The sequence below is a fragment of the Gymnogyps californianus genome, unplaced genomic scaffold (genome assembly GCF_018139145.2).
Source record: "Gymnogyps californianus isolate 813 unplaced genomic scaffold, ASM1813914v2 HiC_scaffold_80, whole genome shotgun sequence".
In the NCBI taxonomy this organism is placed as follows: Eukaryota; Metazoa; Chordata; class Aves; order Accipitriformes; family Cathartidae; genus Gymnogyps; species Gymnogyps californianus.
In genome coordinates, this window is record NW_026114473.1 from 129,476 (window position 1) to 201,564 (window position 72,089).

The following is a 72,089-nucleotide window of genomic DNA, read 5'->3' on the forward strand; positions in this document are numbered from 1 at the left end:
AAATTAGATTATGAACATATTTGTCACATACAAAGCTACCAAGGTCTTAACTAATTGCTTGCTAGAAATTTGCAGTTGCAAGTACTAAAGCAAAAAGGGCATAATACTCTCCAGAAAAGAAAACTCAAGAATTTAAGTTTTGCAGTCCACATATAAGCCTTAAGAAAACATTTACCCTTTACACAATTTTTATTAGTCAAATGATTTTGAAGCCCTTGATTCTTCATTACATATGATATCAAGTGGCCAGACCTTAGAAGCCACCCTGGATTCCAGATCTGTGTTACAAATAATCACTATTAATGTTTTTGGTGCAAATCAGCACAAAGAATGTAGTTATGTATTACTGAAAGCACTATTGGAAGCAGAGAACCAAGACAAAGTAATAGAAACTCACAGAGTAAGAATTTGAACAGGCATCCTCATTTATATATTTAGATGGTTTAGTTTTCATTCACTTACACTGATCAGAGAAAATTAATGTTTTCATAATAATAAAAAAATGAAGAAAATTGAAACATTAAGGAGGAAGAGTTAAGTATCTACTTACAGATTTGTATTAAGTGAAAGCTCTGAGCTGTGACATTTCTCTAATTTGTTTTAGAGCAGCAAGCTCTTCAGGCCTTGGTAGCTCATATTTCTTTATTAGATTTTTCATGCCCACAGTAGCAACACAACAGCTTTAAGCAAATTAAATAATTTCTGCTCCACCCTGTGGATTACACAAGGTGCTATCAATCAGTATTATGTCTACTGTTGTTGCTTATCCCTTATACTTAAGCTTGGACCAGGAGTTTACCTTCCCTCCCTGTAGCAATGAGCACAGTACATATTTTTGAGCAGCTTCTACTAGAAATATTTCACCAAAAAAATCAGGACAGTATACAGAGAAAAAACAGAATTTAAGGAGTCTTAAATGAATTCCACACCTCTGTTAGATTTTGAATGCATTACATCTAATTTTTAAACAGACTTCAAGAAGCTACAAGGCAACATGCTACAAAACAGTTTTAATTAGAAAGCTTACCAAATAAAATCCTTGTATTTGTCAAAGCAAGAATTAGATGTCCAAAGTACTGACTTCTTCACTGCCTCCAAACTGCTTCATAAACAGAATCTCAGCTTAGAATACTTCCCATCCCGCATAACACTCAAACTTTAGAGAATCCGAGATTACATATGTAGAACAACTGTCATCTTACATCAGAGGATTAATTTTAAATAACATCAAGATACAGCAGAAGCTCAGTGCAAAGAACTGTACTGAAACAAGTTGTTAGCATCCAGATTCTAGATTTCCTCAAGGGAAATGATAACAATGCAGAGTTCACATTACCATGCTAACAAACACTAGAATACATGGATATTTTTTGCATTCAGCATTGTACCTCAGTCTTAAGGGGGGAAAGAAAAAGAGAGAGAGAACTATTAAAATCAACTTAGTCAAAAGACTGGATTTTTAATGCTATCGCTCTCCCATTTTAAATGTATGCATTCACTTAGAACGTTAGAAAACTGATTACTTACTGAAAATTTCATACCCCAGACTTTTTATTTAATTAAAAAACTTAATAATCAGAGTGCACTACATTCCCCATTGTTTTAGAAAAACCGTGCTAGCATTCTTGATATTGCAAAACTTAAAATTTTTTGAACCATCTTTATAGCTGCAAAAGAGAAGTGAGATATAAATCCTGGCAGGTCACTTAACATTAATCATTTCGCTTAGAAAAGTTACCCTCTGGTGGTAGAAATAGTTATGTGCAGGCTTTTGCCAGAAGCTGCACTTGGAAGTCACAGTGACTGAAAGGAAGTATTTCATCTTAAGACTTACACAATAGAAGCATCTAGTGCCCAAAATAGACTTCTCACTTTTGAACAGTTGTTAGCACTTAATTGACTACAACACATTCTGATAAGCATCAGGTCTTTTTCCTTTTATTTGTTTATATCAAAGCTAAATTTCGGTGTTTTCTCCCCCTGCTTCCACCTGCTAGGTGCTCCATTTTATTGCCCATGTTTTACTTACCTTATACTAGCCTTGAAGCGAAGAAAACTATTTGAAGCACATTTCTGCTCAAAGCTTCTGTTGTTTGGAAAAAAAGTTTTTTCCCTTTAGAGATGTTTTATCATTTCAAAATCCAATGTTTACTTACATTTCATGCCATCTAGTAGCTTGGCTATGTTCTGTTTTCTTCCAGCATAAGACTTTCTGATAAATAACTGTAAAGAGACATGAAAGAATAAATCTTAAGTTCTTAAAATAAAGTGTGATATAGTTATTTGTGGAAGCTACCACTAGTTAATAAAAAATGCATTATTTATCATTTACACCTGCTAAAGCTTTATGATTAGACTTAATAAAAACACTTGTTACATAAATGCTATAAACTGATTCAAAAAAATAATAAGCAAATCTCCTGTCACTTTCAGCATTCTTCTGTAACAATTTAACAAAAGCATTTCTTAACCATGTAAAGAACCAAAGTTCCTATGTTGCAAAATTAAATATTTTTAAATAAGCTTTGCTGAGTTAAGTGAACTTAGTTTTAAGATTGTATAAAATGTCACACTAAGATCACACTATTGCACAGTATAACTGCTGGAAAAGCAAATCCTACAAAAGAATAGTTTTCAGACAGATCAACAGACAGGAAAGCTTGTGAGATGGGACTACTTCTTTTGGTAGCTGCATGGTTTTGACTCTGCCGAAATCAAATCTTAAAAGCTTAAAAAGAAAGTTAACACAGCACACCAGGGGAACACCATTATGTGTGTTTTATTTAAACACATTATAGTGTTAAAGAAAAGGAACTTCACTTAAGCTGTAAGCCAGACAAATGAACCTATGGTACATGACCTCATCAGAGTAAAAACATCACAAATATGATGAGACAGATTTTACTTATTTCACTTTGAGCTTTAGCATCAAGTTTCTCATTTACACTTCTAAATCTTAAAACAAACAAAACAAAAAACAAGCAGAAAAAACACACACAACACCAGGGTAAAATGTGAGCAGCAATCTTCACAGAGTTCCACAATAAGCAACTAGTTTTACCCTTTCTTGGCAAAGCGTGTACTTATGGATAAATTACAAAAAATCAAGACTCCAAAGTATATCATTCTGTGTTAGCTTAAAATAGCCAATATATAGATGTACACAGCTATATCAGTTGCAGCTCCCAGTCTGAAGCATTGGCCACCACAAAGATAATTACTGTGAGCTGATAGCTGCTTTGTTAGTATCACTGCTCTTGTAGAGCTCAAATTTAAGCAAAAGTATTATTTAACCTATTGCTGGTAGCATAACTGAAGACTGATTTGGAGCCACCTATTCTCTAGAGCACAATGGCACTTGTTTTTTCTGAAGCTGTAACTTTTTCAAGACTGTCCTACACATTATTGACCTTGCAGGAGTAACAGATTTTCAAACCTTCCACATTCCATCCCACCCCTGTTCCATATCCACAGGTGCACACACCCACAGGCCCTTAAGATCTGAGCTGCAGCATTAGCTTCTCTCGCATCCAGCATCTCACAAACTCATTTGAAACAATGAGTGACTAGGTTATCGCAATTGTGTGGTATAGACAGGTGACAACAATTTAGTTTTTCATGAATATGAGAAGATGAAGTTTACATACCTTGATTCACACACTGTTTACAACTTATTCTAGCTCTTTTCATATGCCACAGTTCAGAAAAGCTTGCTTAAGTAGTATAGACTATAAATTCAGGAATGAGAGCAACAAGTTATAAGTACCCGAATGTTTTCATGCTATTCTGAGAGGACAGTGAACACAGAACAGGACATTCCCACACTGACTCAGTCTTTTAAGAAAAATGCTTTTTACTCCTTCCTAACAAGTAGCTACATCAGTTGCATTTCTGGAGGGGGAAAAAAAACCCCAAATAAAAAAACCAAAAAAACAACAACCCCCCACACACACACTTCAGCAATAATATCAAAAAGGCCTTTGCAAATACCAGTTGATAGACCACAGAAAGGCAAGAAGACTGATTTAAACCAGCACTTTCTCATTATCCCATGGAAATCAAAACAGCTATACCAGCCAAATACAGCAGTTACAGTTTCTGCATGTCTAGTTGCTGTCAGTTAAGAGCAATTCCATTTGACTCTGAAATTTTAAATATATTATTGTTAAAAAAGGATCTAAGTGACTCTTGTCACTTAGGTGTTTTGTACCCTCAGTTCCTACTGTTTTTCCAGTTTCTTCACTCTGATCTTCGAGAGAAGTCTAAAAAAATCTTATTCTGTTCTAATTAAGGTAAAGAAGTCAGTTTGGAAGAAGCAAAAAAATTTCAAAGAAATATGGAAACCAGACATCAACTAATCACATACCTCCTGCTTTCCAAAAAGGGAAAAAATACAACAACGCTTTGGTTTTGAAAAATACTGAAGAATGCACCAGACTGTGTTAACTATTGGTAAATACATACTTCCATCTAATACTTAAGAATGTCAAATAAATGTCAAATAAAGCAAATAAAGTGCTTAAAGCATACCTATAAAGAAAAAGAAAAGACCACCTTTCCAAATTAATTTCCCCTCCTGAAGCACTAGATAATAAGGCAGTGAGATCTATCAGAGCTATCTGTGAGGGAGTAAAGAGCAGATATGCATCTGCCAGAGCTACTCAACTGAGAAAGTAATCAGCTGCTTTCCTCACAACTTCATGATTCTCCAGCATTGGATAACAAGTCTATAAAATAAGTATTTATTGTGATAAATGACCGAGTCCCGAAATAATACGTTAACAGGAACTTGGTTTATTAGCGAATAAAGGCAAGCAAACAGCGCTGGGTGCGCGGGGAGCCTGGGCTCTACCAACACGCACACCTACAGACAGCAGCATATAGCGTTTATAGCCTATACTCTTACATATTTAACAGGGTGATGCGATATGCAAATTGTCCTTCGCTTCGTATTAAAATGAGTTTTGCAAGTCCCTTTCGCATGCGCACTGCCTCTTGGTGGTCTTGGGCGGGGGTCTTGGGATGAAGTAAGAGTCTTCCTCAGCGACCTTTATACAGATTTTTAAGGTTGAACTCTTCGCCTTCTTATCTCGTGCAGCGCGTGTCTTCTGTCATTCCTTCTGGTAATCAATCATCCCCCAACCGGTTTTAAGCTTGTACCACTTAGAAACTTACAACCCCATAGATAAAGGAACTTCTGCAGTTTGCGATTACACAATCTTCCCCCTCAGGGTCCGCAGTTGCATTAAAACAATGGTGCTTTCACTCAACTATGTCTTCATATCTACATGAACCAATCCTCCCTCTTCTATTCTGTTTTTACTCACACGAATCACATTCACATTTCTCACAATCCCCCATTTTCTTTTCGATTGCATTGATTTGTGTTTTGGTTTCTAATCTTGTTAATACCTGTTTTATTAGAATTAACTCTGGATCTTCCTTTGTTTTGACTATCATTAGGGAATGTGTTTTCCCTTTTCCTTCCTTGGGATCAATAGGCACAGCCAATATTTGTATTCTTTGTATAATTGAGTGTATTAATCTAATAAAACACGGTATTAAACACGGGATAATCAATAATCCGCCAAATATGCCCAAAACTATTATTCCAATCTTGGTGAGCCAATCATTGTTGAAGAGGTTTCCCCACATTCCTTCTAAATTTATCCTGTTCCATGTTTGAACTGGGACATGTGCAATTTTTTCATTTCCCTTATAAGTTCGTTTACAGCTTTCCTTTTATCATCAATTTCTAAACAGTAATTACTGAGGTTAAATTTTCCACACACACCTCTTTCCTGTGCTAACAAATAATCTAAAGCTAAGCGGTTTTGATATAAAGCGGTTCTCATTTTTGTATTTTGTTTTGCAATTAGTCCTAATGCATCTCCAGTCTTGTTTACAACTATTTTTACTACAGTTTGTAATTTTATAATTCTATTAAGCATATATATATTGGAGTTCTATAACCCCAAGACCCGTCTTCCGCCCATGTAGCAGGACCATAGTAGGCAATTATTCTTTCGGGTGGCCATTCATTGTCCGCCCAATTCCCTATTTGTAGATTTCTTTTTTTGCCGCCTTCTCCTTAACTCATCCGTTTCAGCGTACACTCGGACTCCCAATCGTTCTCTTCGGCTTATGGGTAACAGGAAAAAACTAGGTCTTATAGTTCCTAATACATATGATCCTGTCCAATTCTTTGGCAAATATGCATAAGCTAGTTTGCCACAAATCCAATAATGTCCTTCAGGGGTTGGCCAACCATTCGATATGTCTCGCCCACTAGTCCAATTCGTAAATTGATCATTTATTTTCAGTGGGCTTCCCCACTTATCTCAGTTATTCGTTGTTTCATTCCATAGGTAACCTCCTTCACATTCCAAGTGACCTACTTGTTTTCCTTTTTTTTTTTTTTTTAGGTTTTGCCAACAACTCCTTCCGATTATACTCGTTTGGAGTACCCATCGTTGTTTCCTGTTACCTGTTCCCGTTGTGTTCTATACTTGGGAATCATTTATGTTGCTCTCCATAGCTTCCCATGGCCATCGTTCACCTTGATTTGTTTCACCACAAACATAACAGTTAGTTACACTTAATGACTTCGCAATGTTTTCAGCAAGATTTACAAATAGATTTTTAGCTACTGTGGGGATTTCATATTTCATTCCTGTCTCCATTTCATGGTAGAATGAGTTAAATAATAATCTGTGTTGTACTGATTCTTTTGTCTTTTCTTTAATTTTAATTTTAATGACTACACCTGGATCTTCTCCAGGTCCATATATCTTAAGTCCAATTTTGGTTACCTGTTTCTGCTTCCAATCTTTCAAATTTATAAGGGTTAAATTTACCGGATTACAGGTACGAGTTGTGCAATTACTTCCTGTTTCTATCCTCGTTATTAAAGCTTTTAGATCCTTACGGTGATAATCATATCCCCAACCTGTAGTATCCCAACATACGCAAGACCAGTCCCTCCTTCCACATAGATGTGACGATTGGTACCTGGCTGTTTGACTTGGTATATAATCAGGATTTATTTGACATTGATGTGCACCTGGGCAAATATATTTTGGTTGATTACTGTAATATCGTCTCCATTCTAAACTTCCACAATTAGTATCTAGATCATCATCTATAACGTCACATGCATCAAAAACTATTGAAACCGGAGTACTTAAATCGGTTATAACTTCACTTGTTCCAATTAATCTACTTTCCTCTGAATTTGTTTTTATTTCTACCCAATATTGATAAGGGAGTTCTGTGGGATCATAGCATACAGTTCTATTTCCTTCGTTACATAGGGCATACTGGGTCGAATTATGAATACAGTTCCCATTTTTTTTTGCCTTTGCAGTCATAGATAGTGTGATAAACCAAGGTTTGGGAGCTTATTTTTCCCCTCCTAGTGGTCGTCACACATAGACTGCAGTTATCTGTCGTAGCCAAAGTTAAGGAGTTTACCCCAAGTATAATCAAAAGAGGTCCGGACAGGGCCATAGTATTCGGCAGTCACAGCCCAAAGGGGTTGCAGCCCTTGGCAGACTTCTACAGCCGCAATACTGGTTCCCACTCTGGTCTTGCCCTCTTTCCTTTTAGTATCGGGTGACTCCTTTAGATTACTTTGAGACCAAAGTTGGGGCTTCTCAAACCCTTTAGTCACTTGTATGCTATGTTCCAATAGTTAGTTTAATTTTTGATTTATAATTTAGAGATTGACCCTGCTCTTATTCTGTTATTTAATATTTTCGCTAGGCCCTCTTCCATGCAAATTCTTTAGCACACTTGGCCAAAACCCGATACCAATCGTTCTCAAATACTTCCCATGTTTCAGGTAAAAGCAATTCCCAGCCGCAAAACAGTTTAAGAATTTCGACTTGTCTTATTTGTTCCCTTGTAGGGAGTGAATTAGGGTTTCTGCACTTTTTGCAGTATGGTTGTTTGTTAAACGATACACAAGACCATTTTCGGTTACAATTCCAGCATCTACAGACTATCCAACATAGGTGACCCAAATCAAGGTGTTCAATGCATGGGATTTCAGGTGGGATTATTGATCTAGGAAATCCCAGGATTTCTTTTCTAAATCACAGGCCAAGGGAAAAATTTTTGGGACTCCCGTGATTTTATAACAGCCTGCTCCCCCTGTTAGTTGAGGTATTCTTTCTTCCCTCCAAGGAATAAAGTATACCTGTTTCACCTTACATCCCCGTGGTATTTGGAACCATGTATAAAGACTTTAACTTCAATTGACATAAATTAATCCAGACAGAGTTTGCCTGGTTTAAAGGAAGCTGTCCATAGGTCCAGTCTTCTTTTCGTTGTCCGGATCTTCAGGTTCGTCTTATGATTAGCTTAGTCTCTCCTGGCTCTGATGTTACCTTCCACTCCTTTATTGGACCCTTGACTCGCGATACGTGGGTCCACCCTTTTTCCGCAGTTCGGACAGCGGTATTTGTGGTTAACAAAACAAGATAAGGTCCCTCCCAAAGAGGGGATAAAGTTTCTTCTTTCCATGTTTTTATCAACACCCTGTCCCTAGGCTTCAACTGATGGATTGCAAATCCCAGGGGTGGTGTTTGAGCTAACATTCCTATTTTTCTTAATTTTTTCAACCTTTTTTCCCAAAATAATTATATATTTCTGAACATCATGATCTTCTACTATATTATTTCCAAGTGGCATCCCCTGAGAGTAGGGCATGCCATATAGCATTTCATAGGGTGATCCAGTCTCACTATGGGGTTTTGTTCTTATATTTAGAAGTGCCAATGATAGACATTTTGTCCAAGGCATCTGTGTTTCAATCATTAACTTGGCCAGTTGTTGTTTTATTGTTTGATTCATTCTCTCTACTTTTCCCGAGCTTTGTGGATGCCATGGGGTGTGGTATTCCCACCTGATACCTAAGGATTGACATAACAGCTTTATTATTTTAGAAGTAAAATGAGTGCCTTGGTCAGAATCAATGTACTGGATTATCTCATATCTAGGTATTAAGTGTTCTAATAAAATTTTCACTACCATTTGTGCTGTAGCTCGTGTCACAGGGTAGGCTTCTACCCATTGTGTTAAATGGTTTACTATTACCAATAGATATTTCAACCTTCTGACTTTAGGGAGTTTAGTAAAATCAACTTGTATTCTCTCAAAAGGTCTATAAGCTGTTCTTCTTCCCCCTGCTGCCACTTGTCGGAACACTTTCTTGTTTACTTTCTGACAAGTCAAGCAACCTTGTGTAATCTGTTTAGCTATTTCAAAGATTCCAATACAGCCAAATTGTTTAAGAAAATGATCACTTAATGCTCTTGTACCCCAATGTGTTTGTACATGTAAACGCTCCAAAATCTGTCTAGCATAAGCCTTTGGCAACATTTCTCTGCCATCGGGCAGTGTCTATTTTCCTTGTTCGAATTTTGCCCCTATTTTCTCAAGTCTGGTTATTTCCTCAGGGGTATACTTTTTTTCCCTTTCTCGTTCCTCCTTACTTGTATCTTTTTTTTGTTTTGTTTGTATTATATTAACCCGAACAATCGGAGCCCTTAAAGCTGCCTCCTGGGCTTCTTTATCTGCGAGATTGTTTCCCCTAGTCTGATAATCTAACCCTTTTTGATGTCCTCTTATATGTACTACTGCTATCTCTTTTGGTTCCCTTAACATTTTTAAAATTTTTATTATTAATTCTTGATGTATTAGATTCTTCCCTTGAGTATTAATTAGGCCTCTTTCTTCCCATATTTTTCCAAAAGTGTGGACCACTCCAAATGCATATTTAGAGTCCGTGAATATTGTTCCGCTTTTTCCCTTTAATAATTCTAAAGCTCTGTATAGAGCATATAACTCACAAGCTTGAGCTGACCATGCTGGACTTAAAGGTCCTGATTCCACAATCTCTAAATCTTTATTTATTATTGCATACCCTGATTTTCTTTTCCCTTCAACTATTCGGGAAGATCCATCTACAAACAATTTTTCTCCTTTTCTTAGTTCAGTTTCCTTTAAATCCGGTCTCACTTTAGTTTGAACTTCGATTACTTCTAAGCAATCATGTTGTAACTTTTCTGACGGTTCTCCGAACAAAAATTGTGCTGGACTTTGAGCAGAAGTAACTTTTAGCTCTAAATCTGGAGAGTTAATCAATATGGTCTCATACTTTAAAATTCTGCTATCTGTTAGCCATTTTTCAGCTTTTTGTTGGAGAACTCCCCTAACATTGTGTGAGGTAAATACCTTCAAAGGGGCGCTAAAAGTAATTTTCCTAGCTTCTTCTATTAATAGTGCTGTAGCAACCAAGGCCTGGAGACAAGCAGGCCATCCTCTACTTACTGGATCAAGTAATTTAGACAAGTATCCTACAGGCTTTTTAATCCCTGCCCAGTCTTGAGTGAGAACTCCATATGCTGTTTGATTGGATGTATTTACAAATAGATAAAAAGGTTTTTCCAACTCTGGAAGGCTCAACACAGGTGCTTCCACAAGTGTCCTTTTAATTTCTTCAAACTTTTTCTCATCTTCCACATACCACTTAAACTGGTTATTAGTCAATTTCTCATATAGAAATTTTACCTTTTCACTATAGCCTTCAAGCCATGGTCTGCAATACCCTAATAATCCCAATACTTGTCTTATTTCCTTTTTAGTTTTTGGGGGTCTCAGGGCTAAAATCCCAGATATTCTGTCAGGGTCTCATTTCTTTTTTTCCTTTACTTAACCAATGCCCTAAATATCTCACTTCTTGTTCTGTAAATTGCAATTTTGACCGGGACACCTTTAAACCCTTTTCTCCCAGGAAATTTAATAGTTCAATAGTAGCCTTTTGGGTTTCTTCCTCAGTTTCCCCTGCTATCAATAGGTCATCTACATATTGTAATAACTTTACCTCCCTGGGTATAGTGAAATCTTGTAAAATTGTTTCTAATGTTTGTCCAAACAGATTAGGTGATTCTGTAAACCCCTGTGGTAGCACGGTCCACCTCAATTGTTGTTTTCTCCCCTGGGGTTGTTGATGATCCCAGTGAGGATCCACGTTTGGCCATTTCTGGTCCGCCGGGGGTCCTGCCTGATTCTGTCTTTCCCAAATTCTCATTCCAGCCTGTCTGATCATTCCTTTTTCCTCAGTAGTAAATAAAATCCCTAAAATGGACTGCATTTCTTCCCAGGTATAGGTATTAGGACTTAGGAATTGATCTAGTTTTTCGGCCACTCCTAGAGGATCATCTAATAAAGTCCCCATTTCCTTTTTGAAGTTTCTCATATCTGTAGTACTTAGTGGTACAGCTACAAATCCAATGCCTCCCTGATTTCCTCCAAGGGGTACTTCCCTTAGGGGGTATAAAACAGTTCCTTCAGGAGCAGCAGTTCTACTTCGTATACATGCAGCTGGTGGCAGATCCGATCTGGGAGCTGTCGGCGCCAGAGGAGGGGGCGGCACCATCACTGGGTGCGGAGCTGCCGGGGGTGGATTATACGGTGGTGGTATGTTATCTAGCGGCTCCCATTCATCATTATTTTTTCCTTTTTCTTTCTCTTTTTCTTCCTCCTCAGGCTTTTCATCTGCCTTTAATGCAAGTATCGAGGCGGGAAAAGGACGTGAAGTCCTAATCCATAATCCTGCATAATCACTTTCCTCTTGACTAAAAGGTTCCTTTATATTAACATATATATTTAAGGCTTGGCAGACCCAGTCCTCAAAAGATCCAAAAACAGGCCAAAAAACATGTGGTTTTAAAGGCTCCTTCAGCCACTCTACCATACAATATTGAACCATTTTTAATTTACTTTTTCCTTTTCTGGGGCCCCTATTATTCCAATTTCTAATCATTATCCCGAATGGACTTTCTAGTGGTATGTCTGGTAATTTGCTCCCTTTCTTCTGGTCCTGAGTCTTAGATTTTATTTGGCCCATCTAGGAATTTTACCGTGGCAATTCCTACAGCCCTTGGTTACCTTAACAAGAGTGTCTTGCAGGGGGCTTAGGACCTATCACCCACCCACGAATCCTATAGGAATCGCTTCGGTCCTTCACCGGCCAAGTCCCTCGCGGGAGATTGGAACCACGGTTAGAAGACCTCTGCACTCGCTTCGGAACTACGTTCCATCTCAATCACACTCTTCACACACAGGCAACCGAATCCCACCCAACTGAACGGTATACGCCTTTAATACTCACGACTCCGTTGTCTTCGTTCGGGTCTTCGCGCGCAGAATTACGGGCAAAATCAACTGCCGCAACCGGCAAGGGAGCTCCAAAAATCGAATTCTTTGCTTGCCTCTATTCAGGTTCAGGATGGCGTTGGTCCCGACCCGACCCGAACAGGAGCCACCAAACGGTGGGGCGCCCCTCCTAGATCAAGTCAGAATTCAGGAACCAAGACCATCCCGGACGAGCCCCCAAATTGTGATAAATGACCGAGTCCCGAAATAATACGTTAACAGGAACTTGGTTTATTAGCGAATAAAGGCAAGCAAACAGCGCTGGGTGCACGGGGAGCCTGGGCTCTACCAACACGCACACCTACAGACAGCAGCATATAGCGTTTATAGCCTATACTCTTACATATTTAACAGGGTGATGCGATATGCAAATTGTCCTTCGCTTCGTATTAAAATGAGTTTTGCAAGTCCCTTTCGCATGCGCACTGCCTCTTGGTGGTCTTGGGCGGGGGTCTTGGGATGAAGTAAGAGTCTTCCTCAGCGACCTTTATACAGATTTTTAAGGTTGAACTCTTCGCCTTCTTATCTCGTGCAGCGCGTGTCTTCTGTCATTCCTTCTGGTAATCAATCATCCCCCAACCGGTTTTAAGCTTGTACCACTTAGAAACTTACAACCCCATAGATAAAGGAACTTCTGCAGTTTGCGATTACACAATCTTCCCCCTCAGGGTCCGCAGTTGCATTAAAACAATGGTGCTTTCACTCAACTATGTCTTCATATCTACATGAACCAATCCTCCCTCTTCTATTCTGTTTTTACTCACACGAATCACATTCACATTTCTCACATTATGAATGGAAGTAGCTGTTCCTGGATCCTCTGCTTCACGAGTTCAGAACACACAATTCAGAAGTGTTTTGTGAAGCAAAAGTAGCAGGCCTTCTTAGTCCAAAAATAACCTAAAATGCTTAAAGACCACAACAAAACAGATTTCCTTTCAGATATTTGCCTATTTATCACTTCAGAATCTAGATCTTTTCATAGCACAGACACAAAAGGAAATCAAGTTTTCTAATACAACCCATGAGGTTTGTATTACATTAGCGTATAAAGTATGTAGCATATAAAACAATATTACCTTCAGATCAATTAGAAACCCCTCAAATGGCCCGTATGAATTGTGCACAATAAGATGCAAGTTCAGTTGCCGAATAAGTAGTAGTTCGTATACCAATATCTGTTCAAGAAATTTTTTCCTGCCCGAGAGGGCTTTCTTGAGAGTTACCAGCAAACTGCATATTAAATTCATCTACTTTACATGCCAAAAAGCACACATTAGCCTTGAGGAGGGCAGGAAAAAAAACAAAATAAAAAAAACAACAAAGAATTGATAACTGCAGCATCCATCTTGTTATCAAAAATTCTGTTCAGAAAATGTATGACTTCAAAACACCATGTTTAGAACACAATAAACTCTTCCAAATGGAAATGGAAAGTGACCATACTTGTCTTTACTTGTATTTAAACTCTCAGATTTCCTTTCTCATTTCTTCAAGCTTTTATAAGTATAAAGAATTTACCTCTAATGTTCTGCTCCATACAATAACTCAAGATGTGTTGATAACTCACATTATTATCCAAGGATGATACTCCATCATTGACTTACTAAGATAAAAGCATTTGAAATACATACAACCTGTTCCCTAAATAAAATATATTAAAAAAAAAAGGGGAGGAGGGAAAAGTAAGTACAGAAGTAAAAAAGGATTAAGAAAATCATAAAACAGAACAAGCAAGTTCAAATATACACTAACGACATACAAGATACACTAAGGCTACAAACACAAGCACACACTGCCATGTCATTAAGTACTTCAAAGTCTTAATACATTTATTCCTGTAAGAACCTCACAAAAACGGCACTTCGTTTATCTTGTCCTCCTCCATGTTTAGACATATATTTAGGAAGACGACGTACAAAAAGATTAAGATTATGTCCATGAGAAAAATCTGACGTTTAAATGAAATTTAAGAACCAAAGACTGAAAAAAATATCTTGAAAGTTTTGACTAGTCCTATCCAAAGACTTTTTAATCAGCATATTTCCCAGCGTGTTTAACATTCGCACTTCTCTCTGTATCTGAAAATATTTCAGTCTGCCAATGCCAAATTTCCAAGCTGATCTGAACCCCATCAACATGAAACCAGCTATACTCCAAAAACATTACTTGAGGAGTCTGATCCAGTATGCATACTCTAAGGTGGCTACTTCTCAAATATAATGTCAGTCTCTATACAGCATGTAATGGAAGCCTACTGCTATGTTTCAAAAAGATGTTCAGAAGACATGCTGTGGTGGGTTGACCCCGGCCGGATGCCAGGTGCCCACCAAAGCCGCTCTGTCACTCCCCCTCCTCAACTGGACAGGGGAGAGAAAATAAAACGAAAGGCTCATAGGTCGAGATAAGGACAGGGAGATCACTCACCAATTACCGTCACGGGCAAAACAGACTCGACTTGGGGAAAAATTAGTTTAATTTATTGCTAGTCAAATCAGAGCAGGATAATGAGAAATAAAACCAAAGCTTAAAACACCTTCCTCCCACCCCTCCCTTCTTCCCAGGCTTAACTTTACTCCTTATTTTCTCTACCTCCTCCCCCCCCCGAGCAGCGCAGGGGGACAGGGAATGGGGGTTTGGGTCAGTTCATCACACGTTGTCTCTGCCGCTCCTTCCTCCTCACGGGGAGGAGGACTCACACTCTTCCCCTGCTCCAGCGTGGGGTCCCTCCCATGGGAGACAGTCCTTCACGAACTTCTCCAACATGAGTCCTTCCCATGGGCTGCAGTTCTTCACAAACTGCTCCAGCATGGGTCCCATCCACAGGGTGCAGTCCTTCAGGAACAGACTGCTCCAGCATGGGTCCCCCGCGGGGTCACAAGTCCTGCCAGCAAACCTGCTCCAGCCTGGGCTCCTCTCTCCATGGGGCCACGGGTCCGCAGGTCCTGCCAGGAGCCTGCTCCAGCGCGGGCTTCCCACAGGGTCACAGCGTCCTTCGGGCATCCCCCTGCTCCGGCGTGGGGTCCTCCATGGGCTGCAGGTGGATATCTGCTCCACCGTGGACCTCCATGGGCTGCAGGGGGACAGCCTGCCTCACCATGGTCTTCACCACAGGCTGCAGGGGAATCTCTGCTCTGGCGCCTGGAGCACCTCCTCCCCCTCCTTCTTCACTGACCTTGGTGTCTTGCGGAGTTGTTCCTCTCACATCTTCTCGCTCCGCTCTCTCTGGCTGCAACTGCCACTCCCCTGTAACTTCTTTTGCCTTTCTTAAATATGTTATCACAGAGGCACTACCACTGTCGCTGATTGGCTCGGCCTTGGCTAGCGGCGGGTCCGTCTTGGAACCCGCTGGCATTAACTTTATCGGACATAGGGGCAGCTTCTGGCAGCTTCTCACAGAAGCCACCCCTGTAGCCCCCCCGCCACCAAAACCTTGCCACGCAAACCCAATACACTGCTCCAGCATGGGTCCTTCCCACGGGCTACAGTTCTTCACGAACTGCTCCAGCATGGGTCCCTTCCGTGGGGTGCAGTCCTTCAGGAACAGACTGCTCCAGTGTGGGTCCCCCATGGGGCCACAAGTCCTGCCAGCAAACCGGCTCCAGCGTGGGCTCCTTTCTCTCCACGGGTCCACAGGTCCTGCCAGGAGCCTGCTCCAGTGCGGGCTCTGATCACTCCAGTGCTGAGTGATCTCCCTGTCCTTATGTCAACCCACAAGCCTTTCATTAGATTTTCTCTCCCCTGTCCAGCTTAGGAGGGGAGTGATAGAGTGGCTTTGGTGGGCACCTGGCATCCAGCCAGGGGTCAACCCACCACACACAGTTCTTAATGACTAGTTGACAAGCGAAACAATTTGATTCCCTGCTTCAGTCGTAAGTATCTACTCTCTCTCTTGAAATGCACTATTCTGCCTTCAAAAAGAGTCAGTTAAGAGTTCTTCTTTTTCTTGTAGGTTAGTTTACTGCCAGTATAGGTGCTTGAACCAGCTTACTTTGAGGTCAGACAAGCACCAGTGCTGATGCAAGAGAAGCTACTGGAAAAGGCAGCCCAAATATGGAACTGACTCCTTCAGCAACAATGAGATTGTTTATTATAACATCAATCCATACATCTTTAGGTTCATTTCTACTCTTTGCTTAGGGAAGAGAGAAGAAAGAGGTTAAAACTCATCCCTGCAAGCCTAACAGCCACAAGTAACAGATGAAGTTGAGAAATCATTCTCTGCTTTTAAAACTGTTGCACTGCCCAGAAGACAGGAGAGAAAAAGCAGTCTAAAACACAATCTGCAACACTGGAGGATGAAAAACTTAAAGAATGTCTGTGCTTTCAGAAATAAGACAAACAAGTAGCAAGCAAAGGAACAAGAGATACAGAGGGGACAAAGCTTGTAGTTTTGTTAGTCATCATGATGCAGAAGCTTCTCATTGTAAGCACATCAAAATCATACTTGAAGAAGCAGCAATATCTCAAACGACCACCTCTTGACAGAAGTGTCTGAAGCATCGTTAAGGGAAGCATGTTTCTCTCAGAAGGCAGAGTCAGGAGAAGGAAGAGGGGAAAATCTTGAGAAAAAAATCTTGTTGTTTACTACAACAGATCTAGGCATTGCAAGCTTCAAGACAGCACAGAAGTCCAGTAACCTTTTTTCATAGTATTTGCATACTGTCAGCTCCTCATGCAGGTTAAGAAGGAAATGGTCCACCTGGTGAATCTTTGGGAAACAAAGTTGATTTTGACTCAAGAGTTGCACACAGGCACTACCTGTCCACCTTGGGGTCATCTTTCTTCCTCACCTTTGGCTCGTGCTCAGAGGTGCAAGGAGATGCACCCCTGCTGGGCAGCACAGAGAGGCTATCACCCTGACTCCAGTGAGGCCAGCAGGAGTGGTAGACTCTCAGCTCAGCGCCCCCTCCCCTCCCCCACCTTTCCGTCCATCACCGCTTTGCCATGGAACTTGCGATTGACGTCAGCCCAGCAGAACGCCAGCTCCTCCTTGCTGTGGAGGACCCAGTACCGGTGCTGCTGTGATACATAGCAATCCCCAACATTGCCAACAGCCTGTGCCCCCATCCCTTACATGCTTTATGACCTCCTCATGCCCAAGCAGACACACCGCGTGTGCCATGCCGCCATGCCACTCCACACCCACTACAGCTCCCAGCATGCACCGCACTTCCCGCTCTCCTCTGTGAGCCCAGTGGATGCCCCAGCATGCACTGTGCCGCACCTGCCAACCTAGCCCCCGTGGCGCTGCCACGTGATCATGCTGACCTGCCTTTCCCACCAGGCCATGCTTCCTCATGGGAGGAGTGGGGTATGTCAGAAGTTGTAGTTACTAGCGAAGGCGCGTGAGGCAGTGATGGCTATATGGCGCTCCTGCTTTTGCTGGGTGGGTGGTTGGTGTGGTGGTTAGGTGGGCAGGTGTAGGCCGTTGTTGGAATCTGACAGTGTGTCTGTGAATTGGGGGTGGGGGTGTGTGACTCGATGAAAACCATTAGCTGGGTCTGTGTGGTTTTTGTGGAGGCAATTAGAAGATGATTAATTAGACAGAGTTTGACTTGGATTTATTGCTCTGAGCAGAATTTTGGCCATAGGAGTCAAAACAGCCGTTTGCTGCAGATATCATTGAAGGGCAGACATGCCCCAGCTTTCTTGGTTGTTGCAGCTAAGGAGGAAGGGTTGCAGGCTCTTGGTGCTGTCTCACTGGAGAATGCAGTGGCGAAGGGAAGTCTGGAGGGGTGGATGGTGTGAACACTGGGTTGCTAGGAGCCCTGTGTAATATGGGATTTCCCATGTGACAGCTTAAATTCCTGGATCTGTAAATCATAGCTTAAGGGATGTTATTCTTTTCTGTATTTCCACACTTGTGACCAAGAGCTTGAATTAACAGCTTATTTTGACAACTTTATTTCTCTGACTGCAGTGCAAAGGTCAAGGTGTCTAACAAAAAAATGGTTATGCTTGAGCCTGGACAGATCAGGGAGGCCAGCTCCGTATCAGATGTGAATGTCTAAATGGCTGCTCTTCCACAAGGGTGAAAGGAAGATGCTCTAAGCTTGTGTTCCTTGTCCTCCAATTTCTGTCAGTGACCTGGTCTACCAGCAAGGAACCTGTGAATTGGTTATTACTCCCAGCCTTGAACTCCTGATAGTGCTGTACTGGATTTCTTTGCTTGAGTGAATGGAAAATACAACTGCAATTATCTGATCCAGTCAGGGAGCTGACTAAGGGCCTGGAAAAGGGGTTCTGGATAAAGAGGACAATGAGACTTTCATGTATTTTTACAATAAAATCTGACAGCTTTGTGCTCCAGGAATTTGGAAATTTTGTCTTGGCTCTGATAATGGATGCTGAATATAATAACTATTCAAAAAAAACATTGAAAATATCAGTTTAGGAGACAAGAAAGGTTCTGGCTATCATTCAGAGGTAAAATGCTAGTACAGGCTAGTCCTAAATGTGCCATATGATCCACAGACAAAAACTGGATGATCCAAGGGTAATTACATTTGATCCAGCTACCCTTGCAAGCTGAAGACCATTTGAATATATGCACACATTGGCAGAAGATTCTCAACTATATTATAAGTGATAGTGAGACATTGTTCTTTCAAAACTGAAGCAAGACTTTATTCACTAATACTTATTTTATTTTGTGAGGCAGTGCATGTATGTGTTCCAAAAAGCTGAAGATTTGAGGGTTGTCAGCTATGTAAAATATCTAAAATACCTACCCTAAAAACTTTCAATGCACATTTTCTGCAGCAAAGCTGCAGAATGAAAAAGTGAAATCAAAAGAAGGGAAGAGAAAACAAAAAATAGTACAAAGTAATAGTAATATGTATGCTGAAAAGGACAGAGAGATGATAAGGAAAAAAAAGGCTTAAGATGTGAAGAAATAGTACTTCAGCCTTTTCACAGTATTTTTTATATATATGTTGAAAGGTAATGGGAGAAAAGAGGAGACATGGGAAAAAAACAACCAACAGAGAACAGAGCCAAATACATGAGAATAACTAGATTCAGATACTTCTTGTAGTTAGGGACACTGCTTTTAGTTGCAGAACACCACCATTAATCTGTTTATTGGATCTTTTCATGGAATAAAATACTAGCTTTTATGAGTAAGGAAATCAGGATCTGGCCTAGAGTGAGCATGTCATGGAATATTTTAAGTTATAGGAAACTTGGGAAAGGAAAACTATTTTTTTTCTTGTGAACATTCATGTAGCAAGAGGGTTTGTTGCCCTGCATGAAAGCTATGTCTGACATGGAAAGCTAGAAGCCATGAAATATAGTGCTGGCAAAGGCAAAATGTCTACTTCAATTTCATTGTGTCAACTGCCCTTAACTGTCTTCTATGGACTGTCACGAAAATTTCGCAACTGGCACATGCCGACTGAGGAGAGAGGCTAGGACACAAAGTATAGAATTACAAGAGTAATTCTTTTATTCTTGTGCATGAGGTGTCCCATTCAAATTGGGGCACACCAAATAATGCAGTTTTACATATGGTTCTTATACCTTTCAAGCGTTCAGGTACAACATGTTTTGACCAATCACTACTTAACACACACATGCTACTGTTTTGGAAAGCAACTATAATTCTATGGCGTCATCATCCATCTGCTTCTTTCTTGATCTAGACGTCCCTGGCATCTGTCTTGCTACAGTTACTTATCTATGATGCCAGCTAATGGGAGGGTTTCACAGAAGTGTTGGAGGGGCTAGGATGCTGACATTATCTCGGTAGTCCAGGGGTATCTTTTATTCTTCAGGGTGGGGGCTGTCCTTCTCCTTGCAATGAGCTGGGGTCCTTTAGTCATGCTTACTTAACCATGACTATGCAGTATACAATGTAAACTATATATATATATCTTAAGAAAGTTCATACAATTTCATACTATAAAGACTAATTGGTACAATAGTTAGGGAATGAGATTTTTCCTAATAGGACCACCATGGCCTATTGTCTTCAGCAGATCCACAATCCCATTGAAGTTACTAAGGTTTTAGCTTATCATAATCCTATTAGGATCAGTCTTACATTTACATTTTTGCTACGATAATGCATAGTTGTAAAAATGCAACTGTTACGACCCAGACCGGACAGCCCAGAGGGTCGTAGAGGTTCTGGGATCCCCCCGGGCTAAATTAAGGTGAAACGACACCAAACGATCACTTTGAATGCTTTATTTGAACAATCCAAACTGTGGAAGGCGTAACGGTGGGCAGCGTGGGTTGCAGCAAAATGTTCACAAGAAGAGAGAAAAGAGAGGAAGAAGGAAAAAAAAAGAAAGAGGGGGGAAAGAAAAGAGATAGTCACCACCCTTGGATCCCGCGGCGTCGGCGACGAGCGCGGCAATCCTCCGGTGATGGGCGCGCGCACAATCTGGCTCTTTGCAGTTGTGTCTTTTATAGTCTACATCTCCGACCACAGTCACGCCTCCTGAAGACTTATATGGGTTCATTCCAGACAGTTCTCAACATATACAGTAGTGTTCCAGAGGGTTCTTTATCTACTGAGCATGTGCGGCTTATTGGGGTGGTGGTCTTAGGGACTTGCTAAGGAGCTACAAGCCCCCTCCTCAGATAAGCTTTGTGTGGCCTCTGGCCATATGTGGTGGGTTCCCAGGCTGGTTCTGCCAGAACACAGGACTGCACACCCTCCGCCATGCCCCCTGTGTCCATGCCAGCCAACTTCTTGCTAATGGCCCTCCCTCTTTGTTATGCAGACTGTACCTTGGTTGCTACAATGTTTGAGACATTGACAGACATTAACTCTTCCAGTCCCTCACAGCAACTTCCTGGTTTTTTAAGCTCCTTAAAAATATCATGAAGAGTGCTGACATCAAAAGGAAATTGTCTTGCTTCCAATACATAGCAGTTCAGTTTTCATCTATGGTAGCTATGACATCATGTAATTTATCAAATAATAATAGAAAAAAGAAAGCAGGAAATTGTTTGTGTTATACCAAATGAAATAAATCTTGGTGAATTTTCACAGAAATATGTGAGAAGAAATGGTCCTCTAGGGGTTCTTCTAGTATGTGCTCCTATGTAATGTCAGGATTCATTTCATTATTGTTAAATCATATCCCATAAGTTGATGTATAGTCTCCATGAATAACTCTGTAAAGGTGATTTAACAACTTATTGTGGTAGCTTGTCCCATTGCTTCACCCATCATATGGTTCTCTCCAATATTTTGCATAATTTCCCTGTTATTGCTTTCATTTTTTATAATTATTCAGCTTCCTCTAAATAGCCAGGCCAATGGCATTGATATCTAGTTACAGACAATTAAGTTTCTATGCAGAGTCTTTTTTCTAGACAGCACATACCTAGATTTCAGAACTTTCTTTTCTCTGATCTTATTTTGCAAACCTTTTGCCACTCTTATTTCTTTCAATTTTTTCATTAGTGTTTAAAAGAGAAAGTTTAAAAAATTGCTAGAGTTTTGACAACACATTCTGATCCTGCTACAGATAGATAGGATGATCCTGAGCTGCAGATTAGAAATTAAAAATTACACTCTCCATGCATGGAATATCTAAAAGAACCTGGTCAGAGAGTATTGGACTGACAGGTGCACAAGAAGTTGGGAGGGGACACAGCCAGGACAGCTGAGCTGGGAGTGAGTGAGCAGCTGTATGGGACTTCACTGCCTACCAGGGTTAACCCACAAAAAAGCTGCAGCCCGTGGAGAGCCCACACTGGAGCAGGCTCCTGGCAGGAATTGTGATCCGTGGAATGGACCCATGCTGGAGCAGTTCGTGAAGAACTGCAGCCCATGGGAAGGACCCACGTTGGAGAAGTTCGTGAAGGACTGTCTCCCGTGGGAGGGACCCCACGCTGGAGCAGAGGAAAAGTGTGAGGAAGAAGGAGCATTGGAGACAAAGTGTTATGAACTGACCTCAACCCCCATTCTCCATCCTCCACTGAGCTGCTCAGTGGGGAGGAGGTAGAAGAGGCAGGAGTGAAGCTGAGCCTGGGAAGAAGGGGAGGGTGGGGAGAAGATGTTTTTAGTTTAGTTTTTTGTTTCTCACTACACTATTTTTTAATTGGCAATAAATTAAAGTCATATTCTCCAAGTCAAGTCTGTTTTGCCCATGACAGTAATTGGTGAGTGACCTTCCTGTCCTTATCTCGACCCATGAGCTTTTTCATCTTATTTTCTCTCCCATGTCCAGCTGAGGAGGGGGAGTGAGTGAGCTGCTTGGTGGGCACCTGGCAGTCAGCCAAGGTCAACCTACCACAATCCTTTCTTGTGGGTCAACCCTGGTAAGCAGCTAAGCACCACATTTCCCCCAGTGGGATGGGGAAGAGAATTGGAAGGGTAAAAGTGAGAAAACTCGTGGGTTGAGATAAAGACAGTTTAATAGGGAAAGCAAAAGCTGTGCATACAAGCAAAGCAAAATAAGGAATTAATTCACTATTTCCCATGGGCAGGCAGGTGTTCAGCCATCTCCAGGAAAGCAGGGCTCCATCACGCATAACGGTTACTCGGGAAGACAAAACGCCATCACTCCAAACGTCCCCCTCTTCCTTCTTCTTCCCCCATCTTTATATGCTGAGCCTGATGTCATATGGTCTGGAATATCCCTTTGGGCAGTTGGGGTCAGCTGTCCCAGCTGTGTCCCCTCCCAACTTCTTGTGCACCCCCAGCCTACTCGCTGGTGGGGTGGTGTGAGAAGCAGAAAAGGCCTTGACCCTTGCTGAGACCCTTGCACTGCTCAGCAATAATGAAAACATCTCTGTATTATCAACACTGTTTTGGTCACAAATCCAAAACACAGCCCCATACAAGCTACTATGAAGAAAATTAACTCTATCCCAGCCAAAACCAGTACAAGCTTCCTTCAGGGCATATTCGCTTGCTCCATTGTGGGGTCCTCCGTGGGCTGTAGGGTAGATATCTGCTCTGGTGTGGTCCTCCATGGGCTGCAGGGGGACAGCCTGCTTCACCATGGTCTTCTCCACAGGCTGCAGGGGAATCTCTGCTCCAGTGCCTGGAGCACCTCCTGCCCCTCCTTCTTCACTGACCTTGGTGTCTGCAGGGTTGCTTCTCTCACATGTTCTCACTCTCTCACAGCTGCTGCACAGTATTTTTTACCCTTTCTTAAATATGTTATCACAGAGGTGCCACCAGCGTTGGTGATTGGCTCAGCTTTGGCCAGCAGTGGTTTTGTCTTGGAGCTGGCTGGAACTGGCTCTGATATATCCTCACAGAAGCCAGCTCTGCAGCCTCCTCTGCTACCAAAATCTTGCCATGTAAACCAAATACATTTTACCCCTTGTCTCTGTGAAACATATATTTAAGAATTATCATTAAAATATGCATTCATCACACAATTTTCACTTACTTACATAAAAAAAAAAGAATTCCCCACACCAAAGTCATCATCCACCAACAAAGGTGGACAATTTGCACACACTCCACCCCTTGTCCCTTCACCACATTACAACAAAAATTCCCCAGATATTCCACTTTCTGGCAATGTCCAGTCCAAGTTTTGCCTGTTACCTCTACCAATTACTGTCCTTATCTTGAATTCCTTGAGCCCCATGTTGGGACCAAAAATTTTGCAGAATAGCAGTACTCTCAACTTCTTTTTCAGTTTGATCCATGACAGCCTACAGGTTCATACTTACTACTATGCGATTCTTCAATAGTATCTTACTCCCCCAAAATAATCATTACATAGAAAATCAAGTTATGAAAGCAGCATAGCCACTCTGCTTTGGCAACCAAATTCTAAATATTCCTGCACATGTATTTGAAGTGTGTGAAATAAGTAGATGCTTCACGTTAAACATGTAGATATTTGCAGGGTCAGTAGTTAAAATGGTTTCTCATGCTCTGAAATGTGGAAGGTGCTTTTCCTAAACTACATAGGAAATATTTTTAGTGTCTGCATCATCAGAATCTATCGCTTCTTTGCATTAAAATACAGCAGTTGAACATCATTAATTTGAAATCAGTTGGTAGAACAAAATACAGTCTGATTTTTCAAGAACCGTAGATAACCAGATATCAAAGATACCAAAATAAGTATACTTTTTTGTGTATGTGCATCTAATCATAGCAGTTCCATGAGCAAATTAGGAATTTATATTTTTTATATTTAAATAATCAATCAATTTATTGAGGGAGCATATGTCATCTCACATCATCATTGTTTGTATAAAAGTGATTATAATAATAGGAATGACCATTTCTGAAAAGGAAAAGAAGGTTAAAGCAGATTTTTTAAAAAATGTCCATTGACTTTATGTTTTTCACTTTTCAGAGTCTGTACTTGAAAGGGGTATGGGAATAATTTTTAGGGATACCCAACAACCACATCATATATTGACTTTAGCTGGCATTGTGTGTTATTAATGATTCTAATGATTAGGCTGAAAGTGGTGACAGGGGAATTTAGATAACACACTTGCATGTGTTATCACACTTGCATGCAAATCATGGAGGCTTGGCTGAAGTACAAAGCCATGTGCAGAACCAAGAATTTCCAGTTTTTAGTTCTGTGCTTTGACTATAGCACTCTTTACAACCTGTTTATCTCCAACACAATTTTAATATATTATCTCTTAATTCAAGTAGTTAATAAAAAGTAGAAATGCTGCAGTCTGATTTTTGTGCAAGTAACAAAATCTACTAAGAATTATATTGAATGCACTAATAAAGTGCAGAGTAGGTATAAACTAGTTTGGTACATAAATCAGAAAGATACTACAACAACTGAAAGTTGTTTCAGAAACTGAAATCTAAAGCTGTAAAACAGCATCTTAATTATGAAATGCAGAACTGTTTATTGGGCAAAGTATAGAAATACAGTGTGAATTTTCATAAGTAGCTGTATTAGTTATTAATTAGTTGACCTATCCAATCAAGTGCAATAGTTCATAGTCTATGTTTTATTCTGGTTTTAGGCATCATATGTTGGAATATTTGTTCAGAATTATGCAAGCATTGAAATAACTTGTATGTTAATAACTTATATGCTTGTATCAACATGTGCAACAGAGGTATTCCTCCTGATGTAGTATCTGAGCAGAGCCTGAGTGCTCTGTAAGGACAAAGTTTCTCCCATATCCATTTGTTGTAAGGTAAGAGTTTCCTTGAGAATAGTTTTGATGAGAAGTGTGTGATGGGAGGTAAAAGATTTGAAGCTTGCATGGGGAGAGCAATGTGGTTTGATGATAGGGGAGGCTCATAAATGTGGATACCACCTGCTGAGCAAATAAATTTATTTATTATAGTATGTAGCATTGTGACCGGTACCCTCTGCTCCAAACCCCTGGTAATGTGGTTAGCATAACTAATGCCATTTTATAAGGCAGGCAGCCATTCTCTGTGACCGAGTGGGTCACGTATTCATTCCCTTTCCCTTATTATCAGGCCCTGAAGGTCCTGTGAACCAAGTAGACAAACCAAACAGATTTCTTCTTTCCCTCCCTACCAGGTTCAAGATTCCTGGGCACCAGGCTGATTACTCCCTTCCTTGCTGGCCTTGAAGGTCCCAGGCACCTGGCCAGCCAGGTGTTGTTGATGACCTCATCACAGAACAGGGAAGCATAACAGCACACACAGCACTGTCTATAAAATCAAGCAGTTACAAGTCCTAAGGGGGGAATTTGGACTGGAACTGCTGCTGGACAGTGAGGCCTGTGACCCTCTGGTGGCCAGGGATGCCTCCACTGTCGTCTGCTTCCTCCGAGGATTGAGTGACTCGTATTTTTTATATGATTTTTGAATCTAGATTATGATTGTTATATTGATACAGCAAACCATGTATTAAGATTTGACCTGATCTGCAGAGGGTCCAGGTGATTAGAAATTAGAAGTTAAACTGTATTATAGAATAGAATATTTCAGTTGGAAGAGACCTACAATGATCATCTAGTCCAACTGCCTGACCACTTCAGGGCTGACCAAATGTTAAAGCATAGTATTAAGGGCATTGTCCAAATGCCTCTTAAACACTGACAGGCATGGGGTATCGACCACCTCTCTAGGAAGCCTGTTCCAGTGTTTGACCACCCTCTCAGTAAAGAAATGCTTCCTAATGTCCAGTCTGAACCTCCCCTGGAGCAGCTTTGAACCATTCCCACGCGTCCTGTCACTGGATACCAGGGAGAAGAGATCAGCACCTCCCTCTCCACTTCCCCTCCTCAGGAAGCCGTAGAGAGCAATGAGGTCACCCCTCAGCCTCCTTCTCTCCAAACTAGACAAACCCAGAGTCCTCAGCCGCTCCTCATAGGACATGCCTTCCAGCCCTTTCACCAGCTTTGGTGCCCTCCTCTGGACACATTCCAGGACCTTCACGTCCTTCTTAAGTTGTGGGGCCCAGAACTGCACACAATACTCAAGGTGAGGCCGCACCAATGCTAAACACAGCGGGATAATCACCTCTTTTGATTGGCCGATTATGCTGTGTTTGATGCACCCCAGGATGTGTTTTGCCCTCTTGGCTGCCAGGGCACACTGCTGACTCATATTGCGCCTGCTTTCAACCAGCACCCCCAGATCCCTTTCTGCAGGGCTGCTCTGCAGCCACTCCTCTCCCAACTTATACTTGTGCCTGGCATTACTCCATCCCAGGTGCAGAATCCGACATTTGTTCTTGTTAAATTTCATGCCATTAATCATAGCCCAATGCTCCAATTGATCTAGATCCCTCTGCAAGGCCTCTTGTCCCTCAAGAGAGTCAACAGCACCTCCCAGTTTGGTATCCTCAGCAAACTTGCTAAGGGTGCATTCAACTCCTGCATCCAGATCATTGATATTGAACAGAACTGGCCCTAGGATTGAGCCCTGAGGAACACCACTGGTGACTGGTCGCCAGCCAGATGTATCCCCATTCACTACAACCCTTTGAGCCCTGCTGTTCAGCCAGTTCTTCACCCAGCGCACTGTGAACCTGCTCATCCCACAGTAGGACAACTTGTCCATAAGGATGCTGTGAGGGACAGCATCAAAAGCCTTACTAAAATCCAGAAAAACTACATCCACTGCCTTCTCTTCATCCACTAGGCAGGTGACCTTATCATAGAAGGATATCAGATTAGTTAGACAGGACTTTCCCTTTGTGAACCCATGTTGACTATGCCTGATGATTGCATTATCCTTTAAATGCTTTTCAGTAGCACCCAGTATGATCTTCTCCATAATTTTTCCAGGTACTGAGGTTAGACTAACAGGTCTGTAGTTTCCTGGGTCTTCCCTCACGCCCTTCTTGTAAATTGGAATAACGCTGGCTAGCTTCCAGTCAGCGGGGACCTCCCCAGACTCCCAAGACCTTTGGAAGATGATCGAGAGGGGTCCTGCCGTAACATCTGCTAGCTCCTTCAGTACTCTGGGATGAATCCCTTCAGGCCCCATGGACTTATGAACATTCAGCTGATACAGCTGGTCCCTTACAATTTCAGTGTCCACAAATGGAAGGTCACTGTTGTCTGACACAACACTGGCCAGTTTCAACTCTAGTTGAGCTTTGGCCTTTCATGTCTTCTCCCTGCACATGTGAACCATAGCTCTGTACTCTTCCTGTGAGGCCTGACCTTGCTTCCAGAGATCATAGCATTTCTTTTTCCTCTTGAGCTCCACGAGGAGTTCCCTGTTCAGCCTAGCTGGTCTTCTGCCCTGCTTGCTTGACTTAGGACATAATGGGATTGCCTGCTCCTGTGCTTTTAAAAGGTGGTTCTTAAAGACTGACCAGCACTCATGGACTCCTCAGCCCTCAAAAGCAGATTCCCAGGGGACACTGCTCACTAGCTCCCTGAGTAGCTTAAAGTTTGCTCTCCTGAAATCCAGGGTAGGAACTCTGCTGGCCTTTTTTCTCATTACACTGAAAGTTTTAAACTCAACCATTTTGTGATCACTGTGGCCAAGACAGCCACCTACCATCACATCCCCCACGAGTCCTTCTCTATTCACAAACAACAAGTCTAGAAGGGCTTCTTTCCTAGTTGGCTCACTGAGTACCTGTGGCAAGAAGTTATCATCTCGTACAAACATCAAGAATTTCCCAGACCTGCTCGTCACAGCAGTATGATATTCCCAGTTGATGTCTGGGAAGTTGAAATCTCCCATAAGGACCAGGGCTACCGATCCAGAGATTACTCCTAATTGCCTATAGGATAACCCATCAGTGCTTACATCCTGGCTGGGCGATCGGTAGTAGACACCCACTACGACAGCTGCTCTGTTTTCCATCCCCCTGATCCTCACCCAGAGGCTCTCAACCACATCATCCCTAACTGTAAGGGCTGTACAGTCACACCTCTCCCTTACATACGGTGCAACTCCTCCACCTCACGCCTGCCCTGCCTATCCCTCCTGAACAGCCTGTAGCCCTCCATCCCAGCACTCCAATGGGATAAATTCTGTATTACTTAGGTGATTAGAAATCATAAGTTGTATTATAAATTCTGTATCACGCTACTTATAGATTGTACTACATTGATTCTGCTTGTAGAAATTCTGTTCCATTCTAATCATAAATTCTGTGGTATACTAATCATAATATCCTGTTAAGAAAATAAAGCTTTAATTGTAACTATGATTTAGTGCTGTCATCATTCTGCCAAGGATCCCTAAAAGAACCTGTCTGTCCCCTTAGTGCTGGGTGACAAGCATGGACCCCTTCTGGTGCTTTACACTTTGATGGACTATCTTCCCCAAGGCCTCCAGAACTCAGTTTTATTGCATAAAGAAGCACGCACTTCTTTGGGAAGAAGTTTAGGTAGAGAACAAATGGTAAACCTGAAGTCATAATGATACATCTTGGCACACCTGGGATAGCATTTTTTCCTATTTCTCTGGCTTCTTCCAGCTTTATAATTCTCTATGTCCTTGCAGTTGTGTGGGATTTTTTTTTTTTTCTTCTGATTCCACAGAGCTTTAGCCCTTCGAAACAGCAGCTGGTTGAGTTCAGTCATGTTTGCATGTTTGAGGTCTTCTCATAAGTGCTCTTACTATGACTCCCTACTCCACCCATTCCCCAGTGCAGTTCATACTCACAAGCCAAATCTGCCTGGAATTCTTGATAGTGTCATGTCCTTTTTGCCTCAAGGGAGGTTGGGTGAAATGGACCCAACATGGGACTCAAATAGAGAAATAGTTGATATCTTTCCAGGATTCTGAAAATGTTCCATTCCTACTAGATACTAGGAATAAGTGAGAAGTCCATTATTTAAATTCATAATAAAAGTTCCATTGCCTTCAGCATGAGCTAGATGGGGTTCTTACCATCTCTTTATAATGCTTTTGCACACTTAGATCTTAAGGATCTTGAAAACAGTCCTTGTGTGTTTTTCCAGTCTTTGTTACATCTAGACTCAGATGTAACTGTGCTATTGTTGGTAATGTTGTTGCCATAGTTATGTTTTGGGTTTTTTTCTAGTAATGTACGAGAAAAAAATAAGACTGTTCTTGCTTGAGCCTATAGTGAATGCAGAGTCAGGATGAAGGAATGTAATGTGTCATTTCCTTTTCCTTTTTTTCTCAGTGGAATGTTTGGAAGAGGAGAAGGGTTTTCAGTATTTTTGCCTAAAAATTTAGTTTCTCTATTCAAATCATAATCAAATCTACAGCAACATGAGAAAAGTTGTAACTTAAATCTAAAGAATTATCCAGAATTATATTCCTGTCAACTTCCATGAAGGAAAAGTTATGGTTCCTAAAGTACAATCCAGTAGACTGGGAAGTAGTAACTAGGAGCTCTGTTGATGACCCCACTATCTTATGTGGGACACATGACTTTTCTTCAGTTTTCCCATATTTCATTTGAGGTTGATGCTAATTAATGTTGGTTTGGGTTTTTTTAAACAATTATAAATGAAAAGTGCTGTACAATGGTCTCTGAATGTTAAAGAATTATGCTGATACTCTAAAGAAGATCTAAACCATACTCAATATACATAGTGCACATCACAGTGTTTTCACTGAAATACGCCAAAGATGGGACAAATGCAGAAAAATTAATGTTGCATATATTCTAAAATTATGGAGGAGCTCAGAGGAGCTACATTTCACCAAATAATAAAAGAAAATTTATTCAAGATTATGTGTATGGTGAAAAGCCAGAGCAAACCTATGATACACGGGGGGGCGGAGGGGTTGCCTTCTACATCATGCTTCTAAGCTATGACCTAGTTGCCATTACTGAAACTTGGTGGGACCAATCCCATGACTGGAGTGCAGCTATCGATGGCTACAGGCTGTTCAGAAGGGACAGGCGAGGAAGGAGGGGCGGAGGGGTTGCCCCCTTTGTCAAGAAATTGAAAGATTGTGAAGAGCTGTCTCTGAAGAATAGCCACAAGCAGGTTGAAAGCTTATGGGTAAGAATTAGAGACCGAGCCAACAAAGGGAACCTTGTGGTCGGTGTTTACTACAGGCTGCCTGATCAAGGGGAGCCTATTGACAAAACCTTCTTACTCCAGCTACAGGAGGCATCGCACTCGCAGGCTCTCATCCTGCTGGGGGACTTCAACCACCCCAGCATCTGCTGGAAAAGTAGCATGGTGAGCTGTAGGCAATCCAGGAGACTCCTGGAGTGCATTGAGGATAACTTCTTAAGCCAGGTAATAGACAGCCCTACCAGAGGGGATGCGCTACTGGACCTGATGGTCACCAACGCAAGTGAGCTAATTGGTGACGTCAAGGTTGGAGGCAGCCTGGGCTGCAGCGATCATGCACTGGTGGAGTTCGCAGTCCTGAGGGATATGGGACAGGCAAAGAGTAAAGTCAGGACCCTGAATTTTAGGAAAGCAAACTTCCAGCTGTTCAAGGAGTTAGACAACGGGACCCCCGGGAAACTGCCCTCAGGGACAAGGGAGCAGAACAGAGCTGGCAGATCTTTAAGGATGCTTTCCATAGAGCGCAAGAGCTCTCAATCCCCAGGTGTAAGAAATCAGGAAAGGAAGGCAAGAGACCAGCATGGCTGAGTCAAGACCTGCTGGTCAAACTAAAGGGCAAGAAGGAAATGCACAGGCAGTGGAAGCAGGGACAGGTATCCTGGGAAGAGTATAGGGACGCTGCCCGGTTGTGTAGGGATGGGGTCAGGAAGGCCAAGACACGGCCGGACCTGAACTTGGCAAGGGACGCAAAGAATAATAATTAGAAGGGCTTCTAAAGGTATGTCAGCCAGAAAAGGAAGGTCAAAGAAAGTGTACCTCCCTGATGAACACGACTGGCAAACTGGTAACAACAGACAAGGAGAAGGCTGAGGTACTCAACAACTTTTTTGCCTCAGTCTTCACTGGCAACCTCTCTTCCCACACCTCTCGAGTGGGTGGACCACAAGACAGGGACTGGGGGAGCAAAGTCCCTCCCACTGCAAGAGAAGATCAGGTTCGAGACCACCTGAGGAACCTGAACATACACAAGTCTATGGGACCTGACGAGATGCATCCCAGAGTCCTGAGGGAATTGGCTGATGGAGTTGCCAAGCCACTCTCCATCGTATTTGAAAAGTCATGGCAGTCAGGTGAAGTCCCCGGTGACTGGAAGAAGGGAAACATTGCACCCATTTTTAAAAAGGGTAGAAAGGAGGACCCTGGGAACTACCGACCTGTCAGCCTCACCTCTGTGCCTGGGAAGATCATGGAACACATCCTCCTAGAAGCTATGCTAAGGTACATGGAGGAGAGGGAGGTGATTCGACACAGCCAACACGGCTTCACCAAGGGCAAGTCCTGCCTGACCAACCTAGTGGCCTTCTATGATGGAGTGACTGCATCAGTGGCCAAGGGAAGAGCTACGGATGTCATCTACCTGGACTTCTGTAAGGCCTTTGACACGGTCCCCCACAACATCCTTCTCTCTAAATTGGAGAGATATCGATGTGATGGGTGGACTGTTCGGTGGATAAGGAATTGGCTGGATGGTCGCATCCAGAGAGTAGTGGTCAACAGCTCAAAGTCCGGATGGAGACCAGTGACGAGTGGTGTCCCTCAGGGGTCCGTATTGGGACCAGTACTGTTTAATATCTTCATCAATGACAGAGACAGTGGGATCGAGCGAACCCTCAGCAAATTGGCAGATGACACCAAGCTGAGTGGTGTGGTTGACACACCTGAGGGATGGGATGCCATTCAGAGGGACCTGGACAAGCTCAAGAAGTGGGCCCATGTGAACCTCATGAGGTTCAACAAGGCCAAGTGCAAGGTCCTGCACCTGGGTTGGGGCAACCCCCAGTATCAATACAGGCTGGGGGATGAAGGGATTGAGAGCAGCCCTGCAGAGAAGGACTTGGGGGTACTGGTGGAAGAAAAGCTGGACATGAGCTGGCAACGTGTGCTCGCAGCCCAGAAAGCCAACCATGTTGTGGGCTGCATCAAAAGAAGTGTGGCCAGCAGGTCGAGGGAAGTAATTCTGCCCCTCTACTCCGCTCTGGTGAGACCCCACCTGGAGTACTGCATCCAGCTCTGGGGTCCTCAGTACAGGAAAGACATGGACCTGTTGGAGCAGGTCCAGGGGAGGGCCACAAAAAGGATCCGAGGGCTGGAACACCTCTCCTATGAGGACAGGCTGAGAGAGTTGGGGTTGTTCAGCCTGGAGAAGAGAAGGCTCCAGGGAGACCTTATAGTGGCCTTCCAATACTTAAAGGGGGCTTATAAGAAAGATGGGGACAGACTTTTTAGTAGGGCCTGTAGCGATAGGACAAGGGGTAATGGTTTTAAACTAAAAGAGGGTAGATTCAGACTAGATATAAAAGGAAGAAATTTTTTATGATGAGGGTGGTGAAACACTGGAACAGGTTGCCCAGAGAGGTGGGAGATGCCTGGTGTCGTGGTTTAACCCAGCAGGCAGCTAAACACCACACAGCCGCTTGCTCACTCCCCCTCTCCCAGTCGGGTGGGGGAGATAATTGGGAAAAAAAAAAAAAAGTAAAATTCGTGGGTTGAGATAAAGATAGTTTAATAGGACAGAAAAGGAAAGGAAAATAATAATAATAATTATAATAATGATAAAAGAATTAGAATATACAAAACAAGTGATGCACAAGGCAATTGCTCACCATCTGTCGACTGATGCCCAGCCAGTTCCCGAGCAGTGGCCCCCGGCCAGCTTTCCCCCTAGTTTATATACTGAGCATGATGTCATATGGTATGGAATATTCCTTTGGCCAGTTTGGGTCAGCTGTCCTGGCTGTGTCTCCTCCCAGTTTCTTGTAACCCTCAGCCTACTCGCTGGTGGGGTGGTGTGAGAAGCTGAAAAGTCCTTGACTTAGTGTAAACACTGCTTAGCAACAACTAAAACATCAGTGTGTTATCAACATTATTCTCATCCTAAATCCAAAACACTGCACTATACCAGCTACTAGGAAGAAAATTAACTCTATCCCAGCAGAAACCAGGATGCCTGGAAACATTCAAGGTCTGGTTGGACAGGGCTCTGAGCAACCTGATCTAGTTGAAGATGTCCCTGCTCATTGCAGGGGGGTTGGACTAGATGACCTTTAAAGGTCCCTTCCAACCCAAGCTATTCTATGCTTCTATTCTTTGTGCAAGAATGGGAAGGGGAATGTATTTTCTTTACATTTTATCTTTTTTGTGGCAGATGTTCTAGACATCCAAGATAGTCCTCCTGTTCACCATGGAAGACCAAGGAGCTGTCCCTTCAGTGAAATCTCTCCTTGTACAGCCAAATACCGTAAATTTTTATTCAAAGCCATTACTTCCCCTTAAATCTCAACAGCCTACCTGTAAATTTAGCCCCAATTTATTAAGGTATAGAAAAGGTATTTTCCTGCCTGCCCTTGCTACTCTTGCCTTTTTTTGCTTGCTTGTTTTTCTGTATCCGTCCCTCCAATCCATTTCCATGTAAATGAAATGGAAGAAGACTTAGCCTGAAAAAGCACACATTTCTCCTGCTACTCAGTTTCTAGACAGACTACCAAGACTCGTTGCTGGCATCTCCTTGCTCTTTGCTTAAAAAATGAGTCTGTGAATGCAGCTGTGAAGAATTTTTTTCATCACATGTAAAATGTTGTCAAAATGGAACAGTATATTACCAAAATGATGAATTGTCATATGAATGTTAGAGACATTGGTCCATTGGCTGAGACCACCACCACATGACAATAATGTCACCAATGGACAGTAATTGTACGATAAGTTGACTGTCAGCCCTCTCATTCTAAAATGTATTTCCTTCTTATAACTAACTATTGTCTTTTACAAAAATGAAAGTGCACGTTATTTCTTTCCTCAGTGGAAAGTAACTATACCAGCTACTAGGAAGAAAATTAACTCTATCCCAGCCGAAACCAAGACAGTAGAGCTTCAAACAAGGTAAGTGTCAAACAGGCTTCTGTGAGGTCTTGGCTACCACTGAGTGAGGTCTGAAGATGCACAATACTTCATGAGATTTGGTCTTCGGTCTTCGGTTAAGTGAAATTTGACAGTATTGGAATAATGATGGACACCAAAACAATGAAGAGTAACTAAAAAAGAAGAAGGAAGAGATATTTAAGAAACAGACAGCCTGGTACTTTACTTCTTAGTGTCTTGTGTAATCATTACCAGCTGCGCAAAGTGTATGGCAGAGGAAACTGTCAATCTGCTCCATTATCATTTTATACCACACTGGAAGTAATTAGGCAAAGTGCAGGGCAGTGGAGAATCAAGGCTTGTTTAACTGTAATAAACACAACATATTCCATCTCAAACTTTGCATTATGAGTGCTAAAGGACTATTACAGGTTTTATAGGCTTCAGAGTTTTTGATTAACATTATGGGAATAAAACCTCCAGCCCAGGAGCTAAGCTACATTTCACTATGCTTATTAAAATTTGATTTCAGTCCTTGCTGTTGTACTTTTGCTAGCCTGCAGTATTTATCTACTTCAGATCTTGTTGGTGTTATCCTATTATTGTGTGCTCCTATGCTGTTAACAATCCAGAGGAGTTAGTGTTGACAAATGTTCCAAAAGATATAATGGTTTACTATTAGGAGACTTGCAGTTAAATAAACCACCTGTTGGAAGGGGGAAAGGGATAACCCTTTCAAAGCAATCCCTTAAGAAAATTAATATATTTATTGCATTTCTTTTGTGCATCAAGGTCATCTTTGGAATATTTTCTTTCCTTTACCTAAGTTCATACATTGCTTTTAAGAGTTTGTCTATGGTCACTGTGCCACATTGAAAACATCAATTCAAGTGTATAACATAATATGGTGGGTATGTTCTGCAGAAGCTAAGCTTTTTTTTTTTTTAAATTGTGTTGGGTTGAAGCGATCCACATGTAAAAATGGAAAAAAATTGTAAGTGCTTTAATGAAGATGGTGGAGAACTCAGACCCAAATCTGCAAAGATACAGATTTGCAGAACTATACTAAGGTTTTAGCTAATACATTTACACAGTTGAGACTGGGTAAATACGTGCACCCAGGTAGTTTCTGTGAGTCATTTGACATCTGGTAACATATGAAGTCACCAAAAGTCATATTTTATCCTATATTTTGAGCATTTATTTTGTACCTAAATAGTAACTCACAGTTGTACACATGCTATCAGCCTGATTTCTTAAGAAAATGATACATATATATGATCACACTACCTGTCTGTTAGTTCCTCCCCCGAAAAATTTTTAAACTTTTCGACCAGTTTTGACAGCCAGCCAGAGGGCTCAAAATATTAATTTCTTATGAATGCTGCAAAAATTGACAGCTAGTAGCAGAAAGGGACCTGGATTCAGCCATCACAAAGTAAAGACAGGAAGAACTTCAATGTCCTAGCTGGCAGTAGCCAGCAAACTAAAGGCAGGGTGGAAAATGGAAGCCCGAAGAAGTATATCCACTGAGGCAAACGCAGTTATAATTCATATCCTTGTCATTTGTAAAAGGCAACTGGTCAGTCAAGAGCCAGCTAGTCAATCAGCATGCACATAATCATGGCATATGCTGTCAAGCATGGCAAATAGGGAATATGAGAAGGAGCTGGATAAGCAGTAGGAAAAAATTAGGGGAAACAGGGCACACATCCTTAGGAAAACAGTCTTTCTTAGTTTTAATCTTCTTAGACAAAAACAAATGATCAGTTTGAAAGACCTGTGAATTTGTTAGAATATGGCTAAATCTGCACTTCAAAATTAATTATTAACTTTAATCAGATTTACCCAGGGTTATAAGTCTAATGACTTTAATGACCTTTAAAAAAAGGTAAGGCTTGTTTGCCAGGTAGATTTTCTGCATTTTAAACATATGTTATTATCATAAAAATTATAAAGAATGTAGATATTCATCAAATCCAGTGGAAGATTGTTCTTTTGGTCTTTGTCTTTCAGCAATAATAGCTGAAGGATGTAATTCCTGTGATTTTTCATTACGCATGATGAAGCTCTGCTTTCCTGGAAATGGTTAAACATCTGCCTGTCAATGGGACGTAGTGAATGAATTCCTTATTTTGCTTTGCTTGCACACACAGCTTTTGCTTTCCCTATTAAACTGTCTTTATCTCAACCCACGAGTTTTCTCACTTTTACCCTTCTGACTCTCTTCCCCATCCCATTGGAGGGGAAGTGAGTGGTTGCATGGGGCTTAACTGCTGGCTGGGATCAGCCCACCACAATCCTTTTTGGTACCCGATGTGAGGCATGAGGGATTAGAGTTAATGACAGATTTGATCAGTGTGCTAGACAGTTTATAGCTGTTATTGCTGTTTAACTGTTAATTGGCAGGCTCCTGTGCTTGCCATGGGGCTTGCTTGCCTTACTGTATATTAGAGTCTAGTGCTTGTTAGTGGCTGTTTTTGGCTTTTGCTGTTTGCTGTACTGCTTCCCATCTTACTTTGCTGTGCCTGGGAACATTCTGATAAAAGCAATGGCGATGTGTCTGGGCTGGCAGATGGCCAGGGCATCGCCGCTGTTCCTGTGCTGCTGTACTGGACATGCTAGAACTCCGGTATGAACTCGAGTCAAAGGGACTGTGGCTGTGGGTAAGACCACACTGGAGCAGGCACACCCTTGAAGGGATAGTGGCTCATGGATAAGGCCATGCCAGAGCAGGTATACCTCGAAGTGACTGTGGCTGTGGATAAGTCCATGCCACAGCAAGTATACCCCTGAGGGACTGTGATCCGTGGATAAGTCTACACCAGAGCAGGGGCAAGGGGAGGAGTTCATTGCAATGTTAAACCCTATAACCTGGCCCAAAGGGACCAGGGGTGGAGATTGTGATAGAAATACCTTTAAATTGTTGTAACCCATGATTTGAGTTGCATGTTATAGGAAATACTTTAGCAGGAACCACTCGAACCAATGGAGGACAAGGCTTGCAGGAAGCTGGGCAAGCGCAGCAGTGACCCAACCTGAGCTGGCTTTGGTGCCCAATAACTCCATGCAACACAGCACCTCTCCTGTCCTGAGTGACCACCATAACAGATGGAGCCCAAAGTCATGGACTAAACAAACTCAATGGACGTTTTATGAACAATTTATGTGGATTTTATGGACACTTCATGGGGGTGGCCCATAGACTATGGGAATGATATCTATGTATATACTAAAGAACGGGAATGGGGTTGGTGGTTGATGAGAATGTACTGGATAGTGTAGAACCTGAGCATGAGGTAAATGGTATGGAATAAGGGGTGGAGATTGTACTGGTTTGGGCTGGGATGGAGTTAATTTTCTTCATAGCAGCTCACATGGTTCTATGTTTTGAATTTGTGACTAAAACAGTGTTTATAACATAGAGATGTTTTGGCTATTGCTGAACAGTGTTTGCATGGTGTCAAGGGTTTTTCTTTTCTTTTTGCCACTCTGCCCCCACAGCAAGTAGACTGCTGGTGTGCAAGAAGTTGGGAGGCGACACAGCTGGGACAGCTGACCCCAACTGACCAAAGGGATATTCCATGCCATATGACATCATGCTCGGCAATAAAAGCTCAGGGAAAGGAGGAGGAAGCAGGGACATTTGTGGTTATTGCATTTGTCTTCCCAAGTAACTGTTATGCATGCTGAGGCCCTACTTTCCCAGAAGTGGCTGGACATCTGCCAGTCAATGGGAAGTAGTGAATGACCTTATTTTGCTTTGCTTGCACGTGGAGCTTGGCTTCACCTATTAACCTGTCTTTATCTCTACCCATGAGTTTTTCTCGCTTTTGCCCTTACAGTTCTCTCTTCCATCCTTCTGGGGTGAAATGAGAGACCGAGTGAGGGCTTAGCTGCTGGCTGGGGTCAACCCACAACACGCTAGTATTTTCTTTAAAAAGAGAACAAAGAAAGAGGTGCTCCACTGTGTACGTCACCTGAATTATTGTCTGCTCCTCAGAGAAATGCAGTTAAAATGCATCATATATACTGTATGGGCTAGATGTCTTATTGGTACAACACTCAGCAAAAATCCTTTCAAGCATTTTCCATCAGGTTAGCTGACTGCTATCAGATGTGCTGACTGTTGTATGTATGTGACACGTCAAAGGCAGTGTGAAAGGATGAGCAGAGGGTGGTTTTCCTCTTTCTTTGGATGTACAGGGAATAATTAGAGTTTGGGTACAGGGGCTGCCTTTTTTAAGACCTCAGAATTTACCTGGATGGGAATGTGTATGACATGGTGTAGCAGACCTGATAGTGGAGAGGAGACATTTTGTGAATCATATGATGGATGGAGGGAGGAACCATGTGATGGGGAAGATCCACAGTAGTAGGGTTCTCCTTAGGGAATGTGCTTCCCATCACAGACCTTTCAGAGCAAGGCTTCTGCTCATCCCCAGGTGTAAGCAGACATGCCCTTCCCATTCTTGGACACCATGTACCAGGCCTAGCCTGTAGCCTGAGCAGAAGCCACAGCATTGTGCTGTAAATGTGCTAGTGAGGAAACAAAACAGTGAGACTCGTACTCAATACATGAGATCTGACAGCCCCTTTATGAGTCCTGCAGCAAAGGAAGGAAGGTTTGAATTCTACTTCCTCCCTTACATCCCATATGAACCATGTAAAGTTAAGGCAAAATCAAATAGCTGCCAGGAAAAAATAAAACAATGATGTCATTTGAACTTTTTGTGAGAAATTCCAATCAGCTGATGTCAGTTCAGTTACAAAACAAAAGGCTGAAAGGGACTGCTAAAAAATATTTGAGAAAAACAACAGTATGTACTATAAACTGAGCCTAGAACTAACATTTTTAGATACAAATAGCTAATTGCTCCTGGAAGTAAGTGCAATTATTCACTGCACCTAAATTAATTGCACTGTGATAGCAGAATACAACTGTCAGAAGCTGAAGGTAAATAAACTTCAATTAAAAATAAGGCAAAAATATTTACTGCTGATTAATCAATCAAATAGCTTCTGTAGGGATGAAGTGGGTTCTCCATCACTGGAAACAATAAAAACATGACTGGTTATCTTTCTAAAATATATGCTATCATTCTACCAGACATTATGGGTCAATTTAGATGTTAATGATTGTGTTTGTGTAACCTGTGATATAGAACCATAGAATCATGGAATAGTTTGGGTTGGAAGGGACCTTTAAAGGTCATCTAGTACAACTCCCCTGCAATGAGCAGGGACATCTTCAACTAGATCAGGTTGCTCAGAGCCCTGTCCAACCTGGCCTTGAATGTTTCCAGGGCTGGGGCATCTCCCACCTCTCTGGGCAACCTGTTCCAGTGTTTCACCACCCTCATCATAAAAAATTTCTTCCTTTTATATCTAGTCTGAATCTACCCTCTTTTAGTTTAAAACCATTACCCTTGTCCTATCGCTACAGGCCCTACTAAAAAGTCTGTCCCCATCTTTCTTATAAGCCCCCTTTAAGTATTGGAAGGCCACTATAAGGTCTCCCTGGAGCCTTCTCTTCTCCAGGCTGAACAACCCCAACTCTCTCAGCCTGTCCTCATAGGAGAGGTGTTCCAGCCCTCGGATCCTTTTTGTGGCCCTCCCCTGGACCTGCTCCAACAGGTCCATGTCTTTCCTGTACTGAGGACCCCAGAGCTGGATGCAGTACTCCAGGTGGGGTCTCACCAGAGCGGAGTAGAGGGGCAGAATTACTTCCCTCGACCTGCTGGCCACACTTCTTTTGATGCAGCCCACAACATGGTTGGCTTTCTGGGCTGCGAGCACACGTTGCCAGCTCATGTCCAGCTTTTCTTCCACCAGTACCCCCAAGTCCTTCTCTGCAGGGCTGCTCTCAATCCCTTCATCCCCAGCCTGTATTGATACTGGGGGTTGCCCCAACCCAGGTGCAGGACCTTGCACTTGGCCTTGTTGAACCTCATGAGGTTCACATGGGCCCACTTCTTGAGCTTGTCCAGGTCCCTCTGAATGGCATCCCATCCCTCAGGTGTGTCAACCACACCACTCAGCTTGGTGTCATCTGCCAATTTGCTGAGGGTTCGCTCGATCCCACTGTCTCTGTCATTGATGAAGATATTAAACAGTACTGGTCCCAATACGGACCCCTGAGGGACACCACTCGTCACTGGTCTCCATCCGGACTTTGAGCTGTTGACCACTACTCTCTGGATGCGACCATCCAGCCAATTCCTTATCCACCGAACAGTCCACCCATCACATCGATATCTCTCCAATTTAGAGAGAAGGATGTTGTGGGGGACCGTGTCAAAGGCCTTACAGAAGTCCAGGTAGATGACATCCGTAGCTCTTCCCTTGGCCACTGATGCAGTCACTCCATCATAGAAGGCCACTAGGTTGGTCAGGCAGGACTTGCCCTTGGTGAAGCCGTGTTGGCTGTGTCGAATCACCTCCCTCTCCTCCATGTACCTTAGCATAGCTTCTAGGAGGATGTGTTCCATGATCTTCCCAGGCACAGAGGTGAGGCTGACAGGTCGGTAGTTCCCAGGGTCCTCCTTTCTACCCTTTTTAAAAATGGGTGCAATGTTTCCCTTCTTCCAGTCACCGGGGACTTCACCTGACTGCCATGACTTTTCAAATACGATGGAGAGTGGCTTGGCAACTCCATCAGCCAATTCCCTCAGGACTCTGGGATGCATCTCGTCAGGTCCCATAGACTTGTGTATGTTCAGGTTCCTCAGGTGGTCTCGAACCTGATCTTCTCTTGCAGTGGGAGGGACTTTGCTCCCCCAGTCCCTGTCTTGTGGTCCACCCACTCGAGAGGTGTGGGAAGAGAGGTTGCCAGTGAAGACTGAGGCAAAAAAGTTGTTGAGTACCTCAGCCTTCTCCTTGTCTGTTGTTACCAGTTTGCCAGTCGTGTTCATCAGGGGAGGTACACTTTCTTTGACCTTCCTTTTCTGGCTGACATACCTTTAGAAGCCCTTCTAATTATTATTCTTTGCGTCCCTTGCCAAGTTCAGGTCCGGCCGTGTCTTGGCCTTCCTGACCCCATCCCTACACAACCGGGCAGCGTCCCTATACTCTTCCAGGATACCTGTCCCTGCTTCCACTGCCTGTGCATTTCCTTCTTGCCCTTTAGTTTGACCAGCAGGTCTTGACTCAGCCATGCTGGTCTCTTGCCTTCCTTTCCTGATTTCTTACACCTGGGGATTGAGAGCTCTTGCGCTCTATGGAAAGCATCCTTAAAGATCTGCCAGCTCTGTTCTGCTCCCTTGTCCCTGAGGGCAGTTTCCCGGGGGTCCCGTTGTCTAACTCCTTGAACAGCTGGAAGTTTGCTTTCCTAAAATTCAGGGTCCTGACTTTACTCTTTGCCTGTCCCATATCCCTCAGGACTGCGAACTCCACCAGTGCATGATCGCTGCAGCCCAGGCTGCCTCCAACCTTGACGTCACCAATTAGCTCACTTGCGTTGGTGACCATCAGGTCCAGTAGCGCATCCCCTCTGGTAGGGCTGTCTATTACCTGGCTTAAGAAGTTATCCTCAATGCACTCCAGGAGTCTCCTGGATTGCCTACAGCTCACCATGCTACTTTTCCAGCAGATGCTGGGGTGGTTGAAGTCCCCCAGCAGGATGAGAGCCTGCGAGTGCGATGCCTCCTGTAGCTGGAGTAAGAAGGTTTTGTCAATAGGCTCCCCTTGATCAGGCAGCCTGTAGTAAACACCGACCACAAGGTTCCCTTTGTTGGCTCGGTCTCTAATTCTTACCCATAAGCTTTCAACCTGCTTGTGGCTATTCTTCAGAGACAGCTCTTCACAATCTTTCAATTTCTTGACAAAGGGGGCAACCCCTCCGCCCCTCCTTCCTCGCCTGTCCCTTCTGAACAGCCTGTAGCCATCGATAGCTGCACTCCAGTCATGGGATTGGTCCCACCAAGTTTCAGTAATGGCAACTAGGTCGTAATTATAGTGTAATACCTTAGGAAGAAAACCCATAAGCTTGTGTTACACTTTATTAAGCCTTTCGTGTGAGTGTGTCTTCTCAAGCAAAAGGATAGAGAAAAATAAAGTGTAGTGTGCCAATGGGAATCTGCTAGAAATGAAATTAGTTCTTTAGTATCTTAATTTTGTTGCGTAGCTGATTCATTTCAGATGCAGGCTTGTATGTGATGCAGCTAATCTTATTCTTGCACTGGGCTTTTTCTCAGTGTAAAGTGGTTTTAAAAAGACAAAGCTTTTTTTACAATTAAAACCCAAAATATATGTAAAATTTTCTATAAAATACTGTTTCTCAAATCAGGTTCAAATATATCTATCCAAGTTCTTAATATAGTAATCACTAGAACTGTTAATGCTTTTTTACAATGAGGTATGCCAAAATCAGAATGATATACTATATCAGCTATGTCATTTCCCTGATAAGCAAGAAATATATAAAAATAGAAATCCTACTCTTTTCTTATTCAGTATATTATATTTTAGTCTTTTCCATTTATTATTTCCCTCAACAAATTACACTTTCAAGACTAGTAAGACTAGTTGAGATAAAAGCCCAGCATGGGTAGCAGAAGTTACAAAGATGAGGGCCCCACCAAGGAGGGATAGGAAGCAGGCAGGGGTGACATGCTTTGATGATAATGGGGTCCCCTATAACTAAGGAACCCTAAAGGCAAGAGAGCTAATCATAAGCAGTGGTGGTGGGGAGAAAGTAAGGTGCCACATGGTTTGAAAGAAAAGCTGTGTCCTGAAAGATGGAAACCAATACTTTCCAAAAGCCAAAATAATCCTTGAGCAGTGGAAATGTGCTTATTTAAATTTAATATTTTGTCTTGATTTATGTGAAGAATAATTGTGTTTAAAAATCATCAGAAATTCTGTGTATCTTATGGCATCAACATTGTCACAGATAGCTGAATAATTAATGGAAAATTCAGAGTGCTCATATATTTATGAGACACCAAGGGCTTTAACTTAAAAGAAGAAAAAGAAAGGTACTTGGGGATGAGGACAATTGGTTACAAGGGTAGAAGACAGAGATGGAGCCCAGGAAGAAGAGGCCAAGCGAAGAGGCAGTCCTGCATTCGCTATTGTACAGAGGAGACTTACTCATACTCAGGCCTGGAATGGGATTTTCATGAGCACTAGAGTAATAAACATGCAGGAGAAAGAGATAAATCAGCTGGTGAATCTATCTGTGTGTATTAAAGAAAAAGAGAAGGGAAGGCAGACATACACTGCTCCTCTCTGCATCACCCACAGAAAAAAATATATGCAACATTCCACATGATATATAACTTCATATTGGAACCACTGCTAGAAATGTTAAGTCACTTTTGCTCAAACTTCAGCTGTCTCAAGAGATACTGTACCTTTATCTCCTGCAATGAGTCTATCTGCCTTTGGATTTTCTGAGGAGAATCTAACAACTAAATAACCTCTGTATTTTATATCTGCCTGATGTAAACTTGGCTCTTCAGCTTTCCTACACCAAGCTCAGTTTAATACTTAGCTGAGAGTTTTGCAAGAAAGAAAAAATGTTTCAGCCATTGAAATCAGTGACTCACTAAATGGTCTTTTTTCTTCTCACCTGTTAGTGAGCTGATACCCCTCTCAATAGCAATTAAAGACACCAAACTCTTAGAAGTCCCACCTTTTGAAATTCACATCAGTTTAGCTCCCAAAGGAGCTGAGGTCTTGCTCTGATATACTTGGCCTGAAAGTTGTTTTTTGCCTAGCAATAGGCAGAAACCTCATTGAGGAGACAACTTGTAAAATCTTTCTTTCCTTCCCATATGAATAAAGGAACTGTAATCTGACTCAAAGTAGTAAAATATCTCCAGATGAACCTGGAAGCACAGGAAGAACTTTCATAGAAAAGTAACATTGCTTCCTATTTTCAATCACTTCTGTGAAATGAGGCATACACTATTGGGAGTGGGGTAATTTCAGATTGTTCCATGAAGCTTTTTTGGAAAGTTTCTGAAGATTTGATAGATTTAATTTAAAAGATTTTCTGTTTCTTCTTAAGAAAAATAAGTAATTTTTTTTTTTATCTTGAGAGATAAAAACTTGAACACAGTGCCAGCAGCAATATCATAAATATTCAGTCACTGAATTGAGCTAGATGTGCATGTGAACACTGATGCAATGATTGGACATATTAGAATCTTATTCATAAGATACATAGGCATGCAAGCAAACACGCATATTGAGGAAGCAGAAATGACTGCAGAATATGGAGAAATTGTGAGGTGCTTTAATCAACTTAATTTACTTAATGAGAGCCACAATCAGCATTGTTTCTGGGTATCAGCAGAAAGCTTCCAACTGGGATTCTGTACTGGGCCTGGCTGGGTTGGAGTTAATTTTATTCATAGCATCTGGTATGATGCTGTGCTTTGGATTTGTGGCTAAACCAATGTTGTTAACACACCAGTCTTTTGGCTATTGCTGAGCAGTACTTGCACAGCATCAAGGCTTTCTCTTTTTCCCACTCTGCCCCCCAACAAGTAGGTTGGGGGTGGGCAAGAAATTGGGAGGGGACACAACCTGGACAGTATATGATGTCATGATCTGCAATAAAAACTGAGGGAAAATATTTTTTGGGGAGGTAGCCATTGCTAGGAGACTGGCTGGACATCAGTCTACTTGTGGGAGGTGGTGAGTGATTGCCTTTGCATCACTTTTTGTTTTGGTTTGGTTTTGCTTTCTTTCTCTTTCCTTAACTTATTAAATTGTCTGTATCTTGACCCATAAGTTTTCTTTCTTTTGCTCTTCCTATTCTCTCCCTCATCCCACTGAGGGGGAGTGAGAAAGTGACTGTGTGGTGCTTAGCTGCTGGCTGGGGTCAATGCACCATAGATTGGATCAGTTGTGGATGAAGAAGATTGTGCTGCTGCTACTAACTCAGACTAATCCTGTTGTGAAAGGCTAGCATGGGAAAGGCTGCAGTCACTGCTTCCCCACACAGGGTTCCCTGTGACAAAGGTTTGAGGATGAACCGAGTGGTGTGTGGACAAGGATAGGCTGAGCCATACAGCTGGGGATTTTCCCAGTTCTCCTCCCCACTATGGACAGTAGTGGAGATTGCTTCAGAAACAAAGCTCAAACTGAAGTTATGAAGAATCCCTAAATTGGCTCCACAACCTAGAGATCATTTTTTTCTAGTCCCAGTTCTCATCAAGGAATTATCAGCAAAGCTATTGCAATCAAGTGCTTGAAAATATAATTCAGACTGTAACTTTTTGTCAGAGTCCAATATTCTCTGACCAGGTTCTTTTAGCTATTCCACAAGTGGAGCGTGTAATGTTTAATATCAAATTTACTTATTTGAAAATAGCTGATGTTACACGGCTTTTCTGATTTAGCAGAATGATACAAAATATACTGCATAACACAATACAAATGTAAGTTACACTTAGCAAAATACAGCAATTGCAATACACAGTTCAATCACAATATCAATGTGGTTCCCATTACCGGTCTCTATAATATGCTCACCGTCACAACGTTGGGCATCCCAATCGCGGAGAAGGAATACGTGGGTTGAAGCCAGCTCAAGCCCGTTGCTCTCTTTGAAATCCTTTTGTTAGTTGTTCAGTTTTTATACTCTATGTTGGGCTGAGCCATGTATTCACTCTCCCTGTGCAGGTCTGGCTAACTCAGGGAGACATTCACGCTCTTTTAATGAACTCAGGGAGAAACATTTACACCACCAGTTGATCCACTCAGTTGTTGATAGCTGTTTATCTAAAACAAAGGCCATCCTCGGGTCCCCTTTGTGGTGAGATAAAAGTCAGCTTTCTTTGCCACAGCACATCGCCCTTGCCCATCTCCACTGAGTCTTCTTCCATTGTAGGGGTTTATTGGTCAGTCACATTCCACCCCTTGGCTCAGACCAACATTTAACGATTACTGGTGTTGCACAGTGAGCTTAATGCATTCATTGTATGAATGACCAGCCCCCTTGCCTGTGCACAGTGAGGGTAAGAACATATATATCTCTCTCTCTATATGTGAAACCGGTAATTTACAATAGTTCAGTATGTGATTTAAACTGAGTTAATATTTTGTTCATGTGTACAATTCAATTTTTTAAATAACAGATCAATATCAAGCTTACAATAAATAACAATACAGTGATTATTAACATTATGAGCATAGGATGTAACATCAGTCGCACTACATCGGTAGTTTTTGGTGACCAGCCCTTAAGGATATCATACCAATGATGTTCAGTAAGACTGGTTTCCACTTTTGCTAACCGAATCAGTTCATTATTATTATATATAATTTTTATTTCTCTTTCTTCTAAGTGTTTTCCAATTTCAGACAGATGTTGAGTAACCTTGATGTTTTCTTTGAGGAAGTTGTCTAGTTGATGGAAGGTCATGCCAAGGGTTACTGATGTATCAAATAGTGCAAAGTAAGACATCCTTTGTTCAGTCATATGAAAAGTTAACCAGTAAGTCTGCTTGATGATTTGATCAAAAACATAGGTCACATTAGAATAGAATAGACTATTTCAGTTGGAAGGGACCTACAAGGATCATCTAGTCCAACTGCCTGACCAATTCAGGGCTGACCAAAAGTTAAAGCATAGTATTAAGGGCATTGTCCAAATGCCTCTTAAACACTGACAGGCATGGGGCATCGACCACCTCTCTAGGAAGCCTGTTCCAGTGTTTGACCACCCTCTCAGTAAAGAAATGCTTCCTAATGTCCAGTCTGAACCTCCCCTGGAGCAGCTTTGAACCATTCCCACGCGTCCTGTCACTGGATCCCAGGGAGAAGAGATCAGCACCTCCCTCTCCACTTCCCCTCCTCAGGAAGCCGTAGAGAGCAATGAGGTCGCCCCTCAGCCTCCTTCTCTCCAAACTAGACAAACCCAGAGTCCTCAGCCGCTCCTCATAGGACATGCCCCCCAGCCCTTTCACCAGCTTTGTTGCCCTCCTCTGGACGCATTCCAGGACCTTCACATCCTTCTTAAGTTGTGGGGCCCAGAACTCCACACAATACAAACATCTTCAAGAAGTATCGGTCCAATGTTTTCTTTAGACCTCCTCTTGCTATTAACATACTTAAAAAAGCCCTTCTTGTTATCTGAAACAACACTGGCTAGTTCTTTGTGATTGGGCAGATTCAGGGTTTGAGTAGCCACAGTCGTGGGAGTTGATCTCTGGGTGGTATTTTTAAATAGTTGTTTAACCCTAGACAAGACCTGAACCACATTCAGGAACAGGCTGATTCCTAGCAATAGGACCATGCTGAGTTCAACATCCCAAGGAGATTCAAAATTTACAAACTCCTCCAATGCTATTGTAATTAACCTGGCGGAGAAAGGGAAGATGTGGGAAGATGTCTCCCCAATAGGTCGGCTCCCCGAGGAGAAAAGGTAGAAAGTGCAATTATTAATATTCTCTAGGAGGTGGCACCCGAAGTACGGAGAGGTCTCCTCCATAGATTGGCTCCCAGAGGAGAAAAGGTAAAAGGTACAATTATTAATAGTCTCCCATAGGCGGCTCCCGAAGTACAGAGGTGACAACAATGCCGAGTACAAACACCCGATTAGTTTCACGGCTTGCACTTCTATCATATCATAAACCAGTGTTACAAACAACAACACCATGATAACTCTAGCCCGGTTCCCACAGGTGATAAACAGCACAACAGGGAGCATATACTGCAAGTAGGGCATTACATAACGCAACTTCAAGAACCACCACACCAAACTTGAGAGCAAACGAACCCACATTATAACCAGTGACTATCAAACCAATACAATGAATACTTATAACAAGTTTGTTTTAACACACTCTGATCAGATCTGTCGTTATCTCAACCCTTCGAGCCCCACATTGGGCGCCAAAAAGGGTTGTAGTGGTTTAACCCCAGCCAGCAGCTAAGCACCACGCAGCCGCTTCCCCCTCCCCCCTCCCAGTGGGGTGGGGAGGAGGAGGAAAAAAAAGTAAAACTCATGGGTTGAGATAAGAACAATTTAATAGCTAAAGTAAAATAAAATACACTACTAACATAATAATAATAATAATAATATAACAACAATTGTAATGAAAAGGAATATAACAAAAAAAAAAAAAACACCCAAGAAAAGACAAGTGATGCACAATGCAATTGCTCACCACCCGCTGACCGATGCCCAAGCAGCAATCCGCCCCTCCCAGCCAACTCCCCCCTGTTTATATACTGGGCATGACGTTCCATGGTATGGAATACCCCTTTGGCTAGTTGGGGTCAGCTGCCCTGGCCATGCTCCCTCCCAGCTTCTTGCACACCTGCTTGCTGGCAGAGCATGGGAAACTGAAAAGTCCTTGGCTTAAGATAAGCGCTCCTTAGCAACAACTAAGACATCAGAGTGTTATCAACAGTATTCTCACACTAAATCCAAAACAGAGCACTGTACCAGCTACTAAGAAGAAAATTAACTCTATCCCAGCCGAAAACTGGACAATGTCATATATATGGACGGAATTCCTACCTAGGCTGTGTTTGGTTTCATTTTCGTGCGAGCTCTGCAGCTAAGTCAATATGGATTTTCATAATGGAGAGAAACCCTCTTGTAATGAACTCTGATTCTTTACTATGAAGAGTGTTCTCTGTTTACAGTTAAACATAAGCCCCAATCATATAAATGATAATAATAGTCTGCAGCTATAACTCATCTTTAGAAATAATAAAACATTATTATTATTAGAAATAATAATAGCCACAGAAAATGGCTTCTGCTAATGCTTCTCCATCATAGTATGCTTAAATGTAAAGGTATTTTATTTTATTTTAATCCACAGATTTTTTCTTTCCTGGTCAGTAATCACAAGACTATATCTTTTTCTTTAACATAAAAAAAGCCCTGACATTTGTTTAGTTTGTATTCTTAATGTACCATGCCATACTATTGCATCATATTATACAAATGCCATGCTAGTCAGATACAGCAATGTTAGCTATTATTACAAAGTAATAGTCTTGTATTTTAACTGTGAGGTCTCCATTGTAAAATTTCCCCTGAACTGTAGCCCTCTGGTACCTCACTTTTCTCAGTTCTGATTTAAATATTTTCAGTGTGTGAGATTTGTTTCATGAAAATAATTAAAATTGGCACAAACCATGCAATGAATGCTGGTTTATAAGTATAAAGATGACTTATTGTACTGTAAATAAATGGAAATACTTTATTCTCTTTCAGGTTGATATTGTTAAAGCAGAGCAAAATCTGCATTTAACAAAACCTTTTGGTTGAGGCATACCTTACTGCTTTCCTCTAAAGGGCACTCCCTTTAGCAAATCCACACTTCAACAGGTACGGTGGCATTCCAGCTGCCTTTGTCTCATAAGCATTGTTTACAGAGCACTGCTGAGATTTCAAAACTTGCACCTCAGATATGAGCAAAATTTATTTACTTTACATGTGCTATAGTCAGAAGGTCGCTACACTGGAAAGCTCAGAATGGGGACCTTAAAATATGGTGTTTTGAAAACACCATGGTGTATGAAAAAGGGAGTCTGATGTTGGCTGCGAATCAGAGAGCGCCTTTGGAAGACATGCTTATCTCTAATACACATGGTGTCATATCATATTCAATCTAGTCAAGCTCAGGCTTGTATTATACAGAGTAGATAGATGTTTTATTCTTGGTCTACTATATTTAGTAGCACCCATTTTAGAACTTAATTTCCTGTTCCTTTACAGGGCAAACATCTTCTTTTAGCTGCACACAGTCTTTCCCCAAAATCATATTTTTACCTGAAATTCTGATCTGATATACATAACTGTGTCACAGTCACGTTAATTGTAAGCTTCAGTGGGAAATTAATGTCCTTCGGTTCAAAAGGGTTTTTAAATATTATAAACCTGTATTTAAAACAGACCACTTCAAGCATCATCCCTCAGATATTCTTGGTCTTTTTTGCTCTTAAACGATTATTCATTACTTCAGTGCATTATAATAACCTCTGGATAACTCAGGGCTCCATTAATCTCGGCATTGTGCATAGAAAAAAGAAGGAGGATAAGAGAAAAAAAACGAGAAAAAAAACAAGAAAAAAACCCCAGGCCACATTCCTGAGATCATTCCATATAAATGTGAGGAATCTTCATTAAATAAATCTAAATAAAAGGTTTAAATGAATTGCTATTTATAATAGGTCATATTTTCCATTCATTTTCCATCTTTATCTTGGCAAACTTCAACTGAAGTCAGTGAGAACTTGACCTGATAAAAAGTCTTTGTGTATAGCTTATCACTGTGTAATCTGAACATCACAAACACTGAAGATCTGAGTCTTATATTACTCATATGAGGAAGCTATTACTCCTCCTGTTTTCAAGAAAAATTAGAAACAGACTATTGAAATGATCTCTCCAAGGAAATGGAGTATTTTGTAGCAGAATGAGAAATACAATATTTGACTCCCAGTCATTTGCATTAAGAATCCAAATATTTTTCCTCCATTATGAAATTATAAGCTTGGCTAACTTTAAAGGATATATTTATATAGACAAAGGGGACAGTAGTCTCAGCCACCAAAGCATAGAAGTGGCATCTCGTAGGGAAAGGTTTTACTGTTGTGTATTTCCCTTTACTAATTCGTCCCTCATTGCATTATGTCCCAAATATATTATGTTATTATCATAAAATGGGTCCCTACTCTTTCATATTAAAAGCACACAGAAGCTATGTGAGGAAATTGGCAAAGACATATAACTTGCCCTTTGATGTTCTTTGGATATTTTCTATGTTTAATTGTTGCAGAGACAGTCCAAAAGGAGTCAACACTGAAAATCAAAATTGGTACCTGTTGATTTTAATTGGCTGTCTTCCATTAGGGAAGAATGAGATGTATGCTGGATTTTGCCAGTTTATGAGACAGAATAGAAAGTATCAAGGTTTGGCATTTAAATCCAAAACCGAATAGCTTCTCAGGCCCAAACATTTCTGTATTGTATGCATTCGATTGTGCTCACCCCGGGTTTGCACAGATTTCATTCCAGTATATGGATGTCCTGAAATGGCAGTAAAGATGAGAGAAGTTCAGAGAAGCTCAGAAAGATACAGGAATTTTCCTTGGCAATTTTGCTCAGAGATAAGAATCTGGATGAAATAACAGTGTCTATAGAACGCTAAAACTAATTTCTGTTCACTTTTTGGGATCTCATCAAGAACATGAGTATCTTATTGAACATGTTCTGAAATAGTATAGTTTGAGAAGGGAGGATCAAAGATGATTACAGAACACGTTTCACCAGTCTGATGTGGCTGCATTTCAAGTATGTTGCTTTTATTTATTAAAAGAAATAGATCATACTTGAGCACTAATACTTGATAGATATCCAGCATACTCCAGGAGTGTAAAGAATATTGATATAATTACTTAAGGAAATTTTTGAAATGGCTTTCTTTTTTACTCTATGCAAAATATTTTCCAATATATCTTTTAGTATTTATTCCAATACAAACACTTGCTACCACAGAGTAGGATAAATAATGAAAAATACAGCATCACTTCTGTAAGGATACAAAAATATATAGAAGACCCAACTGTTGAAAAAATATCTAAAAAAAAAAAATCTTAATTCAGATAAGGTAACATAAAAAAGGAGAAGGTAATCTCATGGGAAAATGACTGTCAGATAGCAGAGGATAAGTAGAGGAGGATCAGAAGACCAGGTTTAGTTCCTTTCTGAATCTGCTGAGAGAGACTGACCAATGGAAACTAACTGGCATACACTCCTCCTAGTCTCCTGAGGGAGTCTCCCAAATGCCAGAGAGGAATCTTCCTGATGCAGTCTTGTGATAAGTTGTCTGGAAAGAGAAGATAATTTAGACCTTTCAAGCTACAATCAAACAGTTATAAACTAAGGGTTAAGACATTTAAATATATAAATAAAGCATTTCATTCATTTCTCCATGGTTGCAGAACTGAATTGTTCAGTATCAATTATAAATCAAATATTAATGCTGAGTAAATAATTCACAATTAATATTTTATTCAATGAAATTAGCTCCTTTTGCTGCTTGTAGAATATCCTCATTTTGTTTTTTTAATTTGATTTGGTATGATATCCTCAACAGTATTTTGCCAAAGTTTTTTGCCACCTCTCCTTGAATTACTCAAAAATGGGTCTCTGTTTATACTCATGGTTTAATGCTTAGGTTCTTTGTGATTGGGCAGATTCATCTCATGGCATTGTTTATGTTGCCTGCTTAGATTAGTGTACGAGCTCTTCTTGCATGAATACACAGCTATGGATCTGCCATTCATTTTCTTCAAATATTTCTGCAGATGGGTGTGAAATTCACTTTTTGCAGATACTCGTGTTAGTAAAATGTGATCGTATGAGTGTTTCTGAAAAACAAACACATACAGAAGTCCACAATGGCTGAGGCAAATTCTTCAAACCATTTGCATGAATACTTTCAGAAACCTTCTTTAGGTTTTCTCAGATTTTCACTTTTTTAGAATTTCTCAGTTCAAAACTCTTCCTGAATGTTTATCAAGAATGCAATTACTATTTTATTTCAGCTACTCTCCTAGAACACTTAGTTCTGTTTTCTTGCATCTGTAAAAATTGTCTAAACTCTGTTCTTTGCAATATATTATCTCTACTGCTATTATCATTACTAGTTGTGGTGGGTTGACCCTGGCTGGATGCCAGGTGCCCACCAAAGCCGCTCTATCACTCCCCCTCCTCAGCTGGACAGGGGGAGAGAAAATATAACAAAAGGCTCGTGGGTCGAGATAAGGATAGTTTAATAAAGCAAAAGCAAAGGTCACGCATGAAAGCAAAGGAAAACAAAAGATTTTATTCTCTACTTCCCATCAGCAGGCAATGTCCGGCCACTTCCCGGGAAGCAGGGCTTCAGTACGTGTAGCACTATGAGGGCTGCTATGGGGAAAATTAACTCCATCTCAGCCAGACCCAATACACTAGTCTGTACATATGAGTCCCTCCATTTTGAGGTTATTCTTGGAATGCTAGCATTCATACTAAGGTAGAGGAAAAAGAGGGAAGAAAAAAATGTGTTAATTTATTTGCTATGGACAGTTAGTTTACATGTGAAGGATATTATTCTTGGAAAAATAAATGTGCGACATCAGTCAGAATACATGTAAATTAGCTTTACAATGATCATGGGAAGATTTTCCTTTAAAAAAAGTGTAGGACTTTTTCCCTCTTATTTTGCTAGTTAGAACATTTGCAGAAAACCTCTATAAATTCTACTACATGTTTCTTATGTAAGCCCTTCTGGATTATGGGTACTTTTTCATATCATGTGATGAGCAACAGAGGAAATCTCAGGAGACAATGCAGCTCTAAAAATATCTCATGAAAGTGACGCAGGTTGTCTGCTCCTATTCTTGAAAGCTAAAGACAGAGATGCACATTTTAATTTATATGTTTATTTTTAATTCTTACCTTCCTATGTCAAAAATTCATTGCAATGACTTGCACTCACAGTCAAATTCCACCTTGAAACATACAAACTATCTAAACTCAGCAGGTTCCTTTCTTAGCCAAATAATCCCAGAATGCTGTTTCTATGACTATGTAGAAAGGCAGATCTACTTTGAATTTTTTGTCCTGTTTAAAAATTAAACATTGTATGGTTTCACTTTGTCCACTCCCTTTCAGAAGATGCTCTGCCAACTGCTGGTACACTAGGGAGGAAATATTTGTTGTGTGAAAAAGAAATCAGTTTGTATTCAAGTTGCTTCTTTTTTATTATTATTTGAATCCATATTAGAGCCAAACAAATATTTTTCAGTCTTTCTTGGAGGTTAAGGTGGTTGATTTTTGTTTGTTTGGGGTGGGGGGTTTTTTGAGCATTCTGAACTTTTCTGAATCTGTTTTTTTTTCTGGGAAATATGAGTTTCTGTTGAGTGTTCATCAAGACATTTCTAGCAAAAACAGTACTTGAACAGAATTTACTTGGACATTAAAAACATGCAAAACCTGCAAATTTTCAATGTAAAACCTGCCTGTGCTTTTGAAAATGCAAAGATGTGATGACACAACTGCATTGTGCAATCTAGCATGAATTTCATCATTTTTCAGCAAAATTCTTCAAAATGAAAAAGAAAGATTAGTCTGATACAATTCCCTTGGCAACGCAACATTCACAACAACTCAATTCCTCTTTGTTGTACCAGATGAAGTATCTCTCAAATAGGAGTGAAAGAGTGCTTGGAGACACCAACTATCTGTTTTTCTGAACCCTTTGGTCTCATCTTACTGAACCCTTCTATACTGTTAAAGTCTTTAATTATTTATCAAGATAATAAGTGTGTTCAGCTCTGGGGTCCCCAGTACAAGAAAGACATGGACCTGCTTGAGCGGGTTCAGAGGAGGGCCACAAAGATGATCAGGGGGCTGGAACACCTCCCCTATGAGGACAGGCTGAGAGAGTTGGGGTTGCTTAGCCTGGAGAAGAGAAGGCTCCGGGGAGACCTTATAGCAGCCTTCCAGTAATTAAAGGGGGCCTACAGGAAAGATGGGGAGGGACTCTTTATCAGGGAGTGTAGTCATAGGACAAAGGGTAACGGTTTTAAACTGAAAGAGGGTAGATGTAGATTGGACGTAAGGAAGAAGTTCTTTACTGTGAGGGTGGTGAGGCACTGGAACAGGTTGCCCAGAGAAGCTGTGGATGCCCCATCCCTGGAAGTGTTCAAGGCCAGGTTGGATGGGGCTTTGAGCAACCTGATCTAGTGGAAGGTGTGCCTGCCCATGGCAGGGGGGGTTGGAACTAGATGATCTTTAAAGGTCCCTTCCAATCCAAACCATTCTATGATTCTATTAAGATCATCTTCAAATACAAGTTTCTGTTAAGAAACTGACTAGCTCTGTTGCATGCTGAAGTGGGGAGTTGTTAAGTCAGTAGGAGAAAGTATATTTTCTATGTCACTAATTGTGTTCTATTTTTTTTCTTGTGTTTGAATTCTGATTTGTGTCATTTCATAAAACTTTGATAATCTTTGAGATTTCATATTCAGCTCGGTTTAAGTAACAGGGTAATAGACTTGTTTCAGAGCTTCTCATTCCCCCAGCCTTTATATTCATTTTAAACAATTACAGGGGGGAAAAAAAACCCTCCCGAGTACTAGAACAAAATACCACTGCTCCACAGTCCCATTTTTGGGCTGCAAGGAAAGCTGGTTAATAAGATTTTCAAATTGACAAAGCTGTTGGGTTTCCAAAAAAAAAAAAAAAATTAAAACTTTATTTCTGACTGGTATGTATCAGGTAGTATATTAGGGTTTTAAGTTTTTAATGTAAACATTAAGAAAATATGCTGCCATTATACATTTTTAAGAGTATGTCATCTTGTTCTCTATGATTTAAATGGAGTGTATAAAACTTGGGTCTTGATTCAGGAGAACAGTACTGTGCCTGACCAGGTGTCTGTATTTCAGAAACGGTCTACATTCCTGAATTAGCTTTTTAGAAGATTAGGACAAGATTCACTCTCTCTCTTATACTGGGATAAATTTAACTGCATTGGAATTATAATGGTATAAGGGAGATCCCAGTTCTTCACTGAGCTTCATAACTATCCCTGGATTTCTTACACAAAGCTCAGTACAAAATCTGGGCTTTAATGTGTGTCGTTAGGTGACACCACACAAAACTTTGGAACACATTGTTGGACTAAATATATTTGAAAAAGTTGTCAGACTTTTTGGTGTTTGGGTTAGGTTAAATGTGCTGCAATGGATAAATAAAGCTGCAGGGAATCAGAACCAGAAGTTAATTAAAGACTATTATCAGGCTTAATAAGGTATGAAGAGTGAATATGAGGTCAACAAAACAGAAAAAGAACAGAAAAAATGAACTAATAGAATGTAGAAGGCAATTGTCTGTGAACACTTTAGAAAAAAGTGCTTTAAGAAGAAATGTATTTATTGTGTTTCACTAACTCCCAGTTTACTTGTTTTCCATGAAGTGAAACAATAATTTTCTAACTTTCAGAAGCTAACATGGGATCTTAAAATCAAAATGGATTCTTCTCTCCTCCTGCACTGTCTCCAAAAATTAAGATGTTACAAGGTAGATTTATATCTTCACATACATCAGTCAGTGGGTTTTCAGAGTCTGCAACTCAATATGAGGCACATCACATTGATGATACTGCATGAGGAAGTAGAAACCAGTGTGATCTCAGTTTCCACATTGCAGTTGCATGGATGGCAATTAAAAATGTTGGGTTTGTGTTAAAAATTCAGCAACCTGTGGAAGAGCAGCGGCAATTTTCATTGATAAACCTGAGTGGATTTTGTGTTTAAGATTTCATATAGAATTAGTGAGTGTGCACATAGAGCCCATACTCCATTTACAAAGTCAGTTGTCAGATAATACTACACTCTATGGGAATTACAAAGGAGTTTCAAATATATTGGTGTAAACAGAATAGACTATTACAGTTGGAAGGGACCTACAAGGATCATCTAGTCCAACTGCCTGACCACTTCAGGGCTGACCAAATGTTAAAGCATAGTATTAAGGGCATTGTCCAAATGCCTCTTAAACACTGACAGGCATGGGGCATCGACCACCTCTCTAGGAAGCCTGTTCCAGTGTTTGACCACCCTCTCAGTAAAGAAATGCTTCCTAATGTCCAGTCTGAACCTCCCCTGGAGCAGCTTTGAACCATTCCCACGCGTCCTGTCACTGGATACCAGGGAGAAGAGATCAGCACCTCCCTCTCCACTTCCCCTCCTCAGGAAGCCGTAGAGAGCCATGAGGTCGCCCCTCAGCCTCCTTCTCTCCAAACTAGACAAGCCCAGAGTCCTCAGCCGCTCCTCATAGGACATGCCCCCCAGCCCTGTCACCAGCTTTGTTGCCCTCCTCTGGACACATTCCAGGACCTTCACATCCTTCTTAAGTTGTGGGGCCCAGAACTGCACACAGTACTCAAGGTGAGGCCGCACCAATGCTAAACACAGCGGGATAATCACCTCTTTTGATTGGCCGATTATGCTGTGTTTGATGCACCCCAGGATGTGTTTTGCCCTCTTGGCTGCCAGGGCACACTGCTGACTCATATTGCGCCTGCTTTCAACCAGCACCCCCAGATCCCTTTCTGCAGGGCTGCTCTCCAGCCACTCCTCTCCCAACTTATACTTGTGCCTGGCATTACTCCATCCCAGGTGCAGAATCCGACATTTGTTCTTGTTAAATTTCATGCCATTAATCATAGCCCAATGCTCCAATTGATCTAGATCCCTCTGCAAGGCCTCTTGTCCCTCAAGAGAGTCAACAGCACCTCCCAGTTTGGTATCCTCAGCAAACTTGCTAAGGGTGCATTCAACTCCTGCATCCAGATCATTGATATTGAACAGAACTGGCCCTAGGATTGAGCCCTGAGGAACACCACTGGTGACTGGTCGCCAGCCAGATGTATCCCCATTCACTACAACCCTTTGAGCCCTGCTGTTCAGCCAGTTCTTCACCCAGCGCACTGTGAACCTGCTCATCCCACAGTAGGACAACTTGTCCATAAGGATGCTGTGAGGGACAGCATCAAAAGCCTTACTAAAATCCAGAAAAACTACATCCACTGCCTTCTCTTCATCCACTAGGCAGGTGACCTTATCATAGAAGGATATCAGATTAGTTAGACAGGACTTTCCCTTTGTGAACCCATGTTGACTGTGCCTGATGATTGCATTGTCCTTTAAATGCTTTTCAGTAGCACCCAGTATGAACTTCTCCATAATTTTTCCAGGAACTGAGGTTAGACTAACAGGTCTGTAGTTTCCTGGGTCTTCCCTCACGCCCTTCTTGTAAATTGGAATAACGCTGGCTAGCTTCCAGTCAGCGGGGACCTCCCCAGACTCCCAAGACCTTTGGAAGATGATCGAGAGGGGTCCTGCTGTAACATCTGCTAGCTCCTTCAGTACTCTGGGATGAATCCCTTCAGGCCCCATGGACTTGTGAACATTCAGCTGATACAGCTGGTCCCTTACAATTTCAGTGTCCACAAATGGAAAGTCACTGTTCCCACACTTGTGGTCCTCCGACTCCGGGGACCGGGCAGCCCAAGGTCTATCAGCATTATTAAAGACTGAGGCAAAAAAAGCATTGAATGCCTCTGCTTTTTCTTCATCCCTATTAGTCAGATGACCATCTTCATCAAGTATCGGTCCAATGTTTTCCTTAGACCTCCTCTTGCTATTAACATACTTAAAAAAAGCCTTTCTTGTTGTCTGACACAACACTGGCCAGTTTCAACTCTAGTTGAGCTTTGGCCTTTCATGTCTTCTCCCTGCACATGTGAACCATAGCTCTGTACTCTTCCTGTGAAGCCTGACCTTGCTTCCAGAGATCATAGCATTTCTTTTTCCTCTTGAGCTCCACGAGGAGTTCCCTGTTCAGCCTAGCTGGTCTTCTGCCCTGCTTGCTTGACTTAGGACATAATGGGATTGCCTGCTCCTGTGCTTTTAAAAGGTGGTTCTTAAAGACTGACCAGCACTCATGGACTCCTCAGCCCTCAAAAGCAGATTCCCAGGGGACACTGCTAACTAGCTCCCTGAGTAGCTTAAAGTTTGCTCTCCTGAAATCCAGGGTAGGAACTCTGCTGGCCTTTTTTCTCATTACACTGAAAGTTTTAAACTCAACCATTTTGTGATCACTGTGGCCAAGACAGCCACCTACCATCACATCCCCCACGAGTCCTTCTCTATTCACAAACAACAAGTCTAGAAGGGCTTCTTTCCTAGTTGGCTCCCTGAGTACTTGTGACAAGAAGTTATCTCCTACAAACTTCAGGAATCTCCCAGACCTGCTCGTCACAGCAGTATGATATTCCTGGTTGATGCCTGGGAAGTTGAAATCTCCCATAAGGACCAGGGCTACCGATCCAGAGATTACTCCTAATTGCCTATAGGATAACCCATCAGTGCTTACATCCTGGCTGGGCGATCGGTAGTAGACACCCACTACGACAGCTGCTCTGTTTTCCATCCCCCTGATCCTCACCCAGAGGCTCTCAACCACATCATCCCTAACTGTAAGGGCTGTACAGTCACACCTCTCCCTTACATACGGTGCAACTCCTCCACCTCACGCCTGCCCTGCCTATCCCTCCTGAACAGCCTGTAGCCCTCCACCCCAGCACTCTAGTCGTGGGACTCATTCCACCAAGTCTCACTAATACCAAAGACATCATAGCTCTGGGAGCTGACCAACGCTTCCAGTTCATCCTGTTTGTTTCTCATACTGCATGTGTTGGTGTACAAGTATTTCAGATACGCTCCTGAGCCCTCCATGCTCCCAGGAGCAGTGTAAATGTTCCCACTAGCATTTCCACCCTCAGGCGATGCCATGCCAACCCTTGGCTTACCTACTGCAATCCTGTTGGGATCCCCTTCCCCCATCGATTCTAGTTTAAAGCGCTCTCGATCGGTCCCGCCAGCTTATGCCCAAAGACCCGTTTCCCCCATCGGGACAGGTGGATCCCGTCAGGCCCCAGCATACCTTGTCTCTTGAAGGCTCTTCCATGGTTTAAAAACCCAAAGTTTTGTCGGAGGCACCAGTCCTGGAGCCAGGTATTGATATCCCAGGCTCGCCTGTTTCTTCCAAAGTCTCCCCCCATTACTGGGAGGATTGAGGAAAACACTACCTGTGCTCCCAAATTTTTTAGCATTCTTCCCAGGGCTCTGAAGTCTCTTTTGATTGACCACAGACTTTTTATTGCAAAATCATTTGTACCCACGTGAAAGAGCAGGAATGGATAGTAGTCTGAAGGTTGAACTAGGGTCTTCAGTCTTGTGGTGACATCCCTAATTCGGTCCCCAGGGAGGCAGCAAACTTCCCTGAAAAGAGGGTCCGGTCTCCAAATGGGTGCTTCCGTTCCACACAGGAGGGAATCACCAATGACCATAACTCGCCATTGTTTCTTCTCAACGCTGGTCTTAATGCAGGTTTTGTTACGAGGGGTTGGTCTCTCTGATCTTGGCAAGACTGCTCGTGCAGGTTCCTCTTCTTTCTCATTATGCGCTTCATCTACTGTACCCAGGGCCTCGTACCTGTTCTGTAAGGGTATCTTAGAGGGTAACTTAGAGGGTAAGGAGGGGTTTCTCTTACCGCTCCGTGCTGTAACCTTCTTCCATCCCTCCTTATCCCTTGTGACACTGCCTTCCTCCTGGCATGAAGCAGATCCAGGACCTACAACCATAGTGACCACGCTGAATTGCATCATAGATGGCCGAGTACAGCTCCATTGATCAATCTCCCTCTCAGATTCTCAAATACTCCTCAGTCTGCTCACCTCCTCCTGCAGCTCGGCCACCAAGCAGAGCAGTTCATCAATCTGGTCACACCTCCCACAGGCATGCTTGCAATCACTTTCCACCTCTAGGAATATCCCTTCACACATCCCACGGCTGGAAACCTGGGTGGTCGCATGCTTGAACAGGAGCTCTGTCTGTGTGGCTGCATTGGTTCTACCAGGTGCTAGAAGCTCAGGAGAAGCAGAGGACACTGCTTTTTGCTGGGTGGTCACCATGCTGCCACGTGCCTGGCCGCTGGGAAATATATATGCTCCAGCATCCGTTGCAATCAGTTGGGCTGATTGTTTTCGTCTGCTTAAATCTCCCACACTGCCGGGTGCAGGCTCTGCCTCTTGCTGTCTCTTCCAGACAGCGGTCCGGGGTCAGTTGCTCGGGGAACGCCCCTTGTTCAGACAAGCCTCTACTTGTCCACGTGTAACCCACTGTGTAACCCTCATGTGTCCCGCCGCTGCTTGCTGCTGCCACCGCTGCTGGTGCTCCTTGCACTGCTCCGGTATCCGTTGCAATCAGTAGATAAATAGCTCCGTTAATAAATGAGGTAAAATAGGGAAATCAGTGATGAACTGTAAAATGGTTGAGTAGATGAGTTGCATTTATAAACATCTCCTAACTTGGAAAAACAGGAAAAGGAGGTATAGCTAATTTGAAAGTCATGAAGAGCTGCAAACCTTGCAGATTAAACTATTATTAAATAACTGCTGGAAGAATACTTAGAATATGCAAGTTTGAAACAATAAATCATAAGCTTTTGAGCTATCTATACTCTAGCTTTAGAATGAACGTTACAGGCATGAGAAATAGCAGAATAGTCTTGATAAGAGTGAACTGAATTTACTGTTTGCTAAACACAAGGAAGAAGAAAATAGAGGTTTAATTTGTGAAGATACTCAGGATTTCGTATTAGTGTATAAAAAGTTGAAAGTATTTAGGATCAGAAACACAAAATGAAATAAGAGATTTTGGTGATGCTTTAGATAGATGACTGTTATAGTGAAAAGACCTAGTATCTTTGCAATCATGAGAGAGAAACTGCTGACATCAGTCATTAAGAACTACTCTCAACTATTTGTATGATTTGTATAAATGAGAAATGGAACACTGAAGAATCGTCATTGTCTGTCTTGCAGTTCTTTGGATATTGTACCTAGAGATGTACATCCTAGGATAAAAACGTGCAGCTAACTGATGGATATTCCTGCTGGATATGAGCTTAAACAATATTGTCAGCCAAGGTTTTGACAATGATGAAGGATGAGGTTGATAGAATAATGGTCATTCAGCAAGCCAGACTGGTATGGATTTGCACCATCCTTCATTAAGGTGCCAAAACCAGTAATAAATATAGCTGGTTGGAAAACAAAATATTTTCTGTGAATTGTGGATCTTGCAACCTCTTTCCTTTCCCAATTTTCTCTCATCAGATTGCCACAAACACCATTTTTATCCACTGTTAGTAAAAGTAACTTTATAATATAAAATTAATTTAATTTATTTCCAATTAAAATAGAATTGGATGGTGAGAAACAAACACAAAAAACCCTAAAACACCTTCCCCCGCTCCTCTTTTTTTTTTTCCAGGCTCAACTTGACTCCTTCATTCCCAACTCCTCTACCTCCTCCCCCTCTCCCCCGAGGGGCACAAGGGGAATGGGGGGTTGCTTTCAGTCCATAACAGTTCCTCTCTGCCACTCCTTCATCCTCACACTTTTCCCCTGCTCCAGCATGGGTCCTTCCCACTGGTTGCAGTCCTTCAGGATAAACCTGTTTCAGCGTGGGTCCTCCACCGCCACAGTTCCTGTCAGGAGACCCTGCTCCTGCCTGAGCTCTCAGTGGGCCGCTGTTCCTTCAGGGAATATCCACCTACTCTGGTGTGGGGTCTCCACAGGCAGCAGTGTGGATATCTACTCTGGTGTGGTGCTCTCCACAGGCTGCTGGGAAATACCTGCTCTACTGTGGTCTCTCCCAAGCTGCAGGGAAATCTCTGCTCCTGCGCCTGGAGCACCTCCTCCCCCTCCTTCTTCTGACCTTGGTGTTTGCAGGATTGTTTCTCACATTTTTTTTCCTCACTCCTCACACTGCTGTGCAGCATTTTGCCTGTTCTTAAATATGTTTTCACAGTGGCGCCACCAGCTTTGCTGATTGGCTCAGCTGTGCCCTGCAGTGTGTCCATTGCTGAGCCGGCTGGAATCAGCTGTGTCTGGCACAGGGTAGCCCCTGGCCTCTTCTCACAGAGGCCACCCCTGCAGTCCCTCCTGCTACCAAAACCTTGCCATGTTGTCGTGGTTTAACCCCAGCCAGCAACTCAGCACCACGCAGCCGCTTCCCCCTTCCCCCTCCCAGTGGGGTGAGGAGGAGGAAAGAGGGGAAAAAAAAAGTAAAACTCGTGGGTTGAGATAAGAACAGTTTAATAACTAAAGTAAAATATAATACTAACAATAGTAATAATGAAATATAATAATAATAATAGTAATGAAAAGGAATATAACAAAAAAAGGAGGGGAGGAAGGGAAAAAACAAACAAACAAACAAACAAAAAAAACCCACCAGTGATGCACAATGCAATTGCTCACCACCCGCTGACCGAAGCCCAGTTAGTTCCCGAGCCACGATCCGATCCACGCCGCTCGGCCAACTCCCCCCTGTTTATATACTGGGCATGAGGTTCCATGGTATGGAATACCCCTTTGGCTAGTTCAGGTCAGCTGCCCCGGCTCTGCTCCCTCCCAGCTTCTTGCACACCTGCTTGCTGGCAGAGCATGGGAAACTGAAAAGTCCTTGGCTTAAGATAAGCGCTCCTTAGCGACAACTAAACCATCAGCGTGTTATCAACATCATTCTCGCACTAAATCCAAAACACAGCACTGTACCAGCTACTAAAAAGAAAGTTAACTCTGTCCCAGCTGAAACCAGGACACATGTAAACCCAACACACAACTTAAGAGAAAAAATATTACCATGCCACAGTGACTATTTAGATCAGATCTAAACAGAATTGGTTTGCATGTTAATAAACTTCCACCAACATGAAGAAGATGATTGGTATCATCTAGAATTGATGACAATATAACTGTGCTTTATGTAAAGGAGAAAAATTTTATTGTAGCTATAAGCGACCTTGCAGTTTCAGATTTGGAATAGACAATGTAAAGATCAACAAGAGGTAATCAAGGAATTTGGCTCTTTGCATCCTCAGCATGCAACCTATCATATTAGTGAAGAGCATATTTGTTGACTACTTGGAAGACACGATACATTTGGCATTGACTCAAGACGGTGCAAGCACTCAATTCAAACTGTGAAAGAAAATGCATTTCCTCAAATGTATCAGATGTACCCCACACAATTCCCTGAAACTATAAAGACCATAGAACATTATATAAAATTTTCTTGACTCTGCCTGTTGCATCATTTGAATGTGAACATGCTTTCAGTAAACAGACTATTATTAAGAACAGGCTGTAAACCACAGTAGGACAAAAATCAATCAAAGGCTATGATGATGATGATGATGATGATAATGATGCCATGCACCTGCCCACTGGGAATATATATGCTCGTCCATTTACAACAGCAAATGTTGCCAGGTCCAAAATTTACACCGTCTTCAAAGTGAATAGTATTGAAGGTGGGTCCACACACACATCCAAATCCATTGTCATATACTTGTGCCTCATTACCATAGATACATTGGCAGATGCGGGTACCAGATGAGTGTTTCATACTGCATCATTCCAGAGCTCTAGGCATGGTAGGGCACATCCATCCTTGACTTGATAGCCAGTAGGTCCAATGTTTACTAATTTCATAAGTGTCATTAGTATTACAATGCAAATGATCTCCTGCCACTGTAGGTACCCACTGCACTCTATTGTCAAAACCATGTGCAGCTTCCCATCCAGTGTTATTACAAATAGTTAGATTTAGATTAACCTTAGATCTTAGGGTTAGTGTAACATTATTGCCTACTATCAGCCCTTGACCTCATGCTATTACAGATGGTATTCCTCATGTAACTGTAGTTCTAAAGCTGGGTTGCAACTTATCTTCAATACCTGAGTTGTCCCATGGGCAACGTGAAAAGGCGGAACCTCTTAGAGACAGGTTTCGAGCGTATGTTCCAGTTATCTGTGTTCCCACAGTGATAAGGTAACACCACATTTTCCTGTAAGAGGAGATACCTAGGTCTTGGACATAATGATCCTAATATAATGATGCTAGCTGAGCATGACATGGCTACAGGTTTTGATATTAATGCATATATAGGTTCATTCAAAACAAGAAACCTGACACTTAGTGATGTCTTGATTTATAACACACGTCTTGATTTATAACACCATAGTTTTAGACTTATTTAATATCATTTTCACCTTCCCTCCCCTGGGTACAAATTATATATAGTCATTAAGGAAATAGAATTATTCTTTTATATCATTTGAAGGGAAATATGTTAGTGATTCTCTGCACCATAGTGAAACTTAGCCTGTCTCTTTTTTAAAGCTAGTCTGATGGTATGTTTAGCTATATGCCAGAAAATCCATGGATGTCAGTGAAACTATAGGTGCAGCTTCACTGCTGCAACAGCATCTGAAAAGAGACTTTTCTGTGTTTGTCAGAGCACTGACTAAATTTTGCACACTTCAGTATATGGAAGCTCCCAAACCAGGCAGTAAGCAAACTAATTATTTTGTCATGCACAATTTTTTCCACCCTAGCAAGGATAATTTTAATGCTTTTTAGATGCTTACGGTTGATCAACAACTTTCTATTCTCTTTTGAGGGTACTGATGCTGAAGGTAAAAAAAATAGCCCTGAGCATTTTCTTTTTAATGTTAGAATCTGTGCCCTATAGTGAATACTCATACAAAATTTCCTACTGATTTTGCACTATTTGCATGATTACATTTGCCTTACTAAATATGTGAACACATCTGATCTCATAACTTTCACAGCAGTATGACATCATCATTTTTCATAAAAACACTCTTGCTTGGCAAAGAAAGATTGAAACCAGGGTTTCTATTATTAGCAGTTACCATATCTTATTAATATACCCTCCTGAGTGACTAGCTATATATGAGCAAAGAGAAATAATTTAAGGTTTATGTTTGGGGGTAGAATCCTGAAGGGAAAAGTTAGTTTTTAGAGCAGAATTTAAAGACTCGTAGGTGAGGCTGTTACTGAAATACTGTATTAAATATGCTGTTATGTTAAGTTTCTGTAAGGAAGCTAGCTGTTGTGGGCTAAGTGATTGGTAAGCAAGGGCTGAAGAAACAGTTCATAGATGGAACTTTTAGAATGACAACATTTGTCTCAAATATCCCTTTCTTTTGAATATTCACTGTTGGTTACATTTTGGGTTTGTTTTTCTCAAGAACAACACTTTTGCTTTTGATGACTGTACTGCTGAGTCACAGACTTCACATTATGCAACCATTTCACCCTTCTCACAGCCCACAGCATACAAGAAAGTCTTCACCAAATTATTCTTGCAAATCAGACAGAAATGCCATCAAAAGAACAATTGCTTCAAAAGAACAATCTTTTTTAATGCTGTATATTTTGTCCAGCACTTTTTATTTACCAGGTAACATTGACAAGGTCCTGACATCCAGCCCTTTCTTTACGTGAAAAAACAAAATCAAAACAGAAGTCAAAACCTTTACCCTCTCTAAAACCTGCTGTGGTTTATGGTGACTGAAACTGGAAGTATCTTCTACTCCCTACTCTCTATGAAGAACTGTAGATGGGGCAGCTACAGTGGGACTCAGCACCGCTGAGTGCAGGTTCTGCTTGAAGCATCTCAACTCCTCCACTTAGCATTCCTGTGGGATTTGTAGGTTTAGCCACTTGCCATTCAAACAAGATCAAGGAAGGAGGATTTGATTATATGTCCATTAAAATGTGGGGCAGAAACCTAGAGTGTTTGGTGGGATTTTTTTCCTGCCAAGAAAAGGACAATGCTTGATATTCTAGGTCTTTCTACAAAAACCGATGGCTAATTTGTCATTCAGAATTTATAAAGGATGTTTCCTCTTTCTAACTAAAAAGAACAAATCAAATGCTAGCTTTCCAGTCCTGAAAATTAGTACACTCGAGAGCCAATTAAACATTATTCTCATATCTCAGCCCCATATTAATGTTCTTCTTTTAAAGTGCACTCCAAGTCTTCCTCATGAGTCAGGTAGATGATATTATCAGACTAATTCAAGGAGAATTATCATTATAATATAACTTCTGCAATTATGTGGTAGACCAGGTGGCAAGACAGCATGACTTTGCATTGCCAAGGTGCAAAACAAATTCACTATTCAATAAATCTGAGAGAAAAAGGACAATTCTCATTTGCATAAACATGTAGCCACAGAAACTAGATGCACAGAGATATAAGGGAGACACATTTTACATGATGTGCATAAAATATTTGACAGTTTAGACTGGAGGCATCATTGATGTGGGTAGGAATGGTACAGTTGGTTGCCATGGATATCATTTTCCCTACTGGCAATGCAAAGATTGGCAGGGATAGATGTTAAAAAAAAGAACAAGACACAAAGACACACACACACCCCTGCATGCACACAAAAACACCCAAACCACTGCAACACTCTGGCTACCTCATTCTCTTTTGTTGAAAAGCTATGTATCCTTTTTTTGCTAATGACAGCTCATCTAGTATGCAGTGTAATCTAGAAACATTGATATTTCTATAATAAATCATTCATGTACAATATGTATTTATACCCTGCACACAAAGCCACAGACATATAAAGTATATTTTTATAGAAATAGATAGAAATAGTTATCTAATATTTATACAGAAAATCTTTTTCCTGCTTTAACATATAATCTGTGAAAACCATCGACCTTTAGTACACATATACACATTCAAATTTGAATTGTAAAATATGTGCAACAGTATGAATATGAATTTGTGTAAAAAGAAAGAAAGGTGATTTTTCACTGATGGTCAGTAGTAGCTTTCTGATCAACTGGTCACTAGTTCATAAATGAACTACTCAAAATTCCACTTTGTAAAAAAAAATCCCAAAGAAAACAGGAGTTCTGCTGTCATTTTACAGCTTCTAGTATATGGTGCTTAAAGGTGCTTTGATCCTAATCCAGCAACATTTAAGCATATACTTCACTTGATTGTGTGAGAGGTCCTACTGATGTCAGCAGGACAATGTGGAGACATAAACATCAGTGCTTTGCTGATTTGCCACTTGAGTGTTGAGTATGTCAGGTGCTGAAGCAAGAACCAATCCTATGCTCTCCTAGAGTTGTATTGGGTTTACATAGCAAGGTTTTTTGGGGAGGGAGGGGGATGTGGTGCGGGGGGGGGGGGGAGGGAGGCTGCAGGGGTGGCCTCTGTGAGAAGAGGCCAAGGGTTGCCCCCATGTCAGACAGAGCCAGTTCCAGCCAGCTCCAAAATGGACCCACTGCTGGCCAAAGCTGAGCCAATCAGTGAAGCTAGTGGTGCCTCTGTGATAACATATTTAAGAAGGGGAAAAAACACTGTGCAACAGCAGTTGTGAGAGTGAAGAGTGAGAAAAAATGTGAGAGAAGCAACTCTGCAGACACCAAGGTCAGTGAAGGAGGGGGAGGAGGTGCTCCAGGTGCTGGAGCAGAGATTCCCCTGCAGCCCGTGGTGAAGACCATGGTGAGGCAGGCTGTCCCCCTGCAGCTCATGGAGGCCTCCATGCCGGAGCAGGTGGATGTGCCCTGAAGGAATCCGCAGCCCGTGGAGAGGAGCCCATGCAGGAGCAGACTCCTGGCAGGAACTGTGGCCCATGGAGGACCCACATTGGAGCAGTTCATGAAGGACTGTATCCCGTGGGAGGGACCCCATGCTGGAGCAGGGGAAGAACGTGAGGAGGAAGGAGTGACAGAGACAAACTGTTATAAACTGACCGCAACCCCATTCCCCATCATCACTGCATCTCTCAGGGTGGGGGGAGGAGTTAGAAGTCAGGAATGAACAAGTGAAGTTGAGCCTGGGAAGAAGGGGTGGGGGGAAGGTGGTTTTAGTTTTGTCTTTGTTTCTCACCATCCTACTCTATTTTTAATTGGCAATAAATTAAATTCCTTTTCCCCAATTTGAGCCTGGTTTGCCCATGGCAGTAATTGGTAAGTGATCTCCATGTCTTTTTCTTGACCCACGAGCTTTTCCATCTTATTTTCTCCTCCTGTCCTGTTGAGGAGAGGGAGTGAGAGAATGGCTGGGTGGACGTCTGACAGCCAGCCAAGGTCAACCTACCACAAGAGTCTAGCTCAGAAATATAAATCACCTCACTTTAGCTGTCCCCCCAAAGTACCTTAATGAATGAGGCCACTCTCAGTTAATCACAGCCAAATATATTTCAAATGAATGCTCATATGTCCATGATCTTCTGGGTATCGCTGTAACTACCAGCATAGTGCTTCTTTTGAAGTGGCTGACATTTAGAAGTGACATAATTTTTTGATCTTTGGTGGTTTTTTTAAAATCATGCTAAATGTAGGAGGACTGTTTATTTAAAAAAAAAACCACAAGACAAAATAAAAGTTTGCATTTCTGATACACCTTTTCTGCAAGGAAGTGAAATTCAGGCTTCAATCCCCCACATACTATGTATGTCCCTATATCAAAGGGGGAAAAATTGTCAGTTCTTTATTGTGGTCAAGTGGATAGATTTATAGACACAGAGATGGGAGCTAAGGTCTTTTTCTAGAGCTATTTCTTTCTAGCTCGATTTTCTTTAAGAAATATATTTACTTTCTGTTTCTGTATCCTCACTGTAAATAGGAATAAAGTGCAAAGTGTTTTGAGATCTGTGGATGAAAAAACATCTAAAGTGATAACATATTAGAATTACCTTTTCCCCTAGTTTGCACAATTGAATCTATGGGACTTCCTGTGGGAATTTGTTGCTTATTTAGCTGACTTACAACTTCCCACAAATGAGATCCCCACTTAGAGGTATTAATAGATTCACTCTTGTGTAGTTGCTGTTTTAGTAGTCCATTCCCCCTTTCTACTATCCCATTACTTTGAGGTCAATATGGTCGGTGAAAAGTCCATTGTACTCCATTTGAAGCGCACCAAGTTTGCACTTCTTTATTCTTAAAATGCAATCCATTATCAGACTGTTTTTCTCTGGGTGAGGGAAAAGTAGCAAAGCACTGGTTTAAAACAGCAACAGTTGCTAGACCAGTTGCAGCTCTGGTGGGGTGCACATTCCCTATATCACTCATTATTTCTACTCCTGTGAGGGTATATTTCCAGCCTTCAGGTATTCACTTTAAGGGACCAATATAATCTACTTACCAAGTTTCCCAAAGTAGTTTACTTTCCCTGAGATTGGCAAACTGTTGTCCTTTTGACATTTACTGTACCGTTGTTTGACAAAAATGGCATGAGTCTACAATTTGTTTTGCCAGAGCTTTTGTCACAGGCCATCCTTTCCTTGCAGCCTGTTGAAAGAAATCATAACTCCCAGTGTGTCCTAGCCATTCGTGTAACCATTTACCTAGCCATTCTGCCTCAGAATTTTGCAATACATTTATTCTAGCTAAATTGTCAGCCATCTGATTCCACTTTGCCTCAGGGTTTTTAGGTTTTTGGTGGGCGGATACATGTCCTATGGATATGTTCTTAGATTGAGCTATATCATAAACCTTTTTCCAATGTGTTTTTCCCCATACATCTCTACCATTTACTTCCCAGTTGTTTTTCACCCAATTCTCTAGCCACTACAGCATATGACTTTGTATAGACACAAGTGGCTCCTTGCTCCAGGGCCATTTCCACTGCTCTCAGCTCTGCCAGCTGGGCCGAGCAGTCGATTTCCTGTTAAAGCTTCTCTGGTCTCTACTGATATAGCTGCGGCTTTGCCTCTCCATTATTTCCCTATACACTGGGTGCTCCCATCTGTGAACCATACCCCAGCTTTTGTCCTGCTGTCCCAGGGTGGGGTGTCAGTTATCGGGGAGGAGAGCGGCTGGGAGTACTCCACAGGCATTCCGATTTGCTCTACACTCTCAGATAGCTTGTTTTCTTTATTCGTCCCATCACTTGTCACCCAGGAATGTGTATACAAAGTCCATCGCTGCACTGTAGTCTTCTGTGCTACCCCTAGGGGTAGCAGCTTACCAGTTAAAATCGGTTTTAAAATAGGAATAGGCCACACAACTTGATTTCCCTTTCTTGAGTTAATGGCTTGGTAGTTAGCAGCCCTTCATATGCCGCTAATAGCACTTTCTCCAACGGAATGTAGTTCCATTGAGAGCCTTGCCAGAATTTAGAGCCAAAGGTAATAGGGTAATCCTTTTTACCTTGCACATCTTGTTGCCATAATCCCCATGATCACCTATGCTTAAATGTAGTGGAAATGGGCATGTAGGCTGGATGGGTCCCATAGATTGATAAGTAAAAATGTCATCTTTTAAAGCAGTTAATGCTTCATGATGTTTCCATTCCCACTTCCATACTGTGTTTTAATTCAGCCAGTCGTACAGAGGTCTTGCTAGAATGCTGAATCCAGGAATGCATGACCTCCAAAACCCGAAAGTTTCTAACAAAGCTTGCAAGTCTTTTTTATCGGAAGGTGCCAGAATGCTTTGTATCTCTGCTAATACAGATTATGGCACAGTTTTCCGTCCTCCTATCCATTGGGTACCTAAAAACATAACCTCTTGACACGGTCCTTGCCATTTTGAGTCAGGAATGCTAATATTTAATTCCTGTAAATGATGGAAAATAACATTCATACTTCGGCAAACCATTTCCTCATCTGGTCCTCCAATTAGAATAACATCTATATATTGTAAAATTGTTACTTCAGGTGGGAGGATGATTGATTCTAGCTCTTTAGCTAAGAGCATGGGCAATGGTGAGACTGTGTTTAAAACCTTGGGATAGGCAATTAAAGGTGTATTGTATTCCACCTCAAGTAAAAGCAAACTTTGGTTTGTCTTGCTCTTGTATTGGGATCATAAAGAACATATCTTTTATATCTAACACTGCCACCCATGGAAAAGCACATTCATTTATTGTATTAACTATATCTACTATGCTAGGAACAGTCGCTGTTAAAGGGCTAGTTGCTTTATTTAAAGCCCTATAGTCAATAGTCATGCGCCATGTCCCATCTGGTTTTTTTAAAAGACCATATGGGACTGTTATATGGTGAATGCTTTTTTTTTCTATAATACTCCATTGCTCTAATTGTTTGACTAATTCTGTCACAGTTTTTATGGTAGGAGCAGGTAGCTTATACTGAGGAATGTTAACTGGTTTACTATTAGGC

The 72,089-nt window shown here is 41.7% G+C and overlaps 1 pseudogene; it reads right to left on the reverse strand.

The window, feature by feature from the left end:
- Positions 1 to 546: 546 nt before the first annotated feature.
- LOC127029120 (cyclin-H-like) lies at positions 547 to 17,292 on the reverse strand (annotated as a pseudogene).
- Between the last annotated feature and the right edge of the window lie 54,797 nt (positions 17,293 to 72,089).